The 52,794-nt window shown below is 31.9% G+C and overlaps 5 protein-coding genes across 16 annotated transcripts; 4 read left to right on the top strand and 1 right to left on the bottom strand.

Annotated features, from left to right (window-relative positions):
* Nucleotides 1-1,233: 1,233 nt before the first annotated feature.
* On the top strand, nt 1,234-5,327 carry LOC100777344 (organic cation/carnitine transporter 1). 3 transcript variants are annotated; one of them, XM_003548260.5, is made up of 3 exons: nt 1,234-1,386; nt 2,122-2,535; nt 3,639-5,327. In XM_003548260.5, the coding sequence occupies exons 2-3, from the start codon at nt 2,130-2,132 to the stop codon at nt 4,853-4,855; spliced, it is 1,623 nt and encodes a 540-aa protein (XP_003548308.1). In that variant the 5' UTR covers nt 1,234-1,386; nt 2,122-2,129; the 3' UTR covers nt 4,856-5,327. The 3 variants fall into 3 exon arrangements, with proteins under 3 accessions (XP_003548308.1, XP_006599716.1, XP_006599714.1); XM_006599653.4 differs by lacking the exon at nt 1,234-1,386 and adding an exon at nt 1,404-1,529; XM_006599651.4 differs by lacking the exon at nt 1,234-1,386 and adding an exon at nt 1,839-1,872.
* Nucleotides 5,328-7,044: 1,717 nt separating this feature from the next.
* Nucleotides 7,045-11,515, top strand: LOC100776808 (kinase-interacting family protein). Of its 2 annotated transcripts, XM_006599650.3 has the most exons (3): nt 7,045-7,189; nt 8,059-8,218; nt 10,185-11,515. In XM_006599650.3, exons 2-3 carry the CDS (start codon nt 8,074-8,076, stop codon nt 11,141-11,143), a joined length of 1,104 nt encoding a protein of 367 aa, XP_006599713.1. In that variant the 5' UTR covers nt 7,045-7,189; nt 8,059-8,073; the 3' UTR covers nt 11,144-11,515. The 2 variants fall into 2 exon arrangements, with proteins under 2 accessions (XP_006599713.1, XP_003548307.1); XM_003548259.5 differs by lacking the exons at nt 7,045-7,189; nt 8,059-8,218 and adding an exon at nt 8,266-9,984.
* Nucleotides 11,516-15,856: 4,341 nt separating this feature from the next.
* Nucleotides 15,857-24,580, bottom strand: LOC100776273 (dehydrogenase/reductase SDR family member FEY). 6 transcript variants are annotated; one of them, XM_041010667.1, is made up of 10 exons: nt 23,251-24,053; nt 22,627-22,667; nt 22,262-22,296; nt 22,012-22,132; nt 21,616-21,733; nt 21,239-21,375; nt 19,871-19,972; nt 18,512-18,604; nt 16,713-16,785; nt 15,857-16,352 (listed from the first exon to the last, which is right to left on the bottom strand). In XM_041010667.1, exons 1-10 carry the CDS (start codon nt 23,381-23,383, stop codon nt 16,093-16,095), a joined length of 1,113 nt encoding a protein of 370 aa, XP_040866601.1. In that variant the 5' UTR covers nt 23,384-24,053; the 3' UTR covers nt 15,857-16,092. The 6 variants fall into 6 exon arrangements, with proteins under 6 accessions (XP_040866601.1, XP_040866600.1, XP_014624607.1 ...); XM_041010666.1 differs by lacking the exons at nt 22,262-22,296; nt 22,627-22,667 and adding an exon at nt 24,266-24,580 and having other exon boundaries at nt 23,251-23,653; XM_014769121.2 differs by lacking the exons at nt 22,262-22,296; nt 22,627-22,667 and adding an exon at nt 23,007-23,075 and having other exon boundaries at nt 23,251-23,392.
* A 1,142-nt stretch (nt 24,581-25,722) lies between these two features.
* On the top strand, nt 25,723-30,645 carry LOC100775731 (eukaryotic peptide chain release factor subunit 1-3). 4 transcript variants are annotated; one of them, XM_041010665.1, is made up of 6 exons: nt 25,723-25,872; nt 26,751-28,241; nt 28,362-28,464; nt 28,568-28,651; nt 29,068-29,121; nt 30,465-30,645. In XM_041010665.1, exon 2 carries the CDS (start codon nt 26,776-26,778, stop codon nt 28,087-28,089), a length of 1,314 nt encoding a protein of 437 aa, XP_040866599.1. In that variant the 5' UTR covers nt 25,723-25,872; nt 26,751-26,775; the 3' UTR covers nt 28,090-28,241; nt 28,362-28,464; nt 28,568-28,651; nt 29,068-29,121; nt 30,465-30,645. The 4 variants fall into 4 exon arrangements, with proteins under 4 accessions (XP_040866599.1, XP_003548305.1, XP_006599710.1 ...); XM_003548257.4 differs by having other exon boundaries at nt 29,040-29,121; XM_006599647.4 differs by lacking the exon at nt 28,568-28,651 and having other exon boundaries at nt 29,040-29,121.
* Nucleotides 30,646-48,908: 18,263 nt separating this feature from the next.
* LOC102664248 (uncharacterized) lies at nt 48,909-51,636 on the top strand. The gene is made up of 2 exons (XM_006599646.4): nt 48,909-50,659; nt 51,327-51,636. Exon 1 carries the CDS (start codon nt 49,657-49,659, stop codon nt 50,572-50,574), a length of 918 nt encoding a protein of 305 aa, XP_006599709.1. The 5' UTR covers nt 48,909-49,656; the 3' UTR covers nt 50,575-50,659; nt 51,327-51,636.
* The last annotated feature ends 1,158 nt before the right edge of the window (nt 51,637-52,794 follow it).

Raw genomic sequence — 52,794 nt, 5'->3', positions numbered from 1 at the left:
TGCATATTGTGTTCCTAATTTTCACGAGTCCCTAAAACTAGAATAATTTCCTTCATTTGAATGAGAACAAAGAAGAGTAAAATAAAGGCCCTTTTGGCAGCGAGGGGAAAGTAGAGAGTTTGAATAAATCTTAAAAGGTGTGAAACACGCGAATAAAATTTTAGTTCCATCTCATCTCTAATTTTTGTCGGTATAGCAATAAATTAATTCTGGAAGTATTTCAATAGGGAAAAAATAATCTTTAATAAGTTAGGTTAGTAGAATATTTTCGAAGGTTTCCATGCATTTTTTTAACATTAAATAATTTTTCATGTAAAAAGTTGGTGTTTTAATTGCTGGATGAGTTTGAGTCTCAAAACTCTATCAAATCTTTTTCCTATTATACCAATTATGGTTAAGAAGATCAAAATGAGTAAGAAATAAGATAACTTGATAGATTTATAGCATAAAAAATTGATAGAATAAAAATATTTAAAAAAAAAATTAAAAACAAAAAAATAGTATATGTTTCTCAATTTTACATTATCAATTAATTAAAAATCACTTATTATGATATGTTTAGATGAAAAAACAATTATGATAGTATAATTCAGTTCGTTAAGCAAGTATCTATTTTTTATTTATTTTTACAAATGAAAAAGATGAAAAAAAAGTGAAAAAAATGAATGATATATTTTTTATTTGGTTAAAGAGAAAGTAAAAAAAAAAGTTATATTTTTAGATTTTAAAAATAAAATATTCCAATTTTTTATTTCAAATTTCAAACTATTTTCTCGTCTCTCACTTTCTATCTATTGTTCCAAACATACAATAAGCATCACTTTTTAAAATAATTAATACAAAAATTCAAAATTTTATTATATATGATAATTTATTATTAGATGTCAATATAAAAATTCCTTCACTCTCAATATGTTTTAATTAAATTAAATTTAAAAGTAAAAAAATACTTTTATATTAATCATAGCAATCTTACTTTACTCAAGCAAATTATTTTTTATAGAATATATGTATATACAGTATGCTTGGATTAGTACCAAAATTGGTTAGTGCTGAAAAATTGTGCTGAGAAGATTGAAAAAATGATTATGTTTGGAAGCAATTATGTGTTGTTTTGAAATTCAACATGTAAGTAGAATTGATTCCGGAAAAAATTAATTTAATCATAGTATCGTGTAAAAAAATGAAAAGAGAGAGAGATGGAATATCCCTTGGGACAAGTAACAAGTTACCCGAACAATTTAAATATGTACGTACTGAGGTGGGTTTGTTTCATGGCCAAGATTTCAGCATTTTTTCAGTATCTTGAGATAAGCAAGCCAAATCTTTAGCTCTTCTGAACCAACTTTCATATAACAACCTTGCAGCAGTCATTTGATTCAAAAGGTGTGAGGGTCTCAAACACCAACATTACTTTCTTGAAAACCCTATTATGTCTTTGTTCAACACTTAAATTAAGTAAACTTATTTCTCATGTTCATAATTTATTCATTTAGTCCATGATTTGCTAACCAGTGAGCACACTCTGGGTATGTTGAGATATATATAATACCACTCACTCCTTCTCTACAATTTTCTAAAATATTAATTTCCACAGGCATGAAAGTATAGTAGCCTCTTCATGGTTTCCAGTTATTTTCTTCATTCTTCCATCAGACACCACAATTTTGAAATACTGGGCCCCAGATCCATCTATTACCATTATCAATAATTGATCAAATCTTCCATTACCATGTTCCACATTAGCCCATCAATTAATTCTATATACTAGGTGCTGTTTTGTAAAGATACGCGTGTCATCATAATTTAATCAAATATACCATGGGATATTCTCTCCACTACCACTCATATTCATGATTCACCCCAAACACAGTATGCACCTCAGATTGTTTCACAGGAAACATTTTCCAAACCAACATTTCATTTATTTATTATATACACAAAAGGGGTTCTGTTCTGTTATGATGATGTCATTCAATTTTTTTTTAATGTAATCTTAGTAGATGCACTAGAGTAAGCTTAGCAACTATATATATATATATATATATATATATATGGATAGAGCAACATTGGAGCAAGCAAGGTAGCAACTAATCAATTTTCCTTTTTCTTTGAATGCAGGAATCATAATGGAAGAGGAGCAAAAACTGGTTAAAGGGACCACAAATTTGGAGGGAAGTGAAAGTGAGGCCAAACTTGAGCTCACAGTGGATGAAGTGGTGGAGGAGTATGTGGGGTCCTTAGGGTTCTCTCAGATGGTGCATGTGTTCTTGGTGTCATTGGCATGGATATTTGATGCTCAGAGTACTTTGGCCACAATCTTCAGTGATGCTCAACCACCTGCTTGGAGGTGCAAAACTGGATTGTGTCATGGTAACAACAATAGCACTGGGTCTGTCTGTGGGTTGGTGCCTGGTACTTGGGAATGGGTTGGTGGCAACACAAGTTCCATCATAGCTGAGTGGAATCTTGTATGTGATAGAAGGTTTCTGGCTGCTGTTCCTGCTTCTGTCTACTTCCTTGGCTCGCTCATAGGTACATATTCTTGCTTATTATTATTATTGACACATGTTACTTTCTATTATTGTTAGCTTTTTTTATTGGTGAGTGAATCAAATCTATAATCTTTCTTTTTTTTTCCTTCACTATCAGCAATAATAACATATTAAATATTCTGTATTAAAAGTATAAAAAAATTAAATAATATAAATTTATTTATGATAAGTATTTTATAAATCGTATTAATAATGATTTTTAATTAACTCTCAATGTCAAAAAAATTTATGTAATAGTACATGAAAATCAAACTCAATCATAACACACTCTTAACATTATTATTAGCTCAAATTCATATAAACACAAAAATTCTTCATCAGTCTTTATTCAGCTCAAGGTTACTTTTTCTCAATGAACCGAAGATTAAGAAAAAAAAATTATATAAACGTTTTAATTCTTCTTTGACAAGCCTCACTCATACTATTGTGAATCTCATTATATTTCTAGTAATGGTAAGGTGTGTGTTGAATTTATGTTTCTGACAATATTTCTTTATTATATTTCATCTGCAAGGTTTCTTTTATCAATCTGTTTTGACAGTATTAGTTTATTTATACAAAGGGTTGCTTTCGATCTCCCTTTTTAGAACTCTTTTAATTTGTTCCAACTACAGCCATAAGTCAATAAAAAGCAGAGAATATAGGCAACTGTATTAGAGAAACAGTTGTAAGCCATTCATGTAGGCGAAACTGTGCAAAATGAATTTAATACGATTCTGGCCTTGCAAATATTTATAGATAAATTTAATGGATCATAAAAGTTATGAGTAGTTGTATTTGTAATGGATGGTATGTATAATAAAACTCTAATAAAAAAATTAATCATATCTATATTTTTCTATAGGTGTCGATTAACACAAGGTGTCAATTAATCATTTTTCATTTGTTTTTATCTATATACTACAGAAACAAAGGTAACAATTTATCTCCCATGAATTAACCTTGTTTGTCTAACAAAAAGGCTAGGTGAAACCAAGTCTCTATGTGATATGATGCTGCTATGAAGAGCAAATTAGCAAATTGCAACACCAATAACAATATTAACACACCTACATGCAATTGTTGCGTGAATTTTTGGTGCAGGTTCTGGTGTCTATGGCCACCTCTCTGATTCATGGCTAGGCAGAAAAAAAACAGTGCAACTTTCCTGCATCTTAACCTCCATAACAGCCTTTGCCACATCTCTCTCTCCAAACATTTGGACCTATGTCTTCTTCCGTTTTGCCAATGGCTTTACAAGGTCAGGAATTGGCATATGCTGCCTTGTCCTAACCACAGAATCAGTAGGTCGCAAGTGGCGTGGCCAAGTTGGCCAATACGGCTTCTTTTTCTTCACAATAGGGTTCCTCACACTCCCCCTTGTGGCCTATCCAACAAGAACATGTTGGAGAAACTTGTACAAACTCTTGTCACTTCTTCCCCTAGCATATTCTCTCCTATTACTCCCTTTGGTCTCAGAGTCCCCACGTTGGCTTCTAATAAGAGGCAGAGACAAAGAAGCCCTTCAAGTTTTGGACAGATTTGCTAGGCTCAATGGCAAGAAAAAACTCCCCAATAACCTCACTTTGGTTAACCCTTGTGGATCATCATGTGATGAAACAAGTCCTAATAACAACAAAGAGAACCTTTGGACCACAAAATGGGCAGCTATTAGGATGGTCACTGTTATGTTAGCTGGCTTTGGAGTTGGTTTTGTTTACTATGGAGTTCAACTCAATGTTGAAAACTTGAACTTCAACCTCTATGTCTCAGTGGCAATCAATGCACTTATGGAGATTCCTGCTGTGGTGATTGGTACCTTTCTATTGGGATTTACTAATAGACGTTTGTTGTTATCTGTGTCCTCTTATATAGCTGCAGTGTCCTCTATATTATGCACATTTTTTTCACACAAAGGAGGCACATCAAAAGTGCATAACAACAATAGTTATGGTGGTAACTGGGGTCAATTGATTATTGAGGCAATTGGATTCATGGGTGCTTCCACAGCATTTGACATTTTGTACATCTATTGTGTGGAGCTTTTTCCTACTAATGTTAGGAACTTTGCTGTGTCAATGCTGCGCCAGGCCATTATGTTGGGGGCTTCTGTGGCACCTTTACTTGTTGTCTTGGGCCGTTTGAGCCCATCTCTCTCTTTCCTAGTGTTTGGTGTCTTTGCAATTTCAAGTGGTGTTTTGAGCATTTGGCTACCTGAGACTAGAAATGCTCCTCTCTATGAGACCCTGAAGCAGCAAGAGGAGGAGGAGAAACACAGTTGGATGTCTCAAAATGATTGTGCCCTAGAGATGGGAAAATAACTCAAAATGGTCTTCATTTTAATTTATATGCACTACTAATCTAAAATGTTTTTGTGTAGACATTTGATAAGATTTAACCATTTTGCCATGTCATATGATGGGATGATAAGCTAAATTCTTATTGGGTGTGTGTACAAATATTTTAGATTGAGAATGTGTGTAAATTAAACTCTAATAGAAGTAGGGTAATGTGACCCAAAGGGAATGGAATTAGGGGAAATCAAAATTATCATGTTGGAATGACCACATGTTGCTTCCTAATGTAATAGATTGATGATTATCATAACGATAACATCTGATTAGTAATGTATCCTTACTTCTTGTGCTGTCAAAGAGGCAGAATATAAGACTGTCCATGTGCCATATCAAGTGCAGAGTCATGACTCATGAGATATGTTTGAGTATTGTCATCCTTATATTTATATTTTTATATCGTTTAGTTAACTATATCAATAAAAATTACACATCCATACTCCGATACTGTTATTTCCTACTATTTGGGCCAATAAGAAGCTTTCAGTTCAGCACCATAGACATGATGAGTGTCAAATTCAAAAACATCTTTTTAATCAACATAAACAGAGTTGAACAACGTTCCTTAATTATTATAAACTTTTTTTATTAAGTTTAATTTCTACGAATAAAAAAATCCAACTAACAAATTACTCAAATAATCACAATTAAAGCTTCATAGGATACAACTGGCCCAAGGTCATTAAAAGGTTTCATACTGAAAATTACATCCTTAATCTCGTCATTTTGTAAAGGCTTTTGAATGGCTTCCGGTTCAACAACTTGCAAAATCTTGAACATCGTGAAGAAAGGCCAAAAATTAATGTAGTGACCTTGAGCTTCAAAGCTTTATTTGTCACATTTGTCAAATAAGAAAACCTTCAAAGTTTTCAAAACATTTTGACATTATTTATAAAAGTCCCCAAAATAAATACTTTTTTTATTGCGAGCATTATCATTTGTTATACTCAAGTTTTATGAATAATAGTTTACAAATACCTAGTTGTTTTTAAATTTAAAATTTAAAAGTTTATGTTGTTTATAAAAATCTCAAAAGTCAATACTCATTTTTATTGTGAGCATTATTTTTTATTGTATTCAAATTTAATAGATGATAATATATGGTTATTGGTTACTCTCAAATTTGAAAATTTTACGTTATTTATAAAAGTTCCTAAAATCAATTCGTTTTTTTATTATGAGTATTATCATTTATTATACTCGAGTTTTATAAATAATAGTTTACAATTACCTAATTATTTTTAAATTTAAAATTAATGTTATTTATAAAAGTCCCAAAAGTCAATATTGTGAGCATTATTTTTAATTGTATTTGAATTTAATACATGATAGAGCCAGTACGCTCTTTTATTATAAACATTATTATCATTTATTGTATTTAAATTTAAGAATTGATTATGTGCCGTTACTAGTTAGTTTTAAACTTAAAATTTTAATGTTGTTTATAATGGTCCTCAAAAGTTAATACACTCTTCTATTGTGAGTATTATTATTTGTTGTATTCTAACTTTATAGGTGATAGTTTACTATTGGTTACTTTCAAACTTGAAAAGATTGGGGAGCTTGAAAATACTTGGTAAAAAAAAAAAAACTAGGCATAGTACTTAGAAAGACAAATGAAAAAATTCTTTGATAATTGCTTGAAGAGGCTAGGTTGAAAAAATACAAGTAAACTTAATTGATTCCCAAATAGATGTTTATTTTTATATAATTAAAATTTATAAGAAAAAGTATATTTAATTATATAACCACGAAATATTGGTATTTCAAAACCACACGACATTATTATCTTTTTAACTTAACAAATATCAAAAAACACAGCGATTCTTTATCTAAATGCAGCCATACTCAGCCAAAAACAAATTCCAGTGAAATATTCTTCATCCTAATAATTATCAAGAAAGAAATACCTAAACATGGACGTAATCATAGAATTAAGAAAAAAAAAAACTGTGTGAAACTGTTTTAATAATTATCCCAAACGATATCACTATCTTAAATTAGCATATCACTTACCATAAATTATAGAGAAAAAATATTCTAATGTACAATATTTTTTGGACTAAGATAGTTACCGTGTGAAACCGTGGCTTCCGGATTTGGAGTGAATGATTTTGACTATTTGTTGTTGCTATTGGACTGTGACACTGAACACTTCTATTCCTACGGTCCCACCGTTTTTCACCAACCCTTTTGCTTTTTCACTCACAAAAACATACATAACTTTCTTTCAAATCACGTTCTTCTTCACCTCTGTTTCACTTCGCTAGCTGCTCATCAATCCTCTTCCTACATTTCTCAGTGAGTTCCTTCTTCTGTTCTTCTTCTCCTTTTGTTTGTTTATCAATTCTGCTACTGTTGTTGGATTCTTCTTATGTTTTATTTTAAATTTTAAAAATCCAATTTTTATGGTCATTTTTGCTGGGAGAATAGCAGAGGACTCTGTAACTGTGGACATGGGGTACTGTGAATATGATGATTCTTGACTGCCATGTAATTGCTGCTTGCTGCATTGTTTAACAATGTATCTGATCTTTAATGGGCATGTTTTGTTTTTCAAATGAGATGTACTGATGTTGAAAAGTTTCCTACTTTCTCTCACTCTTCCCTGTTTTTCTCTGCCAAACAAACAGAGCATGCAAAGAAAAAAAACGCTCCTGGTTCTCTTGTTATACTTCTTATGTTGTTGATCCTGAAACTTCAAATTGGTGTTCTTTGTTTTCATGCGGTTCACATGATCTTCATTGATTCCCGGTTTAGTCACAGAATTTGAAAGGATTAAAAATGGAATTTTCCCTTTTTGAATTTCTGAATTCTCAGGTTTAAAAAGCTTTGGGATTTGGGCTTATTGCTATATTCTGAATGTTCACAACTTTACATTGCATCATTCTTTAAACATTTTGGCTTTGTTCAATGTGAGGTTATGCAATTCTTTATTAGTTTTCTCTGCAATGTCTATGGAGATCTGCGCTTGTTAATGTGACTGCGTTGTGTTACCTTCTTTTCCTTCTTAACTTCTACATTCTTTATTTTTTGTTTGCTCTTTTCTTTGTTGTATACTTTTTTTCGTCCTTCTTAAATGCAAAGGACCGTCTATTTCTGGCAACAGTCCTTTGTCAAAGATATTGTTGTTGTTTTTTTATCTCGTCTATTATTATTGCCATGTATAGGGGGGACTTGAAGCAATGATATTAATGGAGAGGGACCCAAACATGGGCAAGGAAAAAGTGATTTCAAATTCCACATTTCTTCCCTCATCCACAAAAGTGTTCAAGGACAAGGGCATCTCCAACAACAGCATGCCCTCCTGGCTTCTCACCAACATTTCTGGTATACATTAATTTCACCCTACCATCCATACCCCAAAATCAAACTTGCTTTAACTAAACAAAAACTCCATGTTACATGTTAAGTCACATCTCTTTGTTTTTGTTTGTATTGTGTGATAGATTTTATCTTAGCTGCAAGTTTTATATAAAATTCTGTACATTTTTAAAGTTTAAGTTCTTATGTGAAACCAATGTGTTTAAATTAGTAGTGTGATTGATATGCCAATGCGGTGTATAAAATTAGATTTAGATGTTAACAAAAAAAAAGGATTTGATTTTTTTGTCTTTTAGGCTTTGATTTTTGAATTATTTGATGATATCATATGATGTAATATATAATAATATTTGTGATATCAAATAAATGTAAGGGAAAATCTTTAATGGGTATGAAGCAGAAAGAGAAAGTTGAGATAGTCCTAATAAATGAACGAAGGAAGGAGAGGAAATCTGAATTTAATAGAATCACATGCTTTCGGTGTGTTACAAGTTTCAAGTTTATGTTGAAACGGTGCCAACCTTTTTCAAGCAATCATGAATGGAAGGAAGGGAGGAAGAAGTGTGGGATGGAGGAGAAGAATCCATCCATACAGGTCATGTCTTTGTCAACTGTCAAACGTCCAAGTCTTCATTGGGAACAACAATCCGTACATCATTATTTGCCAAGTTATATTATCATCAAACATCACTTAGCATACGCGCCTTTACGCACGCGCCTAGTAAAAGATTCAATTTTAAATTAAAGGGCATAAAAGAAATTACTGATTTCTACTTGTCAATCATCATTATGTTTATAGTATGGTCATATATTTATGCACGTTATATTAAACTACTATATATTAATATATATTATGGTCATGTATTATATATATATATAAAACATTACGGTCATGTATACATGCATTGATTATGTGGATGAAAAACTTGGATAAAGTTGAAAATATGTGACATGTGTGTTTGGGATCCTTATATAGGTGGCTGTTGACAGGTCTATCCCTTTGGTGTCTATCTGTTTTCAAATTTCCAATTTGATTTGAACCAGACTTCTACACCCACTGTCTTTGTTCTGGCGATTGATCCATTGTCTCTTTCTCATACCCTTTTGTTCTTTTTGGTGTTTCAAAATTTGAAACTAACATGGGTCTAGTGGTCACACACATCATAATCCATTGGTTCCTGGCCCCGTCACTTGCCTTGCTGCAGTGTGCATTAGATTTTTGTGTCATTTGTAAAATTGTAACGGTGACCTTTCCATTTAGGCCTCGTAGCCTGTGCTCATATTCCCCCTTAACTTTATTGGATTTACCCTTGTTAAAAAATAAAAAATTGAAAGTTGGCTAACATTTGCTTTTCTGTCCACAGTGCACATGCTCAGGTATAGTACATGATTTTGACCTTTGCATTCAAAACTAGAGGTAGTAGATGTAAGTTGTAACTCTAGACTAGACACTAGAGTGCCAATGTGCCATACCCTTGTGGTGCCTAACTCATGTTGCAAATTCAAATTCTATCTTCAAATTATTCAGTCCTTGCACTATTTAATTTCCTTGTATCATTTTATCTTGCCTACCAGAGTTATTTATGGGTTTTGTCAGTGTTCCCTTTTATGGTGTCGACGGTTTGGTAACATGTCACTTTCTTATAGCTCATTTACTCGTCAATCAAGTTGAGATCTGGTCTATATTAACCTCCTTTGGGGTACATCCCAATGTCAATCTTGGTACAAGTTGAAACTTTATGGTCCTGAAGCTATGGAATTGTGTAAACCTGGTAAGGAAGAAAAAAAAACGTTGTTCTTTGTGTTCTTTTTTCTTTTACATTACTAATACAACAAAAGCATTTAATCTTTATAGCCAATATGAGTGCCTTTGTGTGGTTTATGTAGCCAACCTCACTTAGTGAGAAAAAGGCTTTTAATTTTTGTTAGTGTAGTACTAATGCAAATGTGAAAATTGGTGTTTTGATGGCAGACTTGGAGGAGAGAATGAAAGTGTTGGCAATGAGCACAACAGAAGAAGAAGAAATGGGAGACACTTTTGCTGAAAGAGCAGAAACTTACTACCAAAAGAGGCCTCAGCTACTGTCCCTTCTGCAGGACTTGTACAATGGCTACATAACCTTATCTGACCGTTACATCCAAACACTGGCCAAGCACAAGCACCATAGTAGACACTCTTCTCAAGTTTCAACTGTAGATGAAGGCTTCTCTGACCAAGAAGAGGCTAGTGGTGTGAGCCACAGTGATTCAGACATTGAAAGCTCAATCTCCTACCAACACCCCCCACCCATGATGATGATGCCAATAGGCCTCCCAAGGAGTAGTTCCATGCTTCTTGATGTTGATGCCATTTATGCTGAGCTTGTGATGAGGAATGTTGAGTATGACTTGTTGGTGCATGAGGTTGGTGTCATGGAGAGGAGGTACTGTGAGTCCTCAAGGAAAAGTGAGCTTCAAAAGAGCCTTCTTGAGGTGTTGGAGTCTGAGAGGATTGTTCTGTTGAATGAGAATGCTAGCTTGAGCTATAGGGTCAACACTTTGGTGGAAGAGAACAAGGAGCTGGCATCTGAGTCAGTGTTCATCAAGAGGAAGGCTGGTGAGCTTGCAAAGTGTGTGCTGAAGATGAGGGAGGATCATAGAGTGTACTTGCTGCATAGGAAAATTGAAGATCTTCAGGCTCAGATACATGGCTTGGAGAAGAGGAACAAGGAGTACTATGAGAAGCTTCTGAGAAGAGATGTTCAAGAAGATGTTGGTAAAAAAGGGGTGGCTTTGGAGGTTTGTGTTCAGTTGGACAAGCATAAGAGGTTCAAGTGGAAAGATGGCAACACTTCTGGGAAGAAATTTCATGGGAAGAAGTCCCCAAGTTTGTGGAAAAAGCTGAAGAACATGGATTTGTTGTTGTGTGGAGCTAATCCAACATGTGCTTGATGATGATAGATGACTGGTAGTTTTTTTGAGTCCACAAAAAGTTTTATTTAAAGTTAAATATGTATACTTTTTGGCACTTTATAAGGTAGCAGCAGTAGGTTACTAGGTTATTTACTTACTCATAAGCCATGGTGTACATTCCAACATGAGGCCTTTAACTTAGAAATGCATGAATAGTGATGGCATGCCCCTCTAGCTAAATCCTTGGAAAACTAATTGTAGATCAGTTTAACATCATCTTGTAAAAGCTAGAGTGGATTTGTACTTTTGCCTCCGTTAATTTAGATGATCTATTCTACTATATCGTTATTATTATGTAAGAGGCTTATCTTAAACAATGGTGTAATGAGTGAGAAATTATTCAGTTACTAACTTCATGCCCTTTTGTATTGCTTCTGGTTTTCCACCTTACTAGTGTAGTCCACTTTTGTGTATCAAAGAGAATAACACGTGCGCTTTATTTATTTATTTTTTGAAAAAAAATTTGAAGTTTGGTGCCCATCGTATCCAAATTTGATTTTAAGTCTTGCACCTTCAATTTTTTAATAACCCCAACCTACCCCCACCACCCCTTGTATTTTTTGTCTTTTTCCTTCCCTTCTTCCCACATACCCTTCCATTCCTTCTTCCCTTCTCTCCATCGCACACCCCTTCTTTGCTCTCCGCAGCACACCCACATTCTAGTGCCAAATTTCAATGTGATCAACCCAAATCAAAACCAATGATACTTTCCTTGGTGAGAAAAGTATATTTCTCACATACCCCACAAACACCCCTACTAATAATAATCAACCTGTCACTCGTTAGATAATGAAATTATGTCCAAGTTATGAAGCACGAATATTCCAGTCCCTTGTCGTGTCCGACATGCGTCTGTCAGTGTCCGACACCGACACGACATCTGTACTACATTCTATATTTTAAACATTATAGATGTCCATGTTCGTGTCGTATCCGGTGTCCGTATCGATGTCGTGCTTCATAGTGTCCAAGTCAGTTGCAAAATCAATAGTAAAAGAAAAACATAATGTGGACGTAAAGATGCTTATCTTGATAAATAAGTGAAGTTTGGGTTGCTTTGTAGCTTCAGAAGAATACTCACATAAAAAGCACACATACGTTCTCGTAAGAATTGAATACTGGATAGGCGTCTCATACAATGCTTATGAAACTGTAAGATATCTTGCACAAATAAATATAATTATATTATTAATACAAATGCTTTTTCTTTATCTCTTTTTTATCACACCAATCATTTTTCTTTAGGCGTCTCTCTCTTTATAGTAAAAAAAAATTGTTGAAACTTTATGTAAAAAATATAATTTCTCGAATAAATTATGCTAATTATCAAGACGTTAACACGATAGACGTGACTACCTAATTTTGTGACATCAGAATGCTGTGAGGCTCCAATGTTTTGTCAATTATGCTCTTGGAAACATTTCTTATTCTATGGCTGCTACTCATATTGCAGTCTCTTCAGATTGAAAGTAAGAATTAAGAAAAGGAAAGGAAAATGGGTCTTCAAGCTTATCAATGTTCCAGTTTAATCATGCATGTTCTACCTTTGCCTCACGACCTCCTTCATCTTTCTCTATGCAAAGGGAGAAACCTACATTGTTGGTGACAATTATGGTTGGTGATGTTCTAGGTAAGGTTAGAGTTTCACAGTAAAAAATATGTCAACATCATTATTATAATATTTTTTATTGGTAAAATTAATGTGAGACTTACAAAATTAAAAGTTGAACTCTCACGATTTAATGAATTTCACATATTGTTAACAATCTCTGAATGATAGAAACAATATGTTTGGTTATGCATCCGAAAACACCAGGAGACTTGTTTGATGTCTTTGAAAGTAGTGTCAAACATGATTATTGGTGTTAAACACAATTCATCATTTTATTGAATAAAAAGTCATTTTAGATTTTTTAGTGCATATTAAAAGGAATCAAAAGTGGAAAAAAAATTATGAAAAAAAGTACTACAAACTATATTGTGATTTTTAGTAAAAATTTTGTCACTTACTTTGTCAAACCTTCGAGACTTTCAAAACATTTTAAGAAATAATAAATTATTCGATATATCTCACATGTTTTCATTCAAGAGGAATAAATTTTCCCCATGATCAATTTTGAATTATTTATAAATTTTTAAGTTTATAGTTACCTGATCACTTTTAAACTTGAAATTTTGTCCTTGGTTATAAAAGTCTCAAAACTCTATACACTCTTTTATTGTGAGAATTTAAATTATCATTTATTATATTCAAACTTGAAATTCTGACATTGTTTATAAAAGTCCCAAAAGTCATTATGAGCTTTTTTGTTTGGAGCATTATCATTTATTTATTCGAACTTTATAAATATTTTATCCATCCTTAATTATAAAACTCTTTTAATTAATTTATATTTCTTAAAAAAAATAATTAATTTAGTTAATCACATTAAATCTATTAATTATTTATATTTTCATTCCAAAGTTACATTTGTCTTATATCTCTATTTACTTAATTATTTCTCACTAATTTTTGGAGAAAAAATAATTAAGTAAGAATATGTAAGAAAAATAATAATTAATATATGTAGAAATTAAAAAATATCTTATAAAAAAGACAAATAAATTTTTAAAAAATATTTTATAATTAAAAACGAAGGAAGCTATAATTTACTATTACCTGGTTACTTTCAATCTAAAATTTCTGATGTTGTTTATAAAAGTTCCAAAAGTTGATATGTTCTTTTATCGTGAGCATGATTATTTATTGTATTCAAATTTAATAGATTATCGTGTAGTGTTACCTAATTACTTTTAAATTTGAAATTTTGATGTTGTTTATAAAAGTCCCCAAAGTCAACACACTTTTATTGTGTATTATTTATTGTATTTGAACTTTATAAATAAAATTTTATGATTACCTTATTACTTTTGAACTTGAAATTTTGATGACATTTACAATAGTCAATACACTCTTTTATTGTGATAATCTTTTATTGTATTTAAATTTAATAGATAATAGTGTATATTTACCTGGTTACTTTTAAATTTGAAATTTTGACATTGTTTATAAAAGTCCCAAAAGTCAATTATGTTTTTTTTTTTTTTCCTTGTGAGCATTGTGATTCATTACATTTGAATTTAATATATGAATTTGTATGGTTACCCGCTACTTTCAAACTTGAAATTTTGATATTATTTCCCAAGAGTTAATATGTTCTTTTATCGTGAGGATTATCATTTATTATATTCAAACCACTATTCTTGATTTTAGAAAAACCGTTTATAATAATTTTAAAAAACTCATAATTTTATTTCATATCTTTGAATGTAATATAATCACGTACAACTATCTACCTATTTTTGTTAATTACATGTTTAAAATTAAGTTTTGTTAAAATTATCAAGCATAAATCGCTTTACACAAAGTAAAATCAAATTTGAAGAATCAATATAAATTTTTTTATATATAAACTAGAATGCAAAGATTTATCCCAAAATGGTGCGTGTCTTCATATTTCATTACATATCAGTTGAAAATTTTCACTAGCAACATGATCTTTTAAATTGAACAAACTATATAAACATGTTGATACTTTTGTTATTAGTGTTCAACCACGAGAACAGGCTGCATAATGTGTTGCAAGTTGATTCCACGGCTTATGAGAATTGCATAAAGGACTCGTATACACAGAGGTTCACTAGTGGCAATGACTCAGTGGTTTTAAAGGAAGGCAGAGCATGGTTCATATGTGGAGTAGATGATCACTGTGAAAATGGGCAGAAGCTCCCCATTACTACAACTCCTTAGCTACTTTTCACAAACATTTTATACAGTTTTTTTTATATAAAAGGTAAACATTATAATAAGATCATGTTCAATGGAGAATACCAAATTCAGAATTTCCTTTCCAAATATTGGAAAAATATTATATATTGATGTTCAAGTGTCTTATATTTGTTCTCAGCAATATTCTTTATCTTACATCCTTATTATAATATTGAAACAATTTAATGAATTTATTCGGCATGCAAAGTTCACTCCCTGAAGATTTAAAAAAAAAAAAGCAAACAGTTAGTCAGATCAAATTGAATTGGATTGAGAGAAAAAAAATTATTAACTTGTTCCAACCTAATTTGATTATAGTCGGTCCGGTTGGTTTAAGTAGGATAATCAAATTAAATTTTTTCAAAAAAAATTAATCATTTTATTTTGAAAAATTGAAAGAGGTAAAATGGTATTTATGTATCAACTAACCACTCACTTTCCCCCAATTTTACCCAAATTTTATAAATTAAAGTGGTAGTTAAGTCATCAGATCAAACCATGATCATCAAATAGTTCTTCCTTTAGTCCTCGCATCATGGCACAAAAACCGGATCTAGGATATAATCAAGCCATTGCTTAATTTATTTATTATTCGGTAAAACTTAATTTACAATCATGGTACGGAGACGTTTTCTGTCCCACTTAATTATTTCCCTTTTATAACAAAGTAAAAAAAAAAAAAAGAACAACATTCTGATGAATTATAGAGCGAAAAACAAGTTGAAAGCAAGCAAGGTGACAACTCTTGAGAAAGTAAGAATTGCATGATAACATACATGGTAACATTCCAAAATTGAAAGCAACACTATTGTTGGAATTCACTTATTTAGGTGGGTCACATATGACATGTATCAAAAGTCAAAAACAACTATAACAAATAGTGCTTACTAATTTAATTCTTACTTCTATGGTGACATTTAAGGTCAAAGCTGGCTAAATTCTCCCATTAGGAGGAGCAGGTGGCATTTGAGTACATAAATATGATCAAAATGGATATACATATCATGTTTAAAAAAATATAAAAGGGTTCTTCTCCCACATATTCAGAATGAAAATGCTCATTACTAGCTATAAATAATGGAAGTGCCCTTACAGATTAAGGGAGATATTGTATATTAGATTACTGTTCTTGTCCATAACGGCATTTAACTTCTTCCCCATCTAAAAGCCTTTCCACAGCATCTGAGGGAAGGCCAATCATCTCTAATGTCTTCTCCCACACTTCATACGATGTTTGAACATTGTGCGCTTCTTCCGATGGATTTGCTGGACGACAATCTTGAGAAATAAATGCACAAACAGGCCACTCGTCTGCTTTCAACATTTCACAATACTCTGGAACTTGAGGATCAGTGGCAGCAAAGAGAGCGCTTCTTGCACCTGTATAGTTGCATAAGTGATGTGTATTCACAGTCAGTCCTGAGCATTTTTTTGCTTATGCAAAACATTCCATCAACTAGGATGGTTGGTCAGTTGATTGTAACATTGGATCATGTTTTAGTAATAGATTGCCAAAACCACAGTCCATGTTTTACTAGAGGATATGAAATAATATAAAGAATACCTAAAAGTTAGACCCGAAAGAGAAGCACATAAAATAGAAAGAGAGCATATGATTTCCTCATATTCCAATCACTTCTCAAATATTACAGAGGCAACTGTCATGGTAATTGACAGTGTTAAAAGCTAAACATTGTTAAGTACTTATAGCTCTAGTTTGAAAATATTGAATAAACAGACCTTCTTGAGCACTAAAGATGAAGTAAGGGATCAAATGATACGCAGCTTGAACAAGTTTTGGAAGATCTCTTGCCTGAAATAAGATTAAGTTGAAAGTATAGAAAGGTAATGAAATAATGCAGCAAAACCAAGAAAACAATGACTGGATATATACCATTATGCAACAAAGAAAATACCAAGTCTCACTCTACAGTAGTGGTAAAATGAGCCAGGCTGGGCTGAACCGCCCAATAAAATATATGATTTGGACTTTAAACATTGAGCCCAAATTAACCCCAGGGCAATTTGTCACTACTCCAGGGATTTGCACTAAGCTATTTTAATCCACAAATCATAATTGCCCCACCAGCAAAAAATTATGACCATAAATTATAGCACTGAAATTATCCAAACAGAATGAAATTATTTTTGGTCAAATCCTAAAGGGCCAAGAGTGTGTTTGACAAAGTTATTTCAGCAATCCTATAACTTCTTTAACTAGCTTATAAGCTTGTTTGACCAAAACTAACATACCTCGGAATCAAAAGGCTCCTTGCCATACAAAGGTATGGGGGAAAGTCATTATGTGCAGCCTTACCCTTGCATATGCATAGAGGCTGTTTCTGGATTCGGACAAATCAAAACCCATGACCGACTGATCACCAAGGCACAACTTTACCATTGTGCCAGGGCTTGCCCTTTTATGTCATTTTACATTCATTGGCTAGTTTAACAACTAATTATATCAAACACTTTTAATAAAATAAACTAACTTTCAGTTAAAAATTAGCATTAGCTTATTACCTAATCATTTCCAAACATAAACTAAGCAGAACACTAAATCCTCCAAAATCTAAAACAAACATATGCCCTTAGCAGCTTAGCCTTTGGAACCAATAAACACAATGTGATGAATTATAAAATTTAGTATTTAGAATCTGGTATTTATTTGTATACAGTTCTAAATACACCTCACCTCAGGGTCTTGTTTAACCAACCTCAAGTTTCATACATCCTCTTCAATCTAATTGACACTATTGATTATTCTAAATTTCTACCATAGATCCAATAGTTCAGTTAATGAAATATTTTCATCCCTTGTTAATTTTCATTCATCTACATTTTGTCAAACATATACATTTTAAAATAAATATTAATCCTACAAAACAAGCCAATCTGTTTCATAAGACTATTAGTTACATTACAAAGGGTGTACTTTAAGAGTGGTAAAAGGGGAAATAGGTTATATGTCCATTCCAATCAAATGGGTAGAGGGGACAGAGCATAGGAATTCTAATTGTAATTGTCTGTCTATGCAGCAGGTTGTAAGTGGGGGAACTTTAACAGGGAAGGAAGAGAAAGAAATGGAGGGACACAGTTTCGAGGGAAAGATTTGGAGTGGGAGGCGGCATGACCCTCAAACTCAAAGTACCTTCAGTAGCCATTTTCCTAGTACTCTTTGAACATTTTTCAAGTTATGCTGTATTACTTACAGTGTAAAAAGTTCCCCAACTAATACAATCTTCCCCCTCCTCCATCTATATTGTTTTCTCAACAAGATTGACACACAAATACTGGCAAAGGGCATGAGCAAATTACGGGGCAAATATTCTCAAGCAAGACATAATTTCTGAAGGTTTTTCTGTTGCCATATTGCAAAAGAACAATTAGATCCTACTTGGTTATTACTTATTCAGCAGAAATCATGCTCAGTTTGACAAAGATTTGTAAAATCAAAATAGATATTGAACAATTAATTAAGATTACAGTTGTACATGATCCATATAGAAACAGATGTTCAATTTTTTCAAAAAACTTACCACATTGGTCTGAACAATTCCAGGTGATACACACAATACACTGATGCCAGATTCAGCAGGGAGTCGTTTATTAATAGTACTACTAAACATAATCTGCAACAGAAAATGCCAAGTGATGTTTCATTCAAAACTTCAAGATGGAAGGTAGACCAAGCAAATCATCTTCATATGATTTTGAATCATTGACCAGTAACGTAACAAAAATTTTGAAGGCAATATCAATAACTATTAACAGGCTTTAAGAACCAAGACAAGAGGAAGAATAAAGGGAAAATGGATTCAGGCTATTGAAAACTAAACAACAAACAAGATGTAATTATACCAAGGTAACAAATAAACCAAAATGCTGAAAAACTATCTTTTAAGAAGTATGCAGTTAAGCTGCATATGGTTTGGCTAGTGAAGATAAGCAATTACTTTGTAAGAAAAAAAGGAAAATACCTAAGTCCTGGATTCTAACTGCATGTGTGTTCTCAGTGCTGCAATATGTGAGATAGAGATTGATAAAATAGTGCACATAATTATATTTTGAATTGATATTTATGTAAAATACTATCAGTTAATTAGTTAGTAATATTGTATAATTTAATGCAAAAAGAAATGGATCATGATAGAAATAGTTGAAAATATATAACATAAAAATACATAAAAAGAATAAGATAATTATAAAGATATTAACACTCAACATGTAGAGGTCAGCAGTGTAATGACTTCCATAAGTGAGTTTTCTTAACCAGAAGATAGGCACCACATCTGCCGCCAAGGCACCATTCCATACAATGATGCAGCATGCAGAGTCATCTAATCTAAGTGGATCAGGTAGTTTCTTTTATTTAAGGGGCAAGGATCGTTCATCCTAAGTGACAAAAATGCAATGTATACGTGTAGTCTAGTCCCTTGATATATTAGTAATGGGAAGCATTGAAAATACAAGATGGAAATTTTCAAGAATGAATTATATACACCATTGGAATGAATGTTTGTCATGCATGTCAATGTTACAAAATTTCTTATTGAAAAATATCAATGGTGCAAAATTTCTTATCAATCCATAACAGTTTTGTCTCCAGTATCCTAAAATTAGTTACATCATATACTACGCCTTTTTAAACACTATTTGTGTGTGCCCGTGTGTCTAAAATCATTTAATGGCATACTTATTTTTGTTTTTGAAATTTAATATGCAAGAATCAAGATCCTATCAGTTAAATTGTGTGCAACTAATATAGCTAAGTATATATGATATAGCAGAAAAAATAAATAACTACAAATAATTGCACTAGTAACTTTGTCAGATGAAAAACTTATTTGTAAATTGCAAGCCAACATATTGTCAAAAAACATTTAAATGAAGTGTACCTCTGCTAACTTGCTGCTTGAGTATCCTACCATACTAGAAAATTTCCTTTTTCCAGATGTGAGATTCATATCTTCAGTGTCTACAAAGCCAACATGATGCATCTACAGAAAAGAGGGGAAAAGAAAAGACAAAGCACTCTAAAGATTTTCTTATGGTCAGAGTGTGAAAGATTAAAAAACAAAAAATTACTTTTTACCGCTCTAAAATATATTGTTTATTTTCTAGGATTAATTACTTTACCATGAAAACAACATTAATTATTTCAGCACTAATTATTTTCTAGGATTAATTACTTTACAATCAACATTCAACAGTTTAAAATCATAGAAAAGTTAAACAGAAAAATAATAATATACAGAGAACATTAAATACCTGCCAAACATCAATCTGCAGCCTTTATTTCTGCACTAATTATTTATTCGACAGCTCCCTTTTTATTAAGCATCCAACTTTTAATTCCTTGGAATACACTGATTAATGGAGCATCTGATTTTATTCCGCTTTTCCTTATCAACAATTTTATCACCCAGATTCATGTTCTGTTCTCTTTCATTCGTTCAAAATAAACGATTTATTTTATATTTGAATGTCAAGAACATAAGAATTTCATCAAGAAAAATCACACGCACACATATAACGGGAAATCAAAGAAACATCATTGTATTTTTGCAATTAAACAAAGCTTATAGTTATGCATTGCATAGCACCAAACGTTTTAGCAAGAGTTCAACAATAGTGTTTGTCTCTTGCTAATTAAAATCTCAAAAAAAAGTTGATAATACACCACAAAGAAGAATTTTAACTTATGACATTAATTTACTTAAAAAGTAAAAGAAAACAAAGTAACTCAAGCATTACAGGACATATTGTAGTGTCACCACTGTCATTTTTTTTACTGAAACAAATTTTACTAAAAAACAGTGAGGGAAAACATGCCTATCAGGATTCAGGATGACAAAAAATGCACCAAAACAAAAGAAAGAGAATGTCTTCCAAACTAACTTAACCTTTTATAACAAGTAATTTGCTATTAAATTTGAATTCTAGAAAACATTAATCTTCATCATTGCTAGCATCGCAGAAAATTACAAACTGAATGGCCTTAGATAGAAATGTATAACAACAGGCAAATTTTCCAAATTCTTTGAGACAAAACAAATCAAAAGATTATTGACTATATTTTAATAAGATTCAGGCATAAAAACCAACAAGTAATAAATGTTGAATCAATCAAACAGCATCTAGCCAAACAAAAAGTTTTCATAAATATTGGTATAGTACATAAATCAAAGGCATTAATATGAAAAATACATGAAAATAAACTATGACTTTAATATGTAATAGTGTTCAAATAGCAAGAAACTTACTATGGAATTCACATTAACAATGCGACTAGGAGAACCCCTAATAAGGGATGGCAAAAGAAGTATTGAAAGCAAGGCAGGAGCAAGATGATTCACTTGCAAGTGCTGTTCATAACCATCTTTGGAGAACTTTTGTGGCTCTGAGTTAGAACAAAAAAAATACTAGTGGGTTAGTTACATTTGTCATCAACGAGAACCAATCCAGAAGTTGTTATTGCTAATTCTGATAATTTTGTCAGAATAAAAGATGAGAAAAAAAGATAAGTATATTTCAACAGATAATCCCAAAAATTACTGGAAAGTACTCAAACCATAAAAGGGTCATAGACAACAGAAAGGTCAAAATTTAGGAACAGATTTGTTTGATCAGAAATACCAACCTCCAATGGAAAAAATCCCAGCATTATTGATGAGAACATGTAAGGGTGCTGAGCGTGCATTCCATGCTTCAGCAAACCTCGTGACAGAATCCAATGAGAGAAGATCAACTTGCATCACCTTGATAAGCCAAAAGGAAATGTCTATGACCAGAAGTAATCCCAAAACATAATTTTGAATTAAGCTTAATCCATTTAAAACAACTATTCAAACAAAATCTCTCTTTTGAGTATCATGCAAAAAAACTTTCCATATAACAAAATAAGTTAATCCAAACACAAATTCCAATGCAAAAAAAGTTCCATGGATCATAATCATATATGATTTATCATAGCAAGCTCCAAGAGAGCCAGTTTAATGTTCCTCACACAATAATGGGTAATGGCCATACAAGTTACCTCAACATTGAGAGGAATACTCAATCCTTCAGAGTCAACTTGCCACTTCTGGATCAACTCCTGAGCTGCCTTTGTGTTCCTGACAGCCATAACAACATGGGCCCCTGACTGTGCTAATTGCCTGCACGATGTGATAAACAACAAAAAAAATGCATCAGCTCCCCTTTTTTTCAAAACATAAAAGCTTGCACTTCATAGTGTCTAATCTAGAATTTAAAACAAAAATATACCCAAACCCACATGACTTTACCTAAGAGGCAGTTTGGATAAACTTCTCAACAAGTACTAATAGAAAAAGAAAATAAAATGAATTAAAATAAATCAAACTTATCATGTAAATTAAAATCGGCAAAGTTCTGTCATTTAACTTCTCTAAAAGCACATAATAGTTTATTTTTGCCTTTTCGGTAAGTTGGAGCATCTCCAATGATACATTTAAAGTGAAGGTTCTTAACTCACTTTTAGAGTATCCTACATGCTAGATCAGATTAAAGAAATTTAACAACTTACTACTCCGATGGTGCAATCATTTAAGAACTTATAATAAGTCTCACATACTATGTCAGGAAATGATTTTTTAATAATATGGTGCAATCATTTAAGAACTTTTTATACCCAAATGTCAGCATCCTTGTTAGTTTTCAAGCTGTATAAACCTGCCACAAAATTGAAGCATAAGGACTAAAACATAAAAATAATATATATATATATATATATATAGGACTAAAACGAAGAGTTTTTAGGTATAGGAAATAAAATAAAATTGGCACAAGGGACCAAAAGATTAATTAATTTTTTTAATCATAGGACCAGATTGATTGTATAAGAACCCGTTCTTACAATTGGAATTCATATCAGCCTCCTCCAATGATGATTTTGAGTAAGAACTGATTCTTAGACTTAAGAACCTTATTAACAACCAGCATTGAAGATGCTCTTAAAGAATCAATTGAAAGCCTCTTATAAAACTAGAAGCTAGTCCAAAGTGGGCCTACCTAGTAGCCTTGCAAATGAGGGCAACACGCACAGTAACCAAAATGGTCATGGCATACTTCATCTATAACCTATTTACAAAACCAACAGAAAGGTCACTCCTTTCTCACGATCCACAACCACAGCCACAAAACCAACACACACCCACTTCCCAAAATCACCCCTTTATCAAATCAAGCAACAAACACCCACCCCAGTTCCAAAGCTCAATTTTTTCTTACTCATAAGCAGAAAAGGAAAGTGAACCTTGCGATTTCGAGGCCAATGCCGCTGGTGGAGCCGGTGACAATGCAGGTGAGGTCGTTGACGGGAGGGAGAGGCATGGGGTTGTGCAAATGACTCGCCATGATGCGCTGAAAGAGCATTTCGTAGACCACATAGAACCAACCTCTTAACCATTCTATCCAACCTAAACACTCCTTCTTGTTCTTCTTAGTGTTCGGTGCTTCCTCGCTTGAAGACGACGTCGTTGCCATATCTCTCTCACTCTCTCTGTGTGTTAGCGTACAGAATCTGAGATCTGTCTTTAGCAGGAGACTACGGTGTACTGTTTTTTGCTTCGATTCGTGTATATTGGTGAGTGAGAGACGAGTTCTGTTCAGTTGACCTCGGTGAGTTCACTCGCCCGAGTTCCACAGTAGAGCTTTTTCTATCAATAAAAAAGTAGTTTTTTTTTACAGACAAAAGAAAGTAGTTTTTACTAAAATTGGAAGATTTTGAAAAATTGTGCAAAATACTCGTAAAATACCTCAATACGAATGTAATTTACTCAAAAGTTAATAATGTGACTGTATAATATATAGGATTTTTTTTTAGCAAAGAGGATCCCATTTTGAGAAATATAACTTTTTTTTTAGTTGGTATTAAAGGTAAAAAAAAAAAATCAAAATAATCATCGGAATAGCAACTTCATTAGCTTAGACTATCTTTAATGGGATTGTTGAGTTAAAAAATCTTTCTTCACTAAAATTATCTATAGACTTCCTCCCAATATCTTTGGGATAAATATTGAATTTTAAGAGTAGAACTCTCAAGAACTTTTTTAATATATATATATATATATATATATATATATATATATATATATATATATATATATATATATATTATTGTTTCTCTTCCTAACTAATTTTAGAGGAAACCAAGGGAAATGAAGAGGGGAAGAATAAGAAAGTCTAGAACAAATTAAAGAATAGAAGTTAGATCTAGGACAGGTAAAAAAACACATTAAAGAACAAAACTCAAATCTAGAACAATATACCAACAACAACTTAAAAAAAAAAAGCTCAAGCAGAGAACAATCATGGCATGAAGGATGCTTCCTTGCTGAAGGTGGGAAGAGGAGCGACCATGTGTGTTGGCGATGCTTCCTCATTGAAGGGGAGCGGCTAGGGAAGGGGAAGGAGGAATGCATGATGAGAAAGAGGAGAGGCATGTGGGTTTGAAAGAGAAGTGATTCTCTGAGATGAGAAAGAGAAAGAGAGGTGTGGAATCTACATAGACAAAAGGAAAGAGATTGATTTTCACTGTTGCACATCACCAATCAGGCATCAATTTGAATGCTTGCTACAAGAATTATAATGCTTGCTATTGTAAAACTAGACCAATGTAGTTGTGCTTTCTGTATGCAGTCTTGTGTAATCAAATTATAAAATTAGATATTTGAAATTCTATAATTTGGCATGCATATTGCAATATTTCTTGCCAAATGGTCAAGAAATATTTGGCATGCATGTCAAATAATTGCTACGTTTTTAATTTGCCATGCATGCCAAACAAAAATAATTTGGCATGTAGTCTTTATTGCTTAATGGTCTTGAATGAATATTATTGGCATGCATATTGCAACTATTCTAAAAAATGATCAAATGTCTCTGTCAACCGAAAATAATCAAATGCATATGCCATTAGGAACAAGACGAACTATGTGATTTTACTTTTGAGTATGTATAACAACTATTGAAAGATCAATCAAAATAATTAAATCAATTCAAAAAGTAATTTTAAAAGAATAAAGATTTTTACTAATGGAGATTACCTGTTATTATCTGATCCGAATACACCAATTAAAGTTTCAAAAAGTGATACATCATCACAAATTTTCCACCTAATAAGACAAAAGACTGCCAAAAAAAAGATTAAGCGACTTTTTTTTACTTCCAAAAAATTAACAACATTAATATTAGCACATTTTAACAACAAATAAAAGCATGCTACTACTTTTTGTTAGGAAACAAATAAGCTAAATTACTCGAGTGACAATCTAACTTTATTTTGGATTTAATTTTGTCTCAAATTTATTAAAAAAATTGTAAAATAATCTCTTAAATAGTGTCTTTTTGTAGTACATTTATCTTTTTCAAAATACTTATCATTTTATTTATTTATTTTGGGGACAATTTTATATAGATTTTTTTATTGATTCAAGACATAAAGTTTATCACATTAAATTCCCTAAAAATATAAAACTCAATTATTTTATTAATTTTGATTTGTTAAGATTTTATTTACTCTATAAATCAACTTTATTTACGTCTCAGACTCAAACTAAAAACGTATTTTTTTTAATAAAAAATAATAAGGAAATTCTGAAATTCCTTCCCAAAATATCTATCACTACGTATGAGAAAAAAAATGTTTTATTTGAGTGGATGAAAAATTGAAAACGTGAGGACTCAGACGTAATTCTATATTTCTCACCGCCATCAAAAAGCAAACAGAAAATATGACAAACGACGCCGTTTGATTGCGCTTTAAAATCCCTCAAACACACCACTCCCCCAAAGAACAAATCAAGCATTCCATAGTTCTCAGATAGGGCACGTCTCTCGCGGCCTCTTCTCTCCCTCGCGCCGCCCACACTAAAAGGTTCTTTCTCCGCCAAATCGAATCACCGATTCCGCAATTTCCATCATCTAACACTCGATCCTTTATTTATAATATATTTTCGTTTCTGCCTTTTTTTATGGTTTGGTTGCTGATAGTTTTTCGCGTTTTTGGTACTCGTATTGTTATAATCGTCATCGTTGTTGTGATTATTATTATTATATGGTGGATTTATCGATTTGATGGTCTTGGATTGCTATTAATTGGATATGCTCTGTTTTGTGATGCTTTAGAGGCACGCACTTGTGTGTATATATCAATGTTGATATTTATACATGCTATTGCGCATCTGCGTTTGTGGTTTGTTCAATTTTAATATAATCTTGTTTTTTTGGGGTTTTATGATGTGAATTTTTTTATTTGCAACTTGAGATGAGGGAGAAGAAGGTGAGCCTGGAGCAGAGTGAGAAAAAGTTATTATTATAATAATAATATTATGATGATTTAAATATTCAGATCGTGTGTTTTATATTATTAGTTTATGTTGCAACTTATGAATAAAGTAGCGATTGATTCGGGGGATTTTGGAATTGTATGGGAGATGAAAGTGTTTATAAAAGCCTGATTGAATCTTTATATGATTTGATTCTATGAATACCTTTCGGCGAATGTGTGTCAAATGAAACAAATGGAATCTTGTGTCTTTTTTCCTTTGAATTTTTCACTGTAGTATTGTGCTTGTTTCCTGAGCTTTTGTAGGGATGGCTTGGTAGTTATTTAATTTTTTAATGAATTATTCGTCCTTGGGCACTGGTATAATTATCTTTATGCTTAGTGACCAGGCACATGCTTTATGTTTTGAATTTTTATCTGTATGGAAATGAATGTGGCTTATTTGTTGTGCTTTTATTTGTTTCAAGGTTATTGCTCTATTATTGTTTGACGATGGCTGATGCTCATGGGACTGATAAGAACATTGAGGTGTGGAAAATCAAGAAATTGATCAAAGCTCTTGAGGCTGCCAGAGGAAATGGGACAAGTATGATTTCCCTTATCATGCCTCCACGTGATCAAATATCTCGTGTCACCAAGATGCTTGGTGATGAGTTTGGAACTGCATCAAACATCAAAAGCAGGGTGAATCGACAGTCAGTTCTTGGTGCAATCACTTCTGCTCAGCAGAGGCTTAAGCTCTATAACAAGGTTCCTCCAAATGGTCTTGTTCTGTATACTGGCACAATCGTGACTGATGATGGGAAGGAAAAGAAGGTGACTATTGATTTTGAGCCTTTCAGACCTATTAATGCATCCCTTTATCTTTGTGACAATAAGTTTCATACTGAAGCTTTGAATGAACTCCTAGAGTCTGATGACAAGTTTGGATTTATTGTCATGGATGGCAATGGTACTTTGTTTGGGACCTTGAGTGGTAATACGAGAGAAGTGCTTCATAAATTCAGTGTGGATCTCCCAAAGAAACATGGAAGAGGAGGGCAATCAGCTCTGCGTTTTGCCCGTCTTCGGATGGAGAAGCGTCATAACTATGTGAGGAAGACAGCGGAGCATGCTACCCAATTCTATATCAATGCTGCCACCAGCCAACCCAATGTTTCTGGATTAATATTGGCTGGTTCAGCTGATTTCAAAACTGAGCTTAGTCAGTCAGATATGTTTGATCCTCGTCTTCAGGCAAAAATACTGAATGTTGTTGACGTCTCCTATGGAGGTGAGAATGGGTTTAATCAGGCTATTGAACTATCTGCTGAAATTCTGTCCAATGTGAAGTTTATCCAGGAAAAGCGACTGATTGGAAAATACTTTGAGGAAATCAGCCAGGATACTGGAAAGTATGTTTTTGGAGTTGATGATACTCTAAAAGCTTTGGAGATGGGAGCTGTCGAGACACTTATTGTCTGGGAAAATCTGGATATGAATAGGTATGTCTTAAAAAATAGTGCTACTGGTGAGGTTGTCATTAAGCACTTCAACAAGGAACAGGATTCCAACCAAAGCAATTTTCGGGATCCTGAGAGCAATGCTGATTTTGAGGTTCAGGAGAAGTTGTCTCTGCTGGAGTGGTTTGCAAATGAATACAAACGGTTTGGTTGCACTCTTGAGTTTGTTACCAATAAATCACAAGAAGGTTCACAGTTTTGCAGAGGTTTCGGTGGGATAGGTGGGATCTTGCGTTACCAGCTTGATATGCGATCATTTGATGATTTTTCTGATGATGGAGGCGTGTATGATGATTCTGAATAGCAATCACTGAAAAACTTCCTACCACTGGTGCAGGAAAGGGGAGCCAAGATACCTGCACCAATATGGGAGGTGGAGGTGGTTGCACCTGCTGCAGCTCCTCCTCCTCCATGTCTGTCTCTGGTGTTGCAGAGAGTGTTTGATTGTGAATCGAGGTTTAATTCTATTTCTCTTTTTGTGCAGCGTTTTTAGATTATGCTTTAGTTTACATTCTTGTTTTTTTTTTGTTAGATATAAAGGAAGTTTCTCTAATTTTCAGTTTTAATATCTTTCAGATGCTCTGCCCCCAAGGTGCTCCTTTCTGATACGAGTTACCTTGTCCTTCTAACATGCACACTCTGGCACCACAAATTCCTGCAAAGCTTCTGGCAGCACCTGGTGAAAATTTGGCATATCTTGTTTCATTAGATTTATTGTTATTATTTTTACTAAAGTGTTTAAAAGAATTTCCCTAAACGTTGTTTTTATTTTTGTCTTTTAGCTCCCCTGCTCTCTACTACTTACACCCAGAAAAGCAAGAACAAAAACATGTTTATTAGAGAAACACTATGCAGAAGCAGTGATGGTCAGTCCTTGTCAATGAGTTTGCACATTTAGTTTTCATCATCTGCTGAAAAATATAATGCAGCGGTTAAACAGTTTGTTTCACCTGCTTTCAATGGTGACACTGGTGCCATGTATTTTATATTCTCTTTTAATTGAGTTTTGTTAACTGTAGCGCATTGATTGAAGAATTTCTTTTTTCTGGTTTATAAATTGACCAACTGTTAATTCATAGTTGGGAAGTATTGATGCCAATATCATCTCATGTGGCTTTAGTTGCTATTGTTTGACTGTGCTAATTTTAAATCTAAGCTTAATTGGCACTCTTCTATTATAGCTTTCCTTATTCTGGTGTATTCTTTTTTATGTCACAAGATTTTAAACAAATTGAAAATTCTTTTGCTTTGTAGTATTTGTTGAACCTGTCTGTGTATGTAGCTCTCCAAAGTCTTGATGAAGATGCTCACAGTCAATAGGTTATTCTGCTTAAAGGTGCATATATACTACTTATTTCATTTGAACACGATGGTTTAAGGCAAATACTGCTCCTGTTATTGTAATAGAGAATATTTTCTATTTTCTTTGTTTGGTTGTCAATAGTATCTGTTTTCATAATTATTGATTTCAATGAAAAGGAGCTAGGGGATTTTTCTTGAGTGCTTTGCCTAAATATTTCCCACCAACTTTTTTTCCACTGATATTGATTTCTACTAGACATGATCAATGGGTGTGAATGACCATTAAAGTGTTAACCAATGTTGTCAAATAGCCACTATGGGCCTGCCATGGCAGGTGTGGCGGTTTTTTTCCCAACTGCCATGGGAAATTAGTGGGGAGGCCCGGCATGACAGTGCCATAAAGTGCAATGGCATGTTTATATGGCTGAATTTTGGCCTTCCACCGTGTTCTGCCATTGATAACACTGGTGTTAATAACGATTAGCTAATCCTCTTTTTGATTATTTTGTACCAACCCAACCCTGGCTAATGTTGTTTTGATTAAAGTGTTAACCAGTGTTGTCTAATAGCCACTATGGGCCTGCCATGGCAGGTGTGGCGGTTTTTTTCCCTACTGCCATGGGAAATTAGTGGGGAGGCCCGGCATGGCAGTGCCATAAAGTGCAATGGCATGTTTATATGGCTGAATTTTGGCCTTCCACCATGTTCGGCCACTGATAACACTGGTGTTAATGTTGATTAGCTAATCCTTTTTTTGATTATTTTGTACCAACCCAACCCTGGCTAATGTTGTTTTGATTAAAGTGTTAACCAGTGTTGTCAAATAGCCACTATGGGCCTGCCATGGCAGGCGTGGCAGTTTTTTTCCCAACTGCCATGGGAAATTTGTGGGGAGGCCCAGCATGGCAGTGCCATAAAGTGCAATGGCGTGTTTATATGGCTGAATTTGGCCTTCCACCATGTTCTGCCATTGATAACACTGGTGTTAATAACGATTAGCTGATCCCCTTTTTTGATTATTTTGTACCAACCCTGGCTAATGTTCTTTTGATTATTTTATATTGGCTAATATTCTTTTTATTAATTGTACTATGCTTGGCTAGTATTCTTCTCATCTATGCTCCAGTTTACATGAAAGTATTTTTGCATTGGCATTGCTTTTACAACGTTGTCATGGCTGGGTTCTACTGTATGCTGGGGCAGTACGCCAGTACCCAGTCCTTTGCATTAATTTGTACCTAGTTTGTGTATTATCTTGTCATTTGTGCTTTATAGTCTTTTTACTAGTCATGTCTTTGAATAGTACAGCCTATATGCCATCACTACATTCTGAGGGTTTATTCCTTTCATATGCTGAGTTGAATGATGGTTTTGCAGGTTAATCCAGATGATTTGTCACATGCAGTGTTTTCTAGGATGCTCCAGCATATACCTGGACAGCATATACTGGCACACGAGTGCTAGAGTCTACGACTAAATCTTTCATGTGTTAAATCTATCTTTCAAAACTTTGGAAACTTACCCGTGATGAAATAATGTTCATTTTGTTTTCTTGATATTTCACACATGTTGTGTTTATATTTGACAATATGACTTCTATTTACATTGCTTAATGGTATGTGATGTGTTCTTATGAAAATTTCAGTTTGTCATTAATATATATATTTGACAGTTATATCAACACCATGCCAAATGGCATGTCTTTTAGGGATGGATTTGTGTTGGAATCTACTATGATGAGCATGTTTGGTCTGGTTGTGGTTTTTAAAAACAATGTATGGTTTTTGAAAATTCAATTTGTGAAGTCTAACTATATAATTCATGCTCAATAATAAATCGAGGATTTGGAATCTAAACTAGTAATTTTTATGTAGTTAGGTATTCCGCATCAAACTCTTTCTTGGTCGAATGAAATGTTTTCATAATAATTTATCCTGTATTCTTTGTGCATAGCTTCGTATAGCAAATTTCGTACAAAACATCATTTCCGAAGCTACATATGGTTTTTTAAAACTTTTTTATTTTATTTTTATCTCTAGTTATGCTATGTTTGAAGTTTTAAAACCTGTAGAATTGTTAATATTTCTGCGTCGATGCATAAAAGTTTTGCTTGGATTTCTAGTATAATAATAGGTTCAAAATAAATTGATAAATATAATTTTGAATTGGTGTGCAGTGTATAAAAATATTTGGGTTTGTAGCAAACCAGTTATGAAGATTCTAACAAACTGTGGATATACAACTGCCCTTATAATTCCATTTAATTAATTAGGGGTTTCAAGAAAGACTAACTAATTGCTCTAAAAAAAAGAAAAGAAATACTCATTAAGTTCGAGCTTAATATTTTAATAAACCGAGGATTTGAAATTGAAAGTGGAGGGACTTTCTTATAATTTTAGTGAAGTTAGGTATTCAGCATCTTTAAACTCTTTCTTGGTCGAAGTATGAAGGTTTTTTTCACAAGAACCAGTTATTTTTGTTATTCTAGTTAATCGTTAGGATGCACTAATATGCAGTTGAAGGTATTTTGGCTCGTGATAAGTTCCATTATTTTGTTATTTTAATTATCAGCATAGGGATGTGTTGCGAATAAATTGTGCTTTGCCCAAACTCTTAAAGGAAGATTATTAAAAAAAAAAGTTTTATATCCTTATCTAAATCTCTTAAAACATCATTGTTTAAATAGTTTGTCAATGTGTTTTTTGAATCTCATACAATGATTTTTTTTTTCTATTTTAAATTCATTGTTTCTGAGATAATAAAAACTCTCCTTTTGCTCACGATATATACAAGAACACCTTTATAGTAGTGCATAATCATCAATGCATGTGAGTTTTTTTCTCTTTATATATTTTTATAATTTCATAACTTCTGGAAAGATTAAAAAAACAAATCAAATTAAAGAAAAAGTGTAACTTGCAAAAAAAAAAAAAAAAGGTGGTGCATGTAATTGCAGTGTCCACAGTGTCAAAATTTTAAATTTAAGTCATTTCAACGAGTGAGAAAAAATATTTAAATTCTAACATAGTATTATACTCCAAAATACAAGCACAGTGTATTAATAATCATCAATGCGTGAAATCCTCCTATCCCCCCTTCTCCTTTGCTGCAAATTTGTTTGTCTCATGTCATTTTCCAATGTTATTTTTAGCACGAAAAGATTCATGTAGATATTTTTTTTTGTCTTACCCTGCGATTTATTAGGAGAAAAAACTTTAATTAATTCGGAATTTGATCAAAAATTAAGTAAAATCTTATAAAAACTTATTTTTGTTAAGGATTGAATTTGTGTATTGTTTATACATATTTATGCAATTTTTTTTGTATATCTAATTGTTCGAATTAGTTAATAAAACTTTAATTTTGTAGCCTAATAGTCAACATATATAATCTAGGATTTCTCCTTTATTCAATCTGTCATTGCTTGCTAATCATGGAGCCATTTCACTGAGTTATAAGAAGTATGTAAAAATTGCCTTTAACATAATTTCTCGTTGGTTAGTTTTTTTTTTTTTTTTTTTTTGCCACATAGAAATTCTAGGAGAGGGGGAAAAATTCATCCCTTTCCAAGCTTAAGACACGGTACAAATATTAGGGAGAGGCTACATAAGTACTAAAGCGACAATGTTTCTTTTTATGGGTCAAGGGATACACTTTAAACGTGAATGCTGTAGGGTGTTGCTGCAACATTGTGGATCCAACAAAATGGTCAGAAAATAAAGAAAGCAATAATTTTAGTTCACTTGAATTAAACAAGCACTTTTATCTAAGTTTCTAGTTATATTTTTACGTACTACAATAGTTTTTTTGGGATTTGCTATGCAGTGTCACGTATAAACAAGTATGAGAGAAAATTAAGCTAAGTGGTGAATGAAAACAACACGATTAAGAGAGAAGACACGCTCTGTTGAAGGTAGTCATCCAATTTCTCAATTAGTTATCGATAAATACTTCGCATGGTAACAAAAAGAAAAAGCACTACATCAGTGAATTTTTTAAAATATATTAAAGCATGCAATGAATTTTATTAAATCCTTTTTTAACCGGTACCTTTAAGGTACTTAATAATAAAATCTTATATTTCAAACTTTTTGAAATAAAAATTCAAAGATTTTTATACATTTCCCGACAAATAATTAAAATAGTTGAATGAAGAATAACATATATTATTTTTAATTCGGAAGAGAAGAAGACCTTAACTATGTTTTTTTTATAAAAAAAAAGAGTAATTGAAAGACTATATATAATAGCAACGTACTCAATTAGAAGCTGAACGACATTGTAGTTATCCCAAATAATAAATATTGATTTTCTTCTCTTTCGACAAATCTCAGGGCCACCAAACTCGTCCACAAATTGAAATTTTATTATTAACATTATGGAACCGTAGGACCACAATTATACGATCCAAGATATGAGCATTGATTCCATGTATTCATCGACCACTTTTTAAATGAGTCAGGAAAAAAAATAATGTCCCGATATTTGAATTTAATGTTTTACAAGCATAACTAAGTTGAATATTTCAAAACCATGATGGTTGACCCGTTTGTGTGTAAGTACAGCGAGGCATGGTTGCAATCAAAATCATTCAAATTTCAATATCATTATTAAGTTGACACCTCAACTGTTCATCCTGGCCCCTTCCCACGTATAATTAAGTGAGCATACACAAGAAAAGTTCCATTCAACATGCAAATATATTATTAAGATATTTGGTCAAGTTTACATGAAATATGTGTTTTAGCTATATATATTGGTGAATATTTTAGCTATATATTTGATCCAATGTATAGAGCTTAAGTATAGGTATCATCAAAAAAGAAAAAGAAGAATGGTTGCAGGTTCCTTGAAATTTCTGTGGACAATAGATATTAATCATACACAAATATTCAATTTCTTATAGTTCTTAGTAGATGAGGTTGGAAGAGGGCATGGATATTAATTAGTTCTAAGCATTCAACCAACATAAAAAAGAAATAAAACCTATTGACATCAAACCGACAATATCATGTGCAAATTCGATGATCTATTGGATGGAAAATCACTTTTGATACTCACATATCCATCCCTTTCTGTCTAATGTAAAATTCTGATGGGGATGTTTGAGCCATCTATTAAGAATAATATACAATAAGAAGATGCCTCTGACATTTCTTCCTCTCATTTCCTTTGTTTCTTTTATTTGTCCCATTCAGTTACAATTTGGGATGTTTCCCCATTTTTTAGGTGCTTCCTGGAACTATGTATTATATACCCTTCTTTCCATTAAATTAAGCTAACATATAACGAAACGCGTATGGCATGAAGTACACACCAATACTCAGTCCCTTTGAGAATTGAGGGCATCATCACATTAAGTATATTTATGCCTTGAAAGTGATGTTTATATGTAATATAGAGAAAGTTTCAATTTAGGGCACCATTATGTTTGGTAATATATAAGAGAAACCCGCCCAACTGTCAAACCATGGGATGCTTGTATAAGGTATTCAATTCTTGGGTTATAGTATGTGCATTGATATTTTTATCTAGTGAGAATTTCATTTTATATGAGAGTAAGATAAATGAATCTTGGATAATATAACTATATAAACGATTAATCAAGATTTAAAGTAACATACATAATCACTTTAAACTCACATAATTTATGTGTTTAATCTTGATCATTCATCATTAAGATCTAATTATTAATATTTACTTCTCTTGCATAAAAGATCCTGCCACAAAATATATCCTACATATATACATTTGTACATTTTTTAAAAATAAATGGACCAAAAATTCCTAGAGATAAAGGAAGTACAACGAGAATAAAGATGCTTGTGGAGGCCCAAAAACTGACCAAGGAAAAGGACATTTCTAGCTTCAGATTCAAGAAGCGATTCAGGTGGAATTGTGCCAAGCGTTCATTTAAAGCTATATAAAAAAACACTTAGGGAAAATTAGAATGGTCCATCATTGATTATTCTAGGGTCTTCCATGATCGTAAATATAACTAATTAATTATATTATGCATGGGGTATATATTTGGAAATAGAATTTGCTTATGATCTTAAACTTAAAGTTAAGGCATGAATCAACAGTAGCTAGTGGTTGGATTTTGGCCCACTCATGTGTACATTTCTACCCACTTTGAGTGTCTATTTAATGATCGCATGTGTTAGTGGATAAAATTTCCTTTTAGGTACCGAAAAAATTGGCTTTTGTCCTGTGGCTTTAACTCAACCAATAACGACCGAGCTGTGCAAGTGTTTCATGAACTTTGGTTTATTTAATCGTTTATTATTACATCTATATGGGAAGCGATTGCCATTCATAATTCAGAATCAATATAGAGAATGTAGAACATTTAGGCTGTGATAAACTAACAACAAACAAATAATAAAATTATGAACAATTTCGGGGCATAATGAAAGGTTATTTTATAGAATTTATTTAAGATTATCAAAAAAAAAATAATTTTACACAACCTCATGTATCTTCTATAAAAATAATTTTGTTAATGTAGATCATTATAGATAATAATTTTTTTTATAAATATTTAAGATAATTATATCTTTTAGTTCAACTTGAACTTGAAAATATTGAATAACTTAAAATAATTTTGTGTTAGTTGATTTACGTGAAAAAAATTTGTTTATAATTATTTTGATTTATTCCAATAAATTTTCTAGTTAAGTGTGAGAATTTTGATAATCTTTTATTTGATATTTAATTAAGGTTGTATGTATGAAAGTGCCTATAATAAATTGGAGACTGTGATTATTTCTGCTATATGGTATATATACATCTATTGAACATTGAACATCAAGTTAAGACTATTCTTTTTCATATATTTTTTTTTTTTTGCTATTGAGACATTTGTCCTTATCTTTCCTAATGATTATGGGGGTCTGAATGTGGTTAACTTCTTTATGAGACCCTGCATGGGTGCAAATCTATTATAGATCAACCTAAAGTAGGAGGCCTAAACGTACGGTTAAACCAAAGATCTTCTGCTTGAGTACACTAGGCTAATTTAACAAGTATAGCTAGGAAGTTAGGAGCAAATTAAAGCTGGTTTAAAGGGTCAACTGTAACAGTAGTGTGGCTTGATCCCCTTTTCCTGTATTATCTTTGTCAGTGACTGTATATGGTGAGACGCCAACATATATGTACCAGCAAATGATTATTTTTTCTTATTCATATATAACCTTTTTACATCAAAATTCTGCTTAATCATTGTTTTTCCATAAAGAAATTGTATGTGTGAAGTTTTTGTGAAATAATTTAACAAATGCTTGAACTTGTCTATAAAAATTTAAATTAATTACTTGCACATTACACCTGATACTCTTTTTAATTTGCTTTATTTTTTACACATGAAAAGTCTTACATTTTTATTCTCCCATGAAAAAATCATTTATAAATTGATTAATTGGTTCTCAACAGTACGTACTAGTGTTAGACTTTGTTTTGTACAATTAGTTAGGTTAAATTAAATGTTTAATTTATATTGCAGTCCTTACACAGAAGATAATTTTATCAAAATGTAGAGTCATTAATTATAGGGTTAAATATGTTTTTGAGTTCTTACTTTGGTCTTTCAAAAATTAATCTTATTTCATCATATCTCTTTCGAAAATATGTCAAATGTGGTCTTCATCCTTCATAAAAAAGTCGCCTGCTTCAAATTATTCATTTATATGAAAATAAAGATCACAATAACATATTTTGATAATTAAAAGAACAAAAGAAAACAATTAATTTTGAGGGACTAAAAGTAAGCATTAACCTATTTGTAAGAACTAAAAATATATTTAATCCTTATTAATTGTAAATATTTTTCATATAAGAACAAACATGTAATATTTTTTTATGTAAGAACTAATAAGAAAAAGGTAGGCATGTGTACTCACTAAATTATTAACTTAACCTATAAAGAATGGCAAAAATGTGATCATGATCTACCCTAATTATCTCCAAAATATTGGCTTTTGCAGGCTTAGGTGTAGATAATGGAATTTAGTTGCTCCTTTATAGTAATGTGGTAGTACTCTTGAAGCCTAAGGATGGGGACATTGAGGCTATTAAGATATAGCTAGGTTGTGGTAACAAATAACAATGGAGTTGTTGCCACTAATGACCTGAGGGCTACATCATATTGGTGGGTCTCCACCAAACGGCGTCCTGCCGCTTTCAATTATATATCCTTCAACTTATTTGCAATTTTTTTGTTTTTCTTTATTCAATTCATGCTAGTACTAGTGTACATGGAATCAATGAGAGTTGAGGGGGGAGTTATATTTAATTTTGAATTTGAGTAGGGACAAAAGAAGTAGTAAAATTTATGTGGATGGGTCCCCTAAAGCTTGGGATTGTTCTCTTGCATCTTATTGCCCTACTTCACAAGGCTACATCATCTCTATACATGTATGCATTGGCTGTCATGCAAAATTAACAAGCTAGGTCACTCATAAGTTTTTCAGGACGGCACGCACTTTTTTTTTCTGCCAAGATATGCACTTTGGTCACTGAAAATGTTGTGGCCCTCTCTTTGTCATCATGCCACCATGCTTACCTTGCCAATTACACTTTGTCTTTTCACCCCCCACTGGATGGTGTGCACTTTCTCAGTTGCTAGTCCATGCACATCGGCATCACAAATAGTGTATAATGTGTATCAAGACCATTCCGTGAACATCTAGAAGATAATATACATTTATTGAAGGTGTGAAATAATACTATTTGAGTAGGTCCAATCATTGGGATTAATACTAGGTATGATAATTAAATCTTAATTTGTGATTATTGATCTGATTTGGACTTTTTTTTTAATAAAAAAACTCATTTTTACTTATATTAAAATTGAATTTTCTCTAATGTATAAAGTTGAAGACAAGGTGCATGTTTGGAAACTCGTCCAAAGCAATTGGGCGTGCATAAATCTAGAGCTAAGAATTAAACTAGAAATAAGATTTTATTTTCACATTTTCATTTCTCATCATTATTAAAAATTTAAAATAACTATCACAATTGTTAAATAATTTAAATTATAACAAAATATGTTTGAATTATTTTGTTTTTTTCTTAAGATGCTTGACATCTATTTTTTTTCTTAAAAAAATGATGAATTTCATTTGGTGAGGTTCAAACAACAATGTATCAAAAGGAATTCACTAGCTCAACAGGAAAAACTTTCAATGGAAAAAGAATTTAGAGGCTTGGGTTTCAGACATATGCATGTTTTTAATCTTGTTATGCTAGGGAAGCAAGGTTGGAGATTAATGACTAATCAAGATACTACTTTTTCAAAGGTATTCAAAACAAAATATTTTTCATCAGAGAAATTCTTGGATGTTCAACTTGGACAAAATTCAAGTTTTGTATGGTGTAATATCCATGCTTCACAAGTGGTAGTAAGACAAAATTTGAGGTGGAGAGTTGGAAATGGTAAATCCATAAATGTCTAGAGTTAACCTTGGCTTCACAAAAATTCGAATCCTTTTGTTGTTTCCCCTTTATTGCATGTCTTGAAAATTTAACAGTAGCCTTTTTCATCAGCCAAGACACTCATGAATGGAACAAGCACCTAATAGAGAAACTTTTAAATGCTGAAGATGCTCAACACATCCTGAAAATTCCTTTGCTGCACACAAGTGATGATGATAATCTTGTTTGGAGCTGTAGCAAAGATGGATCATACACAGTAAAAAGTGCCCACCATAGCATCATGAAAGACATCCTTGAGACAGATCACTTGAAGGCAACTGGTAATTGGCTTGATATTTGGAAGCTCCAAGTCCTGCCTAAGATCAAACATTTCTTGTGGAGAGTACTGAGATGTTGTTTGCCCACACGTGAAAGATTGAGTCAAAAAGGTATTCAATGTCCAAGTGTTTGTGTTTACTGTTTGAATAATATAGAAAACTCTTGGCATATATTTCTTAACTGTCCTCGGGCCAGACAAGTATGGGAGAAAGCTGGCTTATGGCATATTATTCAATCTTCTGCAGAATTTGCAATCTGAATTTGAAAACAGGTTTGCTATAATTCTGTGGTGCATATGGAACAGAAGAAATGAAAAACTTTGGGATGATATAGAAAAGTCAGCATCAATTTCTGTTAATGCAGCATTGCAATTACATGCAGAATGGCAATCATCAAGTGAATCAAATAACAGAAGCTACCTACACATGGTCCCCTCCGCAGCAAGGATACTTGAAATGCAATGTTGATGCTGCATTTTACAATAATATTTCCAATTTTGGTATTGGTATCTATTTCAAAAATGATAGAGGTGAATTTTTCTGTGCAAAAATAACGTTATATAATGGTTTTCAATCAGTCATTGAAGCGGAATCAAGGGCCTTAAGATTTCATGCTCCCAGCCAGTTCTTTAATTATGTTCCCTTATTGTATTCGTGAGTTAATTATCAATGAAAATTCATGATTCTCTGTGTGTCAAAAAAAAAAAGATGCTGAATAATTGCATACTATATGCAGTTTAGCATACTCATGAAAACTTTAATAAGGTACCCTTATTTTCTTTCGGACAATAGTAAATATATATCTTCCTTAACTTTTATGCAGAGTTGTTTAGTATTCTAATTGAGATTAGTAATTAATTAAAACCTCTGCCAAAAGCACAAGTTAAAGAGACTGCAAAACAATATCTTTACATGTATTAATCGCTGTCCTTTTCTTTTTGCCAGTTCTATTTCTATATTTTAATAACACTATAGCTTTCCATGAATTTGATATCATATTTTTGTTGAGCCTCACTTTTATAATCATTTTGGGTTTGAATTAATATGAAAATGATTATGACAGATAGCAAGTAAGTTGCATGGTATTTGTGATTATTTTGATGTCGGCATCCATAGATATTTGACTATGCATTGTAGATGATATATTTGGTTAAGGATATTAATCTTTAATTAGCCGAATGGTTGAAAATATTAAATTGACGCTTTTCTATGTGTCAGGTGTCACTCTGTCAGTGACTCACTGAATGAATCTTTGCCTTTAAGTTACCTAAAAGTTGTGTTGGATCATATCAAATTGAGGGTATATATATATATATATATATATTGTTTTAAAGTTATGATAAAATTAACTTTGAATCATTCAACGTAATTGTGTTGGATCATATTAAATTGAACTTTGAATTTATATTTGAACGTACATTATTTTATTGAAAAAATTAAGAATATGTTTTTAATATTAAAAGAAACGACGACAAAGTCGTTGACTATGAATGTCATATTGATACAGGTTTTGAGATCTAAACACAAAATTTGTTAAAAGGATATAAACATTGGAACGCATATGTAATCATTTATATTTAATAGTAGTAGTGTGTTTGAAACGTATTCAAAAGGAAAAAGGTAATACTAATTAATTGCTTCCTTAGAAACGTATACTCCATTAGATATTTCTCAACGGAAAACTAAATACAAATTTGGGGTTTAGAGGCACTTGCCTCAAAAACTAGATTACATACAGTGGGGAATTTTAGCAAAAATATTTTGGGGAGCCATATAGTTAAGTAGTACTTTAAAATTAAAATTATTTATAGTGTCATACACAAAAAAAAAAAAATCTTATACTTGTTAAAAGAAAAATAAAATATAATTTGGGAGAAGGGGGAGGGGGGTCATAGCCTCCCCTGCTCTTATTAAGCTCTGCCTCTATATACATAAATGAAATTATATTTGTACAGTTATTTTTACAATAAAAAAGAGAAACCTGGGATAAGATGATTGATGTAATAAAACTTTAATATTATTAAAATTATTTTATAAATGATATAATTCTACAGATAAAGATATGAAATGCAAGAATTAGGTGCAGAGGTGGCTGTAGCAATGTAACGAGTTGGTCAAGAATTCTTGTAAGACACTCCAAAAGAAGGGAGTCCCAAAGAAGAAACAATAAGCAAGACAGTAATGCCAATTATCTATTATTCTTCAAAATCTTATATCTTTCTTTATCTATGCTTCTATTGATATGTAAATTAACTATTAACTATTGACTATTAGCAATCAAAGAAAGAGAGATGGTAATTCATCATAAGAAACAGGGGATTCTGTTACCCCTTGCTTTTATAGAGGATATTCTTTTTCTTTTCTAGTTTTATTTAATGAGTATTTTTTAAACAAATGAAAAGAAGCATAACAAATAATAGAACCTTTAATTCATTGAAAATTTTAAAAGTGACCGAGTATTCGTTTGCATTTAAAGGAATAATGCATGTAAATTATATTGAAAATTGTGTTTGGTGAATAGTTAAAAAATTAAAAAGTATTTTTTTTAAAAGGTATATGTTGCTAACACGATTAGTTGTAAATTTTGATGATTTTTTATTTTTTAATTCTATTTTTATTTTTTATCCATAAGGATGAGATAAGTATTGAGATTTATAACAATTTACCTATCTATTCAACTAAGTTAGTCTTCTTAATTTATTTCTTTATTTGTGTTGACAAAAGTATTTATTAAATGCTTTTATTTTTTAAATCTGTAAGAAGTGGGTGAATATTACTTAGTATTTATTTTAAAATTTTATATAAATTAAATTTTAATTATTTCAAAATACAAAATCTTTACACCCATTGTGTATAAAAATTAAGTTTGATGAAATAATACATAATAATCCTTTAAAATATGGGTAACAAAACGAGTTTGGTTTCTTGAGTCATCCCACTTAATATATTTTGTACTTTTTTTTTTTTTTATAAACCAAGGTAAGCAAACTTTCCGTAAGAGAATACCATCTCAACCTCCAATTAGGTTGGGATCGTAAATTTTAATGATCTTCAACCACGTACCAAGAAAATTTATTAAGAAAAAGATAAGGAACAAAACACATGGGAACAGTAACCAAATTCATTGAAAAGAAGACTATGTGAATCTATAATTTGAGAGACCTATTCTATTTCTATTTAATTTTGCAGCAACAAAAGGTGGAGTATAATCCCACCAGCATAAACTAGAAAACGAAAAAGCAAGGGAGCCAAAGTGTGTTTGCACAAATGTTGCCCTGTCAGCAAATATGACATACTTCAAAATTCATTTTATTAGTTAAATCTATACAATTATACCATCTATTTCTTAGTTGCCAAGGGACCAACCCATGATTGCAGATAACTTGGACAACTAGAGTAGAATCACACTCTAACCATAAATTCTTCCATCCCTTTTTTCCAGCCCCTTGAATCGCATGGATAACTCCCATAATTTTTTCATATAATGAACTTTGAATGCTCAATTTGGTCGTAAAGCAGCCTAAAAGGGAGGTTGAATAATTACACAATATGCCACTATAACCTGCAACACTAGGCTTCCTTTGGCTGACCCATATTTGTTGCATTTCACCTAGTTAAACTTTGGTGAGTGCCAACTAACGTCCTCAATCTTGTACGTTGGCCTAGGATGACCATTGATACCCATACTTTTCATAATAAAAAATTTAGAAATTGAAGAATTCATCACAGCAGATGTGAAGTTTTTAGTAATTCTAGTTTTGCTGATAATTAGAGAAATTCAAGCATGTAAAGAGGTACTGCAGTTGTGGAACCACACATCTGATTTCTGATGTACTATGTCATACAAATAGTAAAAGTGACTGCAGCCATAAATATGTCCTTCCTCTGCTTAGATAAAAAAGAGTGAGATGAAGACATAATGGATTGGATGAAGGTATATAGGGCAATTAATAGCAGAACTAAGCCATTGCCACAACTTAGAAGATACCTGAAATCCAAGGAAGAGATTCTCGGTTGATTAAGAGGCTTTTCCACATAAATTACACATACATACAATGCTAAAACATGATTTCCATAACTGATCATCTGTAGGCTTTTGTCGTGCACGACCTCCAAAAGAGAAAAGAAGTCAAGGAGGGATGTGTCGATCTCAGATTTTTCTTAAAAACACTTTGTTTGATAGGTTGAGGTTGAAAGTATTTAGTCTACCAATTTTTAATCCATTCCTTTTCTTTTTAAACCCCAAAAATTAATTATTAATCTCTCAATATATTAGATTTATTTAAAAGATGGATCTCTTCGGGCACATGTTTTGTCATAGACACAGATAAAAAATTGAACTTATGATACATACTTAAGAGATGAGGTTATTTACTAATCATATCACATTATATTAGTAATAATAAAAAAAATGTAATTGCAATGGGAGAGGAGGACCAACTTGTTGGATCAATATTTTTCATTTATTTTTTTTATTTTTATAAAAAAATATGCTTTTAAAAAGTTTATAATAATTATGTACTGTATTTCTAAATACAAAGCTTAACATTTATTTTATGTATTTTTTAAAGTTAAAAATAATAATTATTTGTTTTTCACCTGTTAATTAAAGTTTTTTAAAGTTTAAACAAATAAGCACACGTTAATTAAATTATATACTATCCAATACAATGTACTACCAAAGACAACCTTGATTCAATAATCCGAACAAGGTGGTTTGATTTGTTTTGAACTGTTGGTATTTATCTTACCCTTGATATATTGTAGTTTAGCCTTTTGGCAATGATAGTATATGCTAATATGCCAGTGCCACCTCAACCCCTAAATAATCTCCCAATTATTTACAATATCCTTTCTGTGCTTTCTCGAAAGGATTACCCTATTCTTAAATTGCATATTTTACCAATCAATGCACAATTGGACGCAACTAATTAATCATGCTTTTTTTTTACTGTATTTTTTTTTTAATATGCAGCCCCATGCACTCCTAGCCCTATAGAATAGAACATTCTAATGCATAGTTAAATCACTGAACGCAGTTTAATTTGTCATACCTGACATAAAATGGAATCCCGTGAAGCGGGGTTAACGAGGCTTTCTATTCATAATTTATATTCTTTGCCTTTTTCACCAATGATTGAAGATACTTTATTTCAGCTCAATGAATGGCTAAGTTTACAATCAAAAATAATTAGGGAGACCCTTTCTTTCAAAAAAAAAAAAAAAGTGCAAGTTGTCCTAACCAGTATGTGTAGCTTTTGATTCAACTCTACTATATATGCAATAATTCGTTTAGGTATTTATCACCTTTCAAACAGTACTACACATAAATAATCTTCAAAGCTTGACATTTACAAGTGTTTTTTTCTTTGTCAAAATGAGTCATGATTGATATGGTTTGAGACACTCGTGATATTGTGGACTTTCTCTATTCAACTTTTTTGTTCGTCCTATCAGTAGATTTCGTTTGTAGTTCCGTACACAATTTTCTTTGCTTCTTCAGTTTACAGTGAGTTAGATATGTTCTAATTATTAATTTCTTTTCTTTTTTTTTCGAATATTCCATTTACATAAATTAGTTGCAGAAGCTTCTGTCAAACCTATAAAAACACTTATATTTTGACTTGACGAATTTATATGTATGAGCTTAACTTTTTTTTTTCTTTTTTTCTTTTGCTCAACAGCTTAACTTTAAAAATAATCAAAGTTATAATTATTTTCAATAGTTTCAATTAATGGAATAAATCAATGTATGTGCACCTAACTAAATTTTGATTAGAAATTGCTTGAAAGAATGCATTTTCTACAAACCTTTTTAGGTTTTCTTGAGAGAAATGATTTCGACAACTCACAAATCGTACGATTACTCTCCGTATTTACAAGATAGTCTTAGCTAGACATTAGTGTTTCTGAAATAAAATTATTATTCAAAATATTGGATATATTATTTCTGTTATTGTATCGACAAACTTGTACATATAAATTAAATAATGTTTAAAGTGTTAATAGCATAATTTTCTTTTATGTAACATAATAATTTGTCCAACACAGAAGTATTACCGGTACCTGAACAATTTTTTGCTGAATGTAATAGAATCATCGGTAAAATATGTCTGAGGTTTATGTAAGATAAAAAGTATTAATTTTTTCTTTATAAAATTTTTCGTATTAATTTAATTCCTCTAAAAATAAAACATGTTTTTGTTAATTTTTAGTGATAATTACATTCTCTTTACACCATAATCCATTGTGGCTTTAGTTTTTCTCTCATCTCATTAAAAAGTGCTAGAAAATCACATAGAAAATAATAAAAAATGTAATTTTAGGAGAATTTAGCTGTCAAATTGTGTAATTCATTTATTTGGGGATTTAGTTTACACATTTTTTTAATTCATTTGTAATTACATGTATAAATTTGCTAGACAAACCGGATTATCGTCTAACAGAATTATTATTAAGAACCAACCAAAAAACATATTTTTATTTTTACAAGGACTAAATTAATATCAAAATTTTTATGAAAATAAAATTAATATTTTTTTCAATTTTACAGGCACCTTAAACATATTTTACTCTGCAATCATCCTTTCCCTACTATAAAACAGAGAAAGAAAATATGCGTATGTAGACATACATTATGCTAATAAGAGAAGAATAATTTTGTAACTAATATGATGTGATATGACTAATAAATAATTTTTTTCTTAATTAAGTATTAAGAAGTTTGATCTTTAATTTTATATGTATAGAAAAATATTCTTTGATAAAGATTGATTCCTTTAATAGATTTCAATAACTCAAAAAATTATTTCTTGTTTCTTGGCAGAGGAATACCTTAGGTTAAAAAAAACGTGAATAAATTTGAAAATAAGTGTATATTCACGTTTAGGGCTTATTTGTTTTAGTAAAATTATTTTTAATTACTAAACGTAAATGAAATGTATATCTAAATTAATTTAGTCACAATTTTTTATTATTAAAATGTATGTTGCCGCCAAAAGAAATACCGTAGAATATATAGTACAAAGAATATTTGATGAGAGTCATACAAAATGTGGCATTGATGAAACGAAAACCATGATGGATTATAGAATAAACGAGGTATATAATAAATGGATTAGGTTGATTGGTAGCATGTGAATTCTTTTCATGACATTTAGCATTTCTAAAAGTATTAATTCCAATAGTTTGACAAATAGAACCTTAAGATGAGTAATTTTTATTGAAAAATTTAACTAAGTGTAGTTATCCTTCCAAAAGAAGGTATATAATAAATGGATTATGTCGATTCGTACCATATGAATTCTTTTCATGACATTTAGCATTTCTAAAAGAATTAATATATTCTAATAGTCTGTTAATGGAATCTTAAAATTGACTAACTTTTTATTGAAAAGTTTAACTGCCGGTAAGTGTAGAATTTCCTTCCAAAAAATATAATTCGACGGAGAGATTACACTGCCGAAAAGATCAGTCACATATTTTTTGACAGAATCGAAATAATTCGTTGATAAAAATCATCTCTATAACATAATAATAAAAGAAAATAAAGCCTTAAAAGTAAAAACATATGGCACAAAAACTATAAAAGGAAAAAAAACCCACTAGATTGACAGAGAAAGGAAGTAAATCAGGACAAAGGGGTGAGAAAGACTAATTGATTTGATGTAATTTTATTGGCATTTTGTTAGCACCATGAAGGAAGGTGCAGTAGCATAGCAGTCGTTAAACAAAAGAATGCGGGATGATTTTGCTATTGTTCACTGTTCCACGGGTAAAGACGAAAGTGGTAACTCAAATTTGAAAACTCTGCTTCAAGAAAAAAGTGTCATGGTTGTTATGATTATCAAACTTTGGTTTAAAAAAAGAAAAGTGGTTTTGCATAGACTCGTAGCTATGATTATAGCAGACATTTAAGCTACCAAAGAAGGATAGAGAGAGAAAAGGTGTGTAGTAACAAGTTGGGGGTGAGTCGGTGGGTGGCTGGTTCCCTGGGGTAAGACAAGTGACCCCATGCCACACTGATGCATGCTAGATGGTACTAGTACTCTCACTCAAGTGCCAACAACATAACATATGCTACTATGCAACAATTTTTTTTTCTTACCATATCAGATTTGTATCAAGTATATATTATTGGAAGTAGTTATTAATTTTTTTTTATAAGAAATTATGACCACACATAAAATAAATATAATTTATTTCTTATTTAAAGTTAAGATTTGAATTTTAGATGATTTAATTAAAATATATAAATCATTGTTATTTGTATTAACAATGGTTGGTACTGTACATCTCCAATATATGCATACAATGAATTGTGCTTCTTTTTTTTTTTTCCTTAACCCAAAATTTGGACCAGATTCTATGTACATAAATGCATATATAGATATTGATATTGCACTACACGCGTGTTGCAACTTGCAATGCTGCACCATGGGGGTAATTTAATTTCTTTTAGTAGGATTGTCCTCTCTGCTATTAACTAGGTGTACTTTATAAGGTGATGGATTGATCACAAAATGAAAATAGCTAGTTTATAAATGTATGAATCGACTATGGATAGTTTATGAGATTCTATAACATTTGATTTTTGTTACGGCACAAACATAAATTTAATGATTATACGCTAATAATTTTAATAATAAATCATTATTATTATAACTTTTACAAAAATTATTATAAAAATCAATAAACTTATTATTTATGATAATTTATAATTGAATGACTATTAAATATTTTTATACTGTCATTGTATAATATTTTTTTCTCATATATAATTATAAACTAATTAGTTTTAATGTATTTTTTTTTTTTGCATGACTTGAGGAGTACCACTATATTAATTAAGTCCAAGTTTCTAATGATTTTGTTAAATGACTACAACATTATATTTACAAATTATTGTGTTAGAATATTATGTTTATGACTTATGTTTAAATGATTTAAGGTTATGTTTGTATGATTTTAATATTATGTGTGGATGACTTAAGAGTGAATTTTTTTATTAATATTTGTTTATTCATTTATTAATTTTATAATAACTAAAAATGTGAGTAAGGGATGCGGATATAAATATGGATATTATATTATTATTATCCCTAATTACGGACTATATTTTAAAACCTTGAATATGCTACTAAGTACTAACATTTTTCAATAAACAATTTGGAGAATGAAATGATGATAAACCAACCGAGTGAGCAAAACTTACTATAATGAAAGTAGGTAAGTGGACAGTTAATTATAAATGACAATACTAATTAGTTGAACAAATTTTTCATAAACAAATTCTTAGAAACATTTTTATTGATTTTGTCGGAGTTTGGGTTCATATTTTGTTTTTTTTTTAATTAGATGAGAATTTACTAGCTGTATAATTATAAACGATGTTGAAAATAAGAATGAGCACATGAATAGAATTACCCATGCAAGAACAATCCAGAATTAATCTAGCACTAAATTGTCACGGATATGATACTTCTATGTATATAAGTATTAATGCATGTACCAAAAATTATTATATGATATGGAATCACCATAATTTCAACTAAGTTATGATAGATAGTTAAGCATTATTAATTTTTTTTTATTATAAACTTATATGCATCACCGTAGTGATTGATCAGAATGCATAAATCATAAATATGTAGTGCTATGACACTCTTAGTAATTTTTCATGCATGTATCCTTAGAGTTAGTTTAGCAGCTTTAGCTTAGTGGTGCCAAAAGTTGGTATCATCACACCTCCGCAAATTGTGGCCACCGCCGCGCAACGCAGCTACTTTAATTCAGATAACTTAAATTACCTTCAAAGATTGGTTAGATTTCTTAAAAGGAAAAATTAAACCATGCTAACAACTGAGCTAATTATAGTTAATTAACTAATAGTACGATTTCCACCCAAACCCAACCGTTTACTTTTGCTTGACTTTTCAAATCTGAAAATATATCCAAAACAATTTTTTCCTTAAAAAATAAAAAATTAAAATCTCGGTGTCTCTATCTCTATCACCTCCAATTTATAGTAATGGAATGAAGAAGAGAGTGCAAAATTTATCATCTCCCCATAACCCTTTTTAACTATTTTGAAGCATCTGACGGTGGAGAATTCATCAAACAGTGTCACTGATTACAACAATAATATAAGAGAGGCTCATAGATCTTCATTTAAATCCCCTCTTGACTCATCATGTGGTCCTCTACTCTATAACCAAACCAGCATGCCTACCCAGTAAGTACTAATGGAATTTTTGTTGGCTCTGCTGCTAACTACAGCACCTGAAACAGTGAAATTTGAAAGCTCTCTTTCTTTAAAAAAGTCTTCTTTCTTTCTTTCTTTGTAGTACTATGGAGACTAGAGAGAGAGAGGACTGAAGTTCTTGCCAGCCAGGCCTCAATACATTGTGTTCAGTTTTTCACCTCCTTTGTTTTCTGTTCCTTTTTCCTTCTGTTTCATCATCTTCATGGATCCACAGTAATTCACCACAAATCTTGCTTCTTCTTCTTCTCCTTCTTCTTCATCTCCTACTCGATTATCTTCTTGATGAAAAGCTTTCAGAATTTAATTTTCGGACTCAATTTTCAGTTTCTAAAAAGCTCCTTAATTTCTCTTCTTATTCTTCTGAAGAACTGGTACTTGTTCATGTTTATGTCCTAGTTGTTAAATTGCTAAATTCCTCCCCTAGAAGTTTTAGTTTCTGGGTCTTATTCTTCTCATTTTTTCCAAGCAGAAAAAAAAGTCCTTTTTTTCTTCTTTGTTTTGAAATCTGGGTGTTGTTGTGAAGAGTTGTTATTAGTAGTGCTACTGCTGCAACATGCCAGTGATGGATCTTTTTCAAAACCCATCTTCTCTCAAATCAAACAGATCTGAAACAGCCATGTGGATTGCAAAGCTTGTGCTCATGTCCATGGGGGTTATCTCCACTCTTGTTTTGTTGAAAGTGGCAATAGTCCCATATACATTCCACCTTCTTCTCTCAACTCTTCCTCAGTTTTGTGTCTCAGTTAGAAGCTGGCTAACACTCCCATTCCTCTACATCATTGTCAACTTCATCATCATCACCATTGCAGCTTCCTCCAACTTCCCCCCCAAAACCTTCTCTGACTCACCAGCACCCTCTGATCCTAAGCACACAACCACCGTCATTTCAGACACTGCCAACCACCCAACTGAGTCAGAGAACCAAACCAATGAACCTAAGGAAGAAGAAAAGGAGGTTGAAGAAGAAGAAGAAGAACTAGAACAAGAAGAGGTGGTTGAAGAAGAGCTAGAACAAGAAGAGGTGATTGAAGAGTCTGGTTTGACCTATGACAAATTCATGATCCAACCTTCACTTGAAAGTTGCACCAATGATTATGTCCTGCCGGATTCAGATGGTGATGACACACTGGAAGCTACATGGAGGGCTATCATGGAGGGACAAGGGAAAACAATGAAACCACAGCTGAAGAAGAGTGACACATGGGGTGCAAGGATTGCCAAGGCAGAGCCATTTCATCGCAATGGGGAGGGTGGTGGTGGTGATGATGACCCTGTGGCTTGGGCACAGAAGGAGCTCAAAAAGTCTGACACTTTCAATGATAGAGCCTCCTTGAGAAGGGACAAATCCATGAGTCCAGAGGAATTGAATCGCAGGGCAGAAGCCTTCATTAAGAAGATCAACAATCAAATGAAGCTGCAGAGGCTGGAGTCTTACCAGCGTTTCAGGGAAATGGTAAACCGTGGTGTTTGATGTGACCGATTTCTCTTTTCACCAGTCACAGTGAAAATTTAGCAAAATGATGAGAATCTCTGGGAGTATATTAACCATTTTGGAGGTACTTGTTATATATATTCTTTATTCTAAATTTAGTTCTCATTGCATTCCGCACATTACTAAATCCATGTGTTATGCAGAATTTCACTGTCGGCTATGTAAGAGTTTTATATATATATAAACCATATTTGTTGTTATTAACCATATTTCAGTAGGCTTTTACCTAACAGCTTATACTTTTAGATTGGTTAGTCTTGTCATGTGCTAGATGACAACTGTTCACATATTGATGTTTGGATTAGTAATAGTAGTTAATACAGCACTTTCATATGGAATCTTTTTATACCTAAATTAAACATAATCAAATGTTTGTTGAACTTTTTATCCTTTTTTCTGAGGTATGACCTCAGAAATGATTCTATAGAGCTTCTTGTATACACAAATATGTATTTTTATGACTTAAGAAGTGACTGTTATTCTATGGTGCATATCTGTGGCATCTAGTTATATTCACCAAATGGGCATTCAACACCTGGCGAAACATAAATAGTAGTTAGCGCAATTAAATGAATCTAGTTTTGATTATACTGTTCCAGCTACCACCAAACACTTGATTCGAGAGTAGAAAAATTATAATCTACATTGTTAGTACGTATAATATATCTAATCCCCCATATAAGTTCGATTTGTCGGTTTCAATGTGTTGACTCTTTCTTCCCCCTTGGCAGGACTTGCTGTGTACATATTTTTGCTGCTGAGACTGTGTGAAGAGGCCAAGGCAAGTATCAGACATGGTGTACTTTTTTCCCTTGTCAAGTTTCTTGTGACATAGTAGGCATAAGTTAGTTTCTCCCCAATCTGTTGTGCTCTTTCTTTGATCAAGATCTTTGCTCTACATGCATGCATGTTCTACTAAACTATTCAGAAGTCTAGTCTTTCTTATATTGCATAATGTTTATATTGATTATGTAGTTTGAACCCTAGATAGCATTATGAGGGGATTATTTAAATCGAATGTATAATTTCTGCTATTCTATATATGCAGACCTAATAATTTACCAGTTAATTGAGCTTTAAATGCTTGTTGAATAAGTATTACATTGGTCGGAGAAGAATTTGATTTATGATCAGACCCTTAGTAAGGTTTTGGGTTGGAAAAAAGTGATAAACTAGGTTCTTAAGCAAAGATTAATGATCGGTAAAACAGGTATTGAATAGTTATCCGTTTTTCTTTTTCCTATTTATTTTTTAATTACAAGAAAACCGACATACAAGGAAGGGGGCACAGACCTGGATACATACCAATTGAACAAAATCACATACGCCTAACAATAACAAGTAACAACCGTACTCATGCAAGGAGGTGATATATAGTTGCTCGTGCATATTGATTGACCAAACTCAGAGTTGGAATAGAGACTTGGACCCCTTTTGCCCTTTGGCGTATTATGGGACAAGAAAATAACTAAGCCTTTTAATTATTTTGGAAAAATGGATTGAAGTGAATGAACGAAGATAAATTGAACGTAATGTTTAAGAGTGAGTTGTCCATTCAACTGTGCATTGTTGCATGGGACCATCAATTAAGATACCTTAGCTTAAGCTAGCAGATTGGTTATGCTGTCAATATCTCCACAGTTACAATTAGTTTTGGGATCAAATTGTGAGATTAGGGCAATAAACTTGGTGATTTACACATTAGCACATGGTTATTATCTGTCAGCATGGTATAGATCATTATAGATGCAGTGGGATTTGCTGTTTCTTTAAGCCTTCATTTTAATTATGACCCCCTTGGGTCGGAAAGCACGTTGCCCCCTTACATGCCCGTGAAAATTGAAACAAAAGAGCCCCATGTTCTTTGTTGTGTCACGAACCTTTTGAGTGGTTTGTGAGTGCAGAACTTCATAAAGAAGTAGGACCTTAATTTGTACAATTGAAAATATAAGTGGATCCAAGTAGTGTAGGTCTTTTATTTGTGAGAAACCACAGACACGGACCCCCATCTCCTGCCTGCAAAATACCTTTAGCTTCGTTTAGAAAAGTTCAGTTTTATTATAATATGCGCCTTCTCTTTCTATTTTAACCCTTTCTACTTTTGTCTTTGGATTCTGCTACCTTGAAAATAGACATGAATTACTCAGTAACTAGTTATATTTTCTTTTAGTAGAAATTTAATTATCAATATCAATATCA

The sequence above is a fragment of the Glycine max genome, chromosome 16, assembly GCF_000004515.6.
Source record: "Glycine max cultivar Williams 82 chromosome 16, Glycine_max_v4.0, whole genome shotgun sequence".
Classification (NCBI taxonomy): domain Eukaryota; kingdom Viridiplantae; phylum Streptophyta; class Magnoliopsida; order Fabales; family Fabaceae; genus Glycine; species Glycine max.
This window is presented reverse-complemented; position numbering and strand designations above follow the sequence as displayed.

Bases quoted from the DNA above. Each gene is read 5' to 3' on its own strand.
- LOC100777344 (XM_006599651.4), top strand. The intron at 2,536-3,638 runs GTACATATTCTT...TTTTTGGTGCAG, and splicing joins CTTCCTTGGCTCGCTCATAG to GTTCTGGTGTCTATGGCCAC.
- LOC100776808 (XM_006599650.3), top strand. From the start codon at position 8,074: ATGATATTAATGGAGAGGGACCCAAACATGGGCAAGGAAAAAGTGATT. The intron at 8,219-10,184 runs GTATACATTAAT...TTTTGATGGCAG, and splicing joins GCTTCTCACCAACATTTCTG to ACTTGGAGGAGAGAATGAAA.
- LOC100776273 (XM_041010666.1), bottom strand. From the start codon at position 23,480: ATGGCAACGACGTCGTCTTCAAGCGAGGAAGCACCGAACACTAAGAAG. The intron at 22,133-23,250 runs GTTCACTTTCCT...CACATCGTGCAG, and splicing joins ATTGGCCTCGAAATCGCAAG to GCAATTAGCACAGTCAGGGG. The intron at 16,353-16,712 runs GTCTGTTTATTC...GCAACTATACAG, and splicing joins CATCTTTAGTGCTCAAGAAG to GTGCAAGAAGCGCTCTCTTT.
- LOC100775731 (XM_006599647.4), top strand. From the start codon at position 26,776: ATGGCTGATGCTCATGGGACTGATAAGAACATTGAGGTGTGGAAAATC.
- LOC102664248 (XM_006599646.4), top strand. From the start codon at position 49,657: ATGCCAGTGATGGATCTTTTTCAAAACCCATCTTCTCTCAAATCAAAC.